General features: G+C 36.1%; 2 protein-coding genes and 1 pseudogene across 3 annotated transcripts; 2 read left to right on the top strand and 1 right to left on the bottom strand.

Moving 5' to 3' along the window:
• The first annotated feature begins 3,979 nt into the window (after window positions 1–3,979).
• On the top strand, window positions 3,980–20,002 carry LOC140798839 (26S proteasome non-ATPase regulatory subunit 4 homolog). Of its 2 annotated transcripts, none has more exons than XM_073152919.1 (11): window positions 3,980–4,109; window positions 4,223–4,336; window positions 4,439–4,544; window positions 6,260–6,374; window positions 6,454–6,663; window positions 6,749–7,085; window positions 10,285–10,411; window positions 14,273–14,361; window positions 14,457–14,513; window positions 18,953–19,031; window positions 19,757–20,002. In XM_073152919.1, the coding sequence occupies exons 1-10, from the start codon at window positions 4,098–4,100 to the stop codon at window positions 18,995–18,997; spliced, it is 1,212 nt and encodes a 403-aa protein (XP_073009020.1). In that variant the 5' UTR covers window positions 3,980–4,097; the 3' UTR covers window positions 18,998–19,031; window positions 19,757–20,002. The 2 variants fall into 2 exon arrangements, with proteins under 2 accessions (XP_073009020.1, XP_073009021.1); XM_073152920.1 differs by lacking the exon at window positions 19,757–20,002 and adding an exon at window positions 19,168–19,539.
• LOC140798877 (mitochondrial import inner membrane translocase subunit TIM50-like) lies at window positions 15,635–16,506 on the bottom strand (annotated as a pseudogene).
• Window positions 20,003–47,835: 27,833 nt separating the features above from the next.
• LOC140798547 (actin-depolymerizing factor 5) lies at window positions 47,836–50,183 on the top strand. The gene is made up of 3 exons (XM_073152408.1): window positions 47,836–48,367; window positions 48,451–48,710; window positions 49,815–50,183. Exons 1-3 carry the CDS (start codon window positions 48,347–48,349, stop codon window positions 49,966–49,968), a joined length of 435 nt encoding a protein of 144 aa, XP_073008509.1. The 5' UTR covers window positions 47,836–48,346; the 3' UTR covers window positions 49,969–50,183.
• The last annotated feature ends 21,906 nt before the right edge of the window (window positions 50,184–72,089 follow it).

Here is a 72,089-nt window from a genome sequence, read left to right as displayed (position 1 = left end):
TCTAGCGCACCCATACACTGCAAAGAATGTAGCAGAAATTTTTGTGAAGGAAATAATCGTGTTGCATGGAATGCCGAAGTTAATAGTTTTAGACCATGATCCAATCTTTATGAGTCACTTTTGGCAAGAGTACTTCAAACAGCAAGGTACTGAACTAAAAATGAGCTCAACGTATTATCTGGAAATCGACGGACAATCCAAAGTCATTAATCACTAACTCGAGCAATATTTGCGATGCTTCACCGGGGAGCAATCGAAGAGATGGCTAGCTTACATACCCTAAGCGAAGTACTCATACAACACAGCTCACCTACCCTAAGCGAAGTACTCATACAACACAGCTCACCACACTGCTATTAGGATGACCCCTTTCGAGGCTGTCTTTGGGCGGGTGGCCCCAACATTGCGATCCTATGATCAACCAAGTGCACCTGACCAAACCGACATAGATGAGGTGCTAGTAGATTGGGATGAAGTACTCATACAACACAACTCACCAGACCGCTATTGGGATGACCCCTTTCAAGGCTATCTATGGGTGGGTGGCCCCAACATTGCGATCCTATGACCAGCCAAGTGCACCTGACCAAACTGACATAGATGAGGTGCTAGTAGATTGGGATGAAGTACTCAAGCGGCTCAAGCTTCACCTAACAGCGGTACAGAACCGAATGAAGCAAGCGCATGATTGCAAACACTAGGAAAGAAGCTATGAAGTTGGCGATTGGGTCTATGTTCGACTTCAACTGTACCGACAAATCTCGGTACAAACTACTCAGAACCAAAAGCTAGCACATTGCTTCTTTGGTCCATTTCAGACTTTAAGGAATGCGGTAGCGGTTGTATATAAGCTGGATCTACCCGAATCGTCTCGAATTCACCCGGTCTTCCATATATCTAACTTGAGAGCCCAAGTTGGTCCAGTTGAGCAAGTTGTGGTAGAACTACCCGAGCCCAAATCGGAGGCAGTTGACCTCGCTCCAGAGAATGTCCTAACATGAAGAAAGATCAGACATGAAGGACGAATAATCACAGAGGTGTTGGTAAGCTAGGTCGGAGCAAGCCACCTGAGAATCCGAGGCAACATTGATGGACCGTTATCTTGAATTTGCACTTTGAGGACAAAGTGAGGGAAAGCATAGTGGAATGATGTGATTTGGACCACACTAAGTCATCTCGAGCATGAATACAACCTAGGGGAATCTATTCTTATTTTGTTCTAGTTGTTTTCTTCAAAAAAAAATAAGAATTATGTATGTCGCGTTCAAACGTCGGGGGTCGCGTTCGAACGCCCCTTGCAAACGCTTGTAGGTGTGCGCATCAACAAATAATGCAATTTGTGCGTTCGAACGTGCTCGACCTCTTTTGAACGCCCATGTGCGAATGTCTACATATGTTCGCATCGATAATGAACGCAAATTGTGCGTTTGAACATGCTCGACCCCGTTTAAATGTGGTCGGCGAGAATTCATTATTTCTAGGGTTATTATTTATCATTTTGCCTTGTTAAGTTAGCCTCTTAAGATATAGATGGCGACCTAAAGGTTTATTATGGATAAATATTAATGTTCTACCCCTTCCCTTCCTCTCTACCCTAATTCTTCTCCCTCGTCATTCATGCTCTAGTTGTGTGCCATCTTGACGCCGGCTACTTCTAATCCCCTTCGACTATTAGTTCCTCCCTCCTCCTTGGGATCTCGACCAACTTCTTCCCCCTCATTCTTATCCCCTCAACACCACGTGCCACTCAATCCATCACCATTATCATCTCTCTTACCCCATCATCACCATCACCTGCCACCTGCATCTTTACCCCACTTTTGCATATTTTTGTCCTAAGTGTAATCAGAATTTACAAAGGGTGTGAATATTAAAAACGTAGATCAGGAAGTTACAGATTGACCACCACTAGTTTTGTAATTTTCTGTCTATGATAGAATATTTTAAGATTATGTTTCTCCAACTACGCGAACTATTTTCCTACATTCAAGCCTGATCGAGTAGCGGATGCTCGGTTAGTATCACTAAACCCGTTTAGTAACCAAACACTAAAATAACTTAATTTTTTTTAATCAAGTTCAGTCCTCAATAAATAATTAAATAATAATATATATAATTTATTATTCTTCTAACTTGATTCTAATTTTACCTTTGACATGACTTATGTATAATGTCTTGTCAATCTTATCTCTTATCTTTTTTCTCCTCTCTCTCCTCTCTCTTTCAAAATACTCAAATATTTATATTGTAACTATTATGTCCTTATATAATGAGAATGCTAGAAATAAAATAAAAATTACAGAAAAATAATGTAAATAATTTGAGCAGATAAATTAAAAATATCATTTAATGTAGGCTTAATAAAAAATTATATAAAATAAAAGTAACTCGTCAGTGTAAAACATTGTCTTTTAGGCTTAAAAATAAATTTGCACGGTTAAGGTTAACTAATTTGGCTGATTTGCGAGTTTAGAAGGCAGCAAAAGCTAATTAACTAGCTTATAAAAGAAACCAGCAAACGTTGTTTTGTGGGCTTAAAAATAAAATTACAGACGTCCGAAAGAAAATTGTTTTCATAAATTAACTGTACACATCCAACAATTGTGCAATAAATATCACGTGATATTTTATTTTAAAAAAATTAAAAAAATTGTGATGAGTCACTACTCTAACATTTGCAGGCTTATATGTTATATATTTGCAGGCTTAGTCAGATTATTTGCTGGCTTAGAATGTGAAGTCTGCAAATAAGAAGAATAAGTGTGTATACTGAGACTTGTCAAATCTGTTTAATCTCATCATCTCTCTCCTCTCTCCTCTCTCTAAGCAAGGAAAATGGAGAGTGAACAATTCCGTTTGTGGGCTTAATCGCAAGCATTGTGTTCCATTTGCGGGCTTAATCGCAAGACATGTTCAGTTTGTAGACTGGATATGCGGGCTTAATTGCTCCTAGTGTATTCAGTTTGGGGATTTGATTTGCGGGCTTATATAAAAGACACAAGGCAATAAATACATCTCCCATATTCATTTAAGCCAACAAATTATTATCATAGACACCATATAAGCCCGCAAATAATTTAAAGATTATACTTAAGCCTGTACATGACTATTACAGACACCAATATTCATTTTAAACTTGCAAATATATCTCCCATATTTATTTAAGCCTGCAAATTACACTTAAGCTTACAAATATATCTCCCATATTTATTTAAGCCTACAAATTACACTTAAGCACGCAAATAATTTGAAAATTATACTTAAGCCCGTAAATAACTATTATAAACACCACATATTATTCATAAATTATAATAATGACTACCATCATTATATGAGAAGGGTAATTTTGTCTATTAAATTTATATCTCATCCATTTCTTTTCAAAACAACATTATTTTCACTTTTTCACGTCGCATTATAAATAATAAATACATTCTTAAACTAGTTCAAAACCAAACACTAAATTACCTTAAACTAGTTTGAGATACTTAAATCAAGACTAAGAAATAAGACTAACTAATCAAGTTTGAAGCTTAGTCTCAAACCAAACAGTGCCTAAATGTCTCTATTGGATAGGTGATCCAACCTCTTGCTCTAAGCCTTGATGGATAAATCTCTACATTACAGTTGATCTAGATCCTCCAATTAATTTCGAACTATTTCTTATCCTAAGTCCTAACATCAACACCAACGCTAGTCCTAAATCCAACTATTGAGGCAGTCTACTAGTCAGCCAACTATAGTAGAAACATGAGTTTTGGATGTAGTTGGGAGGGATCCTTCCCTGAATATCCATCTGTGCTACAAATTTTGATCGCTGACACAAGTGACGCCTGGTTACACCGTGGAAGTTAACTAATACATTTATCTCCTTTTGGTAAATAAAATAAAAATTCCTGCTACATATGGTTTGGATCGAATTGATGTAGAACCAAGTTTAAACCCAATAACTAATCGGGTATTGGATCTTGATCCAATCATCTCATATCTTCTTCTCGTTTACATTTGTTTAAGTTGCAAGAAACCTTGCCATACTCCATCGAAGCTCCTCTTATCTTCTCCTCTCTTTGAACTGATCACATCGCGATTTCGTCGCAATGGTTCTCGAGGTCTCGCATCCTTCCCTTTCTCTTCGTGTTCTCCATCTCTCTCCAAGATTTCCTTGCAACCTTGGATTTCTTCCGAAAGCTTCAACTTTCGCACTTTTGATCCGTTTTCGCAGGCCACCATGATCTGCATCGATAATTCGGAATGGATGCGGAACGGAGACTACTCGCCTTCCCGATTCCAGGCTCAATCCGACGCCGTCAATCTCATCTGCGGCGCTAAAACGCAGGTAGAGTGACAATTCACTTGCTTAAATCTAGATTCCTAGGGTTTTCTGCTATGCGATGCTTTCTGCTGCTGATGGGTGATGCGGTTTGTGGCAATGTGGCAGTCGAATCCGGAGAATACAGTCGGTGTGCTGACTATGGGGGGTAAAGGAGTCCGTGTTTTGGTCACGCCAACTAGTGATCTGGGAAAGATCCTGGCCTGCATGCATGGTATGATTTTCCGGAGAAACGTCTATATATGTCTATGTGATGTTACCCTATCAGTTTGTGTCATCGATTTTATACTCTGTTAGATCGCAACGACCTCGACAGAATTTTACATTGGGGCATTACTTGCTGGCTCAACATCTTGTGAAAAATGGCAGCGGAATTAGGAACGGTGATTAAAAGCAAAAGGGATAAACAAACTATTATTTGTCAAGATCATGAAGATCTCACCTTTAATAGCTCTCAAATTCCTGATTGCTGTGTACCTTAGAAGATGGAACTCAAGAACCCTACGAGCTAATTTGATATAGCTAAACTGAGATTGATGCTGCATGCCTTAAACACTTAAATGGGCTTAGTGGCTGGTGCCTGTGAGATGGGCCTGTCTGAGTGGGGAATCCTCAAATAATCTTGAGTTGAGGTTTGATAAAGAGGACTCTTGAAACTCTATAGAATGAGTACTATGCAGGTCTATCTTAATAAAAGCATAGCACTTGCCTTATGGAAATTTTAATTCCCTTTAGGAGAAGCTGACCACAATTGTGGAACTATGATTTCACAACTTGCATTTAAATAAAAAGACGAAGTGCACTAAGAAAGATATTTTTTAGGAATAAAGGAAGAGCATTTTATTAAGTTTACATGAATTTACTTGAGTTCTTATCCCTCATATGGAATGGAGTGCTTGACAGATGTCATTATATTCATAGTGCACTAAGTGAGGAGTTTAATCAACTTCATGTTTGCAACACAAGACAAATAGAAAGATGATTTAAGATTAGAGAGTGATATATTGTGAGAATTGTATGGTGAATTCTTTTAGTTACTCCCTAAGTGTGATAATATGGAAGATTTGTTATTATTTTAAAGGGATCTTGTAGTTGGTGATATTGAAATTCCCTTTAGCCTATCATAATGGATGAAGCTCATGAGAGTATTTATTTGAAATTTTAAAAATTATTTTGTCTCTATCGAGTTGTTAGTGTTTAGATTTTGTTAGTTTTTGAGGTTGATTTTCTACAATAAGTGTGTTGGATTCTCCTTGTGTTAAAGCTAGAGTTCAAAGAGTCATCTTTGTTGTCATTTGACAACCACTGAATTAAGTCACCAGTACATCATGCATGCTAATATTATTAAACCTAGTTCACCTTGAGATTAAAGGAAATTATAGCTATTCTAGATTCTTATTCCAAAAATTTACCTCCTATCTATAGTAAAGTATTCTAATGTTTACTTGTAATCTAAAATAAGTGTGTAATAAATATTTTTATATGACAAATTTGAGGTAAAGGACAAATAAGAAGTGAATATTGACTAAAATGCCATTGATTTGATATATAAATTTAAAATGAAGTGTTCTCATTTGTTGTATGTATGTAATATATACTTGTAAGTATGCAATGGGATATATGGGTGGTAGGATGGAGGAGATAGGTGGGAAAATTGAGAGAGAAAATTGGGTGGGAAATTAGAAGGGAAAATTTTGATTTTTACAATAAGATAGGTGCATGGTAGGAGAGGGGAGAAATAATTTTTTAAATTGCTTTAGGGGTAAAATTATAATTAGGCTTATGTTTGGAATAATTTGAATACTTTTTTCTTGATCTACAATGGAGATAATTTGACGTTTATTTTCTTATCTAGAATAGTATTCCCTAATTTAGAATAGGAAAAAAGATAATCCTAAATTGAACAGGGGTTCACTTTTCCGATTCCAGGATTGGAAGTTGGGGGTGAGGCAAACTTGACTGCTGCGATCCAAGTTGCTCAATTAGCTCTTAAACACCGGCAAAACAAGAAGCAACAACAAAGGATCATAGTTTTTGTAGGAAGGTACTCTATTCTTGAAATGTTCTTCAACACTTAGATTGTGGTATGAATTTTTAATTTTATTTCCAACTTTTGTGTACAGTCCAATTAAATATGATAAGAAGATGCTGGAGGCTATTGGAAGAAAGTTGAAGAAGAACAGTGTCGCTCTTGATATTGTTGATTTTGGAGAATCTGATGATGGAAAACCTGAGAAACTGGAGGCTCTTATTACTGCTGTAAACAATAATGACAGCAGTCACATAGTACATGTTCCTCCTGGGCCAAATGCTGTATCTGATGTTCTCATTAGGCAAGTATACATGGTTTTCAACTCCATTTTAGCACTTGATACACATGACCTGTCCAGATAAATCTTTTTATTTATTATGATGCAGCACACCAATCTTTACAGGAGATGGTGAAGGAGGAAGTAGTTTTGCTGCTGCAGCTGCTGCTGCCGCAGCTGGCGGCATGTCTGGATTTGATTTTGGCGTGGATCCTAATGTAGATCCTGAATTGGCACTTGCACTTAGAGTGTCAATGGAAGAGGAGAGAGCAAGGCAGGAGGCTGCTGCAAAAAAAGCTGCAGAGGAGGCTGCTGCAAAAAAAGCTGCAGAGGAGGCTGCTAAACAAGAAAAAGGAGAAGAGGCTTCGAGTTCCCGGGATGATGCTATGGCTGAAGCAGACCAGGGTTCATCTCTTTCTGCTGATGATAAGAAGCATCAATTGACGGTATGATGATACTTTTGAAAAAAATGTGTATTTTCTTATTACTGATTTGTGTACTAGAAAATTGTCTTGATGTTCCAAGAACTCAATAGGTCTAGGCCTATATTATAGTTCATAATTATGTATTTTTAATCTAGAGTACTTCAAATGACTGCTCCCTTTAGATTGGATTTCTTTTCCTATATGACCCTAAACCTGTATAATTTAGATTTCCTTCAACAAATCTATAATTTTCTATTTCTATAAAATTATAAGCTGAACACCTAGGCAAGTAGCTAATTTCTTTTTTGTCATTTAGTTTATCTGTTTGTGTTTATATATAGTAGAAAATTTAGTAAGAGGTGCATAAATTTTTATACAAATAATGACAAACTGACAACAAAGATACTTTTAATCCCAACTACTTGGAATATAATTCTGATCCATGAAATATTATGGTCTAATGCTCAATCTATAAGTATTCCTTTCAACTTAAGAGGTATGTGGTGATCATATAATACACTAGAGCTACTTCTCCATTTTAGTTGGCTTGCTTTAGGCCTCTAATCATTAGGTGACACCACTCATTAGTCTAAATTTCTTCATGCGTCTATCTTTGTATTCAACACTATCTTAGATTTTGCAATTGGGATGGTGCTATAAGCATACATCATGGAACCTCACTTTGAATACTTTTAGCTAAAAAATTATAAAAATGCAAAATTGCAAAAAGTTGAGTACTTTATGATGAACCTTGGTGCGAATGTATGCTTTTAGGAAATTTGCTCATGTCTCTTTCAATTATTGTCATACTAGTGTAGAGAATTTGCGGTGCATATGCGGGCATGCATATGCAATGAGGCGGTTACGGTTTACCCCACCTCTTATGTAACCTCCTTTTAAAACTATGTGGAGCTTCATTACTAAAACAAAAAATGGGGGCTCAGAGAGCTACTAGGCAAAGTAACTTATAGAAATACTTCTCGTATTTTTCATCATGTGTAGTTAGATAATCGTAAGTCATCCGTAACTACGACATATTTGAAGGCCTAAAGAAGGTTTGCTGTTTTAATTATGCATTAAACTATGCTCTTTGCTTGGGAGTTGGTCTGCAAATTATTGGTGATGCTTGAGATAAACATTGTTGTCCAACAATTGAATGGTAATGGGATACTTAAGTTGATTTTTTTACTTCTACTAATAGACCATCTAGAGTTCCAAGATGCAGCAGCCTTCTTGATCTAAGGGACTATAAATTAATTCTTCAGAGACCTCCCTTAAATGAGAGGCTAACATTTGGAGAGAATCCGTTGTGCTTTATCTTTGTTGGCTATATATGGTACTTTTTGTAAGTTATAATTTTAAAACGCTATGTGTAAACAAAATTTCTTAGAACTTTGGAAGCATGTATAAAGTGGCACGAGGAAGCATGTATTGTGCCAATCTATAATGGCATTGATACATCATACATAGATTCAATTATAGATTTGTCTTCGAATGCATCAAAGTCTTTTCACAATTAGTGCTGTCAAAATAATTGAGCCGCTTGAACTTGGCCCAAAGGCAACTCAATATTAGGCTCAATCAAGTTGAGTGTAAAGAGGCCAAGAATTGATTGATTTTCTAAAGCTCAAAATACATTTCAAGATGATCTTGAACGGAGATTGTATCAATAAGGCTTGAATATATATATGTATTACTACTTTGCTCCATGATTGAACAATTTGAATTTGATAAGCTCAAGATTGAGTTAAATCAATCTAGAATGAAACTCAGGTCAAGCTAATTCAAGATTAACTAAATTATTTCAACCATGGATAGCTGTGCCGGCGGCGTACTAGCACATAGCACGAGGGGTGCCGCACGGCACCCCTCCTAATAGTTCCACCGCTCACCGTCGACCTTGTCGTCGAGCTACCCGTTGTCCTGAGGGAGGAGAGACCGTGAAGAGAGAGAGAGAGAGAGATCTTGCACTCTCTCTCTCTCTCTCTCTCTCAGTCCCTCCTCCCTCGGGCTAAGGCACCCGACGCGCTCGTGCGACGGCGAAGGCGAACGACCATCGGCGACGATGGAGGCGAAGGCGAAGGTGGGTATCTTTTTTTTTTCTCTCCTCTAACGGCACGGACGGCAAGTGCCGCGGCACGTGCCGGTCGCCACGATCCGTGCCTATGGCATGGCTATTGTTGATTTCAACCTCTCTAAAGCTCCCATGCGGCTCAAAATTGAGATCAAATTAGAACTAGGAAGAACAATTATACCGGAACTTCAAGGGAAGATGGATAGTTGATGAAGTGACATAATACAAGATCACCACTCTAGATGAACCAACAAGATGCAAAATGACTCCTCATTTACCACTCGATGATCACAAAGAGTACAAATTAAAGGGTGATCACCGGAAGAAACACCTAAGATTAGTCAAGATTTCCAAGCAAACTAGGGTTTTCACGAGAATAATCATCCTAATATAGAGGCAAAACATCATATATATAGTCTCCCAATTGTACTAATTAAATTAGAAAACGAAACAAACCCTAAACCAAAAGAAACTCTTATAAACTAATTCGGACTCAAAACTATATAGACATTCAAATGGGTATGGCAGTTATTTGAATGGATTGACGAATCCCTCTAGCCATTTGAATGGTTCGAGAGGATGCACTTGGATGGGTCAGCGGAATATGCTATTTGTTTGAATATAATTTTGTATGTTTGAATACACGAGTACTAGGCTCCCGTATTACACGACAATTTAATAGCATGCCATGTTTGTGTTCGACACTTGTTGGACATTGACACTTACCTACCATCCTTGGACATGTTTTAGACACTTCGAAGAAGCATTGGATATTTAAAAAAAGTGTAAAATTAATTAAGACACTCATTGGACACTTTTGGATATCCTCGGGACACTAACTATCCATTTCATCTTAAATGATGGTCTTACAACTTATCTTTAAAGAATGCTAACCTAATGTTTTACAGATACACTTCTTTCTTCTTCTGTCTTTACTGGTAAGACCAATCATTAATCTGTGTTGTTGTTGTTGTTGTTATTGGTTTTGGGGTTAACAGACAATATCTTTTCAGGATTTTCGTGAATAGTAAGATGAGCTTGTGTTGATTGAGTTACATGATGGAATGTCCGTATTATTTGTTGGCTTGCTTCCAGTGTTTTGATCAGATTAGGATATACCAAAATGCGTGATTTTGATTGTCACAGGACGATGAGGCTGCTTTGTTAGAGCAAGCTCTTGCAATGTCAGTGGATAATACCAAGTCGGGAAGTGGAGCAATAGCAGACAGTGATATGTCAGATGTTACTGGGAATGATCAAGATTTGGCATTTGGTTAGTTCTATATTTCATGGGATTTTACTAGGATCACAGCATGGTACATCTGCACTTAATTTATAATTAGTGGCATCTTCATTTTGTTTGTATTATAGGAAAGTTAAGTGTTGATAACTTGATATCATCTCTATGATAGATGCACAATGACCGTATTACTATCAGACAGGTGCATGATAATATCGTCTCCATACTGTTTTTATTTTGGAATTCTCCATATCTTCTTTTGGTCCATGTTTCTTTTGTTGTCTGATCCATGATGATGACATTCGAACAAACAAAATTAAATTTTTCTTACAATGTATATATCATGTTTCTCTGGATTGCTAGGTTAAATGTTTTGAAGGCCACAGGCCCAGTTTCATTTTGAAACAAAACATACAACCCTGCATCTGTCAGGACAAACAGATACAAATAAGGAGTCCAAAACACACCAAAAGTTCAAACCATTGCAACAGAACACAACAAAGACTACCTTGTAAAGTTCTTATGATATCAACAGAACACCCCTTGATACACAAACATATCATCCAAACAAAAATACATCAGCACAGACGCAGACATCAGGAAGCTAGGGCATGCACAACTCATCTCTTCTTGTCGCCGTGAATCTGCAACTTGGCCTTCTTCTGAGCCTCCTTACATTTAAATCTTGCCCAGCAAATAGACAGTATTAAAATCTGATGGACAGACTCTTCCAATCTTTTGTCACTTTGCTGGGCTGAAAGATTCTTTTATTTCTATCAATCCAGATACACTAAAAACTAGCTAACCACATTCTCCACCAAGCCTTCACCTCCTTCATTCTTTTGCACTTACCAGTGATTTAGAAGTCTTCGACAGAACTGGGAGTATTAAATTTCCCCTAATATACCTTATCTCATAGCAACACTTCTTTGGCCATCTTACATTTCAGAAAAAATGAGTAACTAATTCATCCTTATTGCAGAACACACATTTAGGATCACACACCCATCTTTTTTTTTGGATTATGTTGTCCCTGGCAAGGATCCTATTATTGCAAGCAAGCTAGAGAAAGGCTTTTGTTTTCCAAGTAATTTGCATCTTCCACAAGCTAGGAATTATCCTGCAAAATAACATAATGATTTCACAGTATAAATCTCCTTAGGATTAAACATCCACTAAATATGATTAGTGTCACCAGAAATAGGATAACTGATCTCGTTAATGAACTTTAACATCTCCTGCTCTTGCTCAAATATTCATCTAAAAATCTTCTAAAAGTGAGATACCACCCAGGAACCAGTCCAAACTTCAGAAACATAAACTTTTCATCCCAAGTAATAGAAAAAAGATAATGAAACATAGTTGCTAGAGGAGATTCACCCACCTTTCTCAAGAGACCAGCTCTGAAAAGTGGTTCAGCTTGTAGCACTACCCTTTTGGAGCACGGATATCCTGTTAGAAATTTGTAACCTGAAGTCTTCTATTGTGATCCTCCTATAAATCTGCCACGAACAATTTGAGCACATATTTGATTTTTTGAAGATAGCAGTGTCCACCACCTTTTAACAATGAGAACAAGTTTCATCTCTTGCAAAATTAATCCCCATGCCCCCGAATTCATTTCTTTACAAACTCAATTCCTGGCAAGGTTATAACCTACTTCTTAACTATAAGTATGAATCAATTAAAAAATAAATAAGCTCAATCTATCGAACCCAATATTCTTATAATGTAATTCAATCTGACCCGGTTTGCATAACAGTTTATTAAATTAATATATATCTACCTCTCCCGATCAACACTTCTAAGATATACAAGAGAACTTTTATGGAAGTTTATTTTCAGCCCAAATAGTTTCAAAAGAATAAAGAATGAACTTGAGAAACACAACTTCCTTCTCCCCAGCCTCCCCTACCCCATTTACAGCATCAATGCTTAATCCAGTTAGAAGGCCCTGATATTTTTCCCAATCCATCATTCTCTTCAAACCATTAGCGACCAACAGATATGAAAGAGAGCTAAAAGATCTCCCTGCATGAGACTCTTTTTGCACTTGAAATAGTTACTAGTCAAGCTTATGCATAGAACCCCCTTCTTCTTCTTAGCATTAAACAGATCTGCATGACTCATGAGCACTAGCCACATAGTCCAAAATCCAAACTATACATGTTTTTAGTGAAAGCACGTTTAGCTCCTCCGGTCAACTTATCAATTACAACACTTTGTTTTTAAGACCCATAAAAATATTGGAGCTACACTTCCATGTTTAGAAGATCTAAGAGCTACAAGAAGCTTGATAGGATGATTACAAGATCTGAGTTTTTGACCAACCTAACCCTGCCGAACTATTTTTTACGCATCTAGGACACTTCAAAGCTTAATACGAGACTGGTGTAGTTTGAAAATGTTGACTGGATTAACAATTTTTCAAATATAAGTCACTGACCCAGTCAGCAACTTATATGGAAATTAAACTGCTAAAAAGATTGTTGTCTCAGGAAATTTTTTTCATATAAATTGCTTTTCATTTCAGCAATTTCAGCAATTTATATGGAAATTGCTGAACCAAAAAATGATTTATATGTTGATTTTTTTCTTGGGATTTGGCAAATTTTTTTTGACGATTTTAAAATTCCCATATAATATATTTGAAAATTGTTGCGCTAGTCAGTGGTTTTAAAAGATAACTAGTCTCATTTTAAGTTTTGAAGTAAATTAGATATGTAAAAAAAAATTAGCGGCATACTTAAAATAGTCAAAACTTTGACTACAAAATTAGTCTCTTTATGATTAGAACATAGGGCAACTAGAAAACAACATATCCAAAGGTTGAGTTGGCCAAAATGAGGATGTTACGGTGGATGTGTGGTGTTACCAGAAAGGATAGAATAAGGAACTATGATATTAGACAAAATTCATGGGTAGAACCCATGAGGATAAATTACACAAGAACTAATTAAGATGATTTAGACATGTTCTAAGGGGACCACATAATGCACCAATGTGAAGGAGTAATCTCACTCAAATAGAATATTTTTGGTCATTTGTTGTGAATTGATGTTATTTATCTTCTTTAGGACAGCTAATATTACACTGAACCATATAACTATATGTAAGCATTTTCATAGAATAAGTAACCATTGAAGTTATGTCACTAGAATTGTAGCAAGCTACTGAACTGCAATGAATCATTAAGGTGAAGCCAAATTTCATATCTCTTTCCATTTTCTTTTATTCATGGTATTGGAAGAACAGTTCATTCAAAGAGTAGTTTGGAACTGTAGGTGATATGCGTTGCTTGCTTTGTCTGGTTTGAGTTAGTAGTATTCTGTTGACTTTCGCCAGAAAAAACTAATAATAAGCAGACCATAAAACTTGTATGTAAGCTATAGCTAGAGGAAAATACACAAACTCAAGAAGAAAATAAAGTTCATAAAGATAAACGTTATAAATCTGGACATTGGGAATTGCTTCACGTTATAGACTAAATAAGTCATAAAGCTGAAACTGGACCATTTTTCTGTCTGTCACATTTGGAGGAGAGACTCATTGAAAGAGTGGAACTATGGAACGTATATCTGCTTGCAGTGTCTAATTCACGTTTCTTAGTGAGCCCCTATAAGTTATAACCAATCTTAAAACATGCTCAACAGGTACTTGAAGGTTTATATCAATTGCAATTATCACAAACAATTAATGGCAGATACCACGATGGGTTCCTTGATCCTAAATCAGACTGCTAAAATATATTAGATATTATGTTAGTATCTCTTTTTTTGTAAAGTTAAATTATTTACTTGATCTGCAAGAAAACCTAAATGGAGTGAATTATGCTTGCATTATCTATACATGTCTTGATGTTCTGATTTAGTATTTGTTACTTGCTGGACATAGCTCTTCAAATGTCCGTTCAGGATGCAACTCAGTCTGACATGAGTAAGGTGCTGGAGGATCAGTCATTTGTTTCATCTATCCTAAATTCGGTAAGATTTATACTTTAACCTGCTGATAGCTATAATTGGTAGTGTTTTGGCATCCTAGCTGCTTTAGCACAGATAAATAATTCTATACTCTACAGCTTCCAGGTGTTGATCCGAATGACCCTTCTGTAAAAGATTTGCTGGCATCTTTGCAGGTGAGTTGTAATTCAAGATATTAATATGCTCCAGAAAAAGAGGAGACTTGTTTAATGATCTTGTTGGGCAGATTCTTCTTTCTAAGTGCTTATTATTAAAATTTTCTCCTTTCTACTCTTCTTTTGTAACCTTAAAGTCAACAGCTTTTGTTTTATAATCAGATTTACTTCTAAGTTCTAACTGCTACTAGTTATTTGGTAAACAAGCTTTTCTTTATTTTCTAAGTCATGCTTTAGATCAGCTTTCCATCATATGTAAACTTCCCAAGCTGTACTCCATTCATTTTTACCAGATTAGATGTCATGATCCTTAACTTAAAATAAATCTCTACATGATCTCTAATAACATTCACTCAGTTTGAGGATGAAAGTTATTTTTATGTTTGGTAGAATGTGTTGACCTTTTAAGTTCATATAGATCTCTATTGTTGTCTATTAAGTAATGACAATTGTCGAGTTTTGACACAAAACTTTGGTGGTAGAAAGCAGTGACCTGAACCCTTGATAAATCTTAATATCTAGTGGCATCAACTCATTCACTTGGTGTTGCAACCATCATTTGTTTCTAAAAAAATCAAGTGCCTTCCTCTAGTTTTGCAATCACACTATTTGGATCCCAAGGAGGCTGCTTTATCTTAAAAAGAATTCAAATATAGTCATGTTTCTTCAAGGCAATCATGTTCCATTAAGTTTGGTTACTTGTGTTATTGACTAGATTAGATCTAATCATATCATTAATGATCTAGTTAACTTTTCATGGTTAAGTTGTAATCAGCCAAGGGATTGTCTCATTGTTCAGAAATTAAGATTGTGGGTTTTAGTGTAACTTTCCAATTATGAGGTGCTTAATTGCAAATGCTTCCAAGTGAATCCGAGGCAATTGAGAATATGAGACCTCATAAATGATTTTGCTGGGAGAAGGCAAGTGTACCAATGCATAATAATAGAGTTATAATGTTATATTTTATTTTTTTTACTATTTTATTTAGATATATGGTGACTTTGTATAAATAGGGCCAAGTCCCTCTATATCATCTCAAGCAATATATTGTTTTACCAAATCTTCTTCTCTCTTCCAATCTTCTCTCTAAACTCAATCTAGAGTTAGGCTTTGTATTGTTTCATGGTATCAAAGCAGTATCTTCATTTTCAAGCTTCCAAGGCTTAACTGGCACACAGTTTTCAAGTTGAAGACTCATCTTTGTAGCATGACCACTAACATATAAAATTCTTGAAGGGACCCTGTTCAGCTTTGATAGGTCCCGAAAATATTTGCCATTCTCGTATTTTGTTGCAGCTCTTGACAGCCTATAGCGAATGCAACCTTTTTGATCCAACCTCTCGACAACAGGATCAACGTACATATTTAGCTGATCAAAATACACTACAATTTCGTAAAACTTTGCAAGATGTTCTAGGAAAGCATAAACTCCAGGCCTTTTAAACGTCCTCCAGCCTCTCTCTCGGTGCCAGTCAGAGTACACAAGTTTCATTGAGGTCGAGAACAAGAGTGAAGACATGTTGTTCTTGAGGATGTAGGTCTGGAAGAATCTAGTCTGATGATGGTTCAGTAAAGCCCCGCACTTGTTCTTCAAGATTGCTCCTAATATCCAGATATAGCTCAATGGTCTTAATAGGGACTTTCATAGCTGCTGAATAAAGCATGGCCCAAAATTTTTCAAAACCAGATGCATCTTCCCCTACTGCATATTTGGAACTCTTCCAAAAAGTGCTTGTATTCTCATCCGATTCATCTAGATAGTATGTATAGGTGACGTAGCTGGTGGCTCCAATGGCGCATGCGATAGCGTGAAGACTCCACACTTTAAAAGACCTTGTGATTTGCGAGCTCCTGTAGGAGGCGGTGGAGGCAACTGCTCGTCAACGAAGGGCTTTTTCATGGCTGCGGCGGGAGAACACCCATATCATTAAGGAATGGGGGAGAACACCCATTGGTTTGATCTTTTTTTCATGAGATCGGGGTCAGCTGATCCTTCTCTCCATTGGTTTGATCTTTTTTTCTCCCACGGTTTGGTGCGTTATCTTCTATCTTTTTTATTTATCTAGCACTATTAAAATGAAAATGATACTTGGAGGCAGATAAAGAGATTCCTAGAAGCACTATCTTTTCTTCTTGAGGGTGGATCTAGGTATCTCCTTATTTTCCTCTGTATTGGTATGGTTTCTTGTATCTTGGCGACATCTCCCTCTCTCTCTAATCACTCCCTTTCTATTGTTGCTAGTTGCTACTATAGTATTAGGCTCCCTCTTGTCTCTCTCGCTTCCTTTTTCTCTCCCTCTCACTCTCTCTCTCCTCTTTGTTGCTGCAACAAAATGACTGTTGCAGAAACATATTGAAATGAGAGAGAGGACAATGAAAAGGGCAGCAAAGAGGAGAGGATATATATAGAGAGAGAATGAGGCTGCAAGGAGAGAGAAAAGGAAAAGAAACTAAGAAAGAAAAATCGCTCATCGTAGGTTGCTAGAGTTCAGTGTCGTCGGATGTACTGTCAGAGGAACACATTGGATGTCCATGACCATATCTGCCGTGAATAAGCTTTCTGGTGGAGAGAGAAAGTGTTCGGCTGATCCATATCGAGATTTACTAAAACTATGTTCCATGGGAATATGGATGTAACAAGAACTATGAACTTCTATTTTAGGGGTTTATGTGATCCTTTTGGGTTTTATTAATCCATGGCTAGAGGAAATATCACATATGGTGTTGTCTAAAAGATTTAATTTTGTCTAAAATAAATCAGATAAAATGATTTCTTTCACTTTTGAATCCCAAATAATTTGATTAGGACCAAAATTTTGCGAACAATGTGGGATAGAAACACAAATTCGTGATCTTTAATGACATTTACTCAGCTTAAAGGACAACTTATTTTTGTTTAGGTAGAAAATGGTGATCCTTAACTTCAAATAGATCTCTATTTATGTCTAATAATAATTTCTTAGTCTCAAGGACAAAGCTTATTTTTTCGATGGTAAAATGTGGTGACACTAAATCTTTCATAAATCTTCACTTGATCTCGTGGTGTTTAGTCATCTTTTTGGTATTGTTTATCTCACTAAAAGGTAGAACTTACCGTCTAGTTCTGCGATGACACAATTTGGACCCTAAAGAAGTTCATCAATAGTAATTTTTCTTCAAGACAATCTTATATAAGTTTGATTAGTTGTTTTAATAACTAGATTAGCACAATTGTATGATTAGTGATTAACTTGACGTTCCATTGTTAAGGTATACCTGAGTTCGTGTCTCATTAATTCAGAACTTATTTCTTTTAGCTTTTAGTGCAATTTACTAAATATGAGGTGCTTAATTGCAAATTCTTCCAAGTTCCAAGTGATACCAAGGTAATTGAGAATGTAACACCTCATTTGTGATTTTGCTTGGGGAAAGCAAATGTGCCAATGGGCAGCCAACAATATATTGGTTTCATGGTTTTTAAAAATTGGTCAAAATTGATCCATTTTGGCTGATAGATGGATCATTCTGACCAGTCTAGAAAAAACATGTTTTATGTGTGTTGTTCGAAGTACTACAGGTATGTGTGTCATAAGAAGTTGGGAAAGAGTAGTACCTTTGTGCCAACATGCTGCGACATCTGTAAAAGTCATATGATTCTTTGTGTACAGCCTCATTTAATTCTATCTCCATCTTCTGAAAGTATTATCTTCCTAAGTGTTCCATTTGCAGCATGTTTCTACCAGAATATTTGTGGCGTAGTAGTCTCAATAGGACATCTTCCAGGCATATTATGATCCATCCTTGATAAAAATGTGGCAATTATTAATAATAATGTTTAATTGTTTATAGTGTAGACATCAAAACTTTAGAAGCGTGTTTTCCTACTTAATATAAAAGTTTTAGAGAGGCTTCTATTTGTGTTGTATAATCTATATATACTTGGACTGCCAATTTTATGTTAAAAAAATCTTGATTGTAGTTTGGGATTGTGAAAGACCAAATTTCAAGATGGAGAGAATTTAATTTTTAATTTCTTTCCATCTTGGGTTGAGGTTCTTAGATCTCAAGGGGTACTCAATGGCTAAAAAGTGAGGACCAAGTTTTAACATAAAGTTTGTGGTGTATATATATTGTGCTAGACTACAAACTTTATCATAAAATATTGAAATAAGTTGGTACTTTTAGCACGTCTGTAGCCATTCAGTATGTATTAGGATTACCATATGCTCATCACGAGATCAGAAAAGGACTCTTGCTGCATTTTGTGTTGAGTTTTTGTGATTCTCAAGGCACATTCAAGGCTTGCATTCCCAAGACTTGTTTCCTTTAAGTTTTAACGCAAAGTTGATCTGATTTTTTGCTTTCCTCATTTAACTCTGTCAATAATGGCATTCTCGTTGTATATCTAGTTTTTGTATGATGCCATTTGTTGACTTCTTAATGCTTGCTCTATTCCCAGCAAAAGAAAGAGGAAAATAAACCAGAAGATGAAGGTGATAAGTAAACAAAGTGCTGCTCCTTCCTGCTGGTTTTCAGTGGTAAGATTGCACCCTTTCAGGTTATTATTTTGTCCGTGCATGGATCAAGCCAACTGTAATTCTCTGGGAACATTTCCTTTTTAGCTTGATTTTTGGTTTATCCTGAGCTTATTCAGTTCTCTGTTGTTGAGGAAAGAGTTAGAAACAGAAGCAGCTCAGATTTCATGGTATCATCGAGAAATCTTGATCCTGCTGTATTCATGGCCCAGAGAGTAAAAAAGTGGAAGTGAGGTCTTTTGTCTTGTTAACAACTGTAAATTTGCATCATAGAGGCTTCACTTAATGTTTGCCACCATGTGCTGTAGTGACATGGTTTCAGGCAATGCGAACAACCTATTTGTTATTGAGGAGGATAAGGCTGCATATATCTTGTCTTTTAACAACGAATTCACAATGATTGTGGAATGTGTTGATTGAATTACTTGGCAATCCTTGTAACACTCAGTGGAGAAATCTGTCAGTATTATTTTTCTCTCTAACTGAAATCCTAACTTGAGTTAAGGGATAACAGCTTTCTTTTCTTTTCTTTTTCTCTGTAGTCTATTTATATTATTTTTCTCAGTATTGTTGCAGCGAGCCAGCTACGTTTTATTCTTTGCCATCATTTCAAGCTTCACGTTAATCATTTTTGTTCTATTTGATTCTCAGCTATTATACAGCCGAATACTCAATTATGTCATTATTGGTTTAAGCAATCAGTGACAACACCACTTCTGTTCTTGCAGGTCTATAATCCAGATATTATTGTTATTCATTGCATCAACAACTTTGACTATGATGGACGATAACTTGCTCTATGTATCATACTATAAGGATTCTATGATTGGCCATAGTGAGATCATTACCAGAAGTTTTATGTTCCTTTCGACTCTGCCACTGTTTTGGCTGTTCTGCTTGCATTTCCTGAGCAGTTCTTCATGTCTAGACAATAGCATATTTGAGCAATTCTTAAAGACACCCTTTGGAAACTAGATGCTGTGATGTTCTTTTCTTTCTGCCTTTCCTAGTTGGTTTCTTTGTGACATGTGCATGGGGAAGCACTGCTCAGATTTTCCCAAGTCATGGGAACCCAAAATGTGCCTCTATTCTTCTATGGTTGGCCAGGTTGACTATTAGTTATTCAAGTACATTGGCAAAAGGACTATCCTTTACGATATAGTATATATTTAATGATTACCCATACACCAGACAGATCATATCATCTTGTTTCAGGAGACCTGATATTTTGGAGAGACCTGTGTGTGTTAAAGATTTCTAGGGTGATCGGCTAAAATGCAATGTAAGAAAGCAATATGGCTGGGCTTTGATATGCATTTTGCTCTAATTTCGTGGAAAATATAGGAGAGAAATAATGAAGTCTTCCAAGTGAACTGCTACAACTACTTTGGGCTTCAAATTGGACATCGCAACATTATAGCACAGATGGCTGCAATTCTATCTTGACAAACCAAAGTATCTTATCGCATGGATAAATCTGCAATTTCACAAATTTGCTTTTTGTAATTGGCTCGTATTTCTTTGTACTTAATTTCATGTGCTTAATGAAATTCTAGCTAGGGTTCTTCTGCACTTTTCTGAAAGAACAAAAGAAAAAAAAATAAACGAAGACACTATTTGACTGTGTCACTGCCATTCTGTCACGTTATGTGAATATGCAACCAATATAAAGGTTTTATATTTATCCTGGCCAGTGGGATAGTATTCAAATAGTTAAAGAGGCTTATATTATATGAGTATCTCTTAGTTTGAATTTTAGCTGCATCAAATTTAACTAAGACACTATCGAGTTGTTACTTTTCTCTAAATAAAAACCTTGTATGTCCAACGTACAAGTATTTAAGCTGTTCATATATTATTTCCCTTTTCTGTTTGATTAGAAAAGAGAACCTACCAATGGATTTTAGTGGTGCCGGAGTTAACAAAAGTCACCTGTTCTTCTATTGATTTGCCTCAATTAAATCATTGTTCGGTTCGACTGATCCTGAGTCGCTCGGGATCACGTTCAACCAAGCTCGAGGAAGACGGCAAGAGTTGTTGCAAGATGGAGCTTCAGATGCTCTGGAAACTGGAGTCTCGACCCAAAGTGGATTTCGAAACTTAAATAGTTGGGCCTAGGAAGCCCCAGAAGAACTAGAGGGGAGTGGGAGCCAAGCCCTTCGTAACAGCGTTCCCAAAAGGATTCGCAATTAATTAAGATAGGAGATCAACTGCGAATCCTTCCAAGGGATCACCAGATCCCGGAGGTAGTGGCTCAGGATTTACTCCATCTTAGAGGTTAGGACCATGGGGTTTCTTTGGAGGAAGCAGGGGATTTGCAGTCCACTTAAGGGTTGGTGGCGCTCATACCTCTTGTATCCATCTACACAGTGAGAAGTGAGTTACAAACATCTTAGATGAGAGAGAGAGAGAGAGAGTCTTTAAAGTTTAAACTGTGCAATTTTCCATTTTTTTTGCGGGAGAAAAAAACACATGCTTGAGAAGTGAGGTGCAAACTTATTTATACTAGTAGATTCTAGTGTGCATTGCATATAAAATTATATGCGTCTCTATTATAATAAAATATATTTTGACTATAAAAAATATATGTACTTAATTTTATATACTAAATTGAAAAATTAAATACAATTAAATTGTAAAATATCTGAGTAGATGGCTTCTAGTTCACATAGATGTTATGCAGATATATATAATAGAATCATTTATTAACTAAGAATTGCTTATATGGTGAACATTTTTTTATACGCTTAACAAATTAGTGTTGAATAAAATCTGGACCGATTTATGTACAAAATCTAGAATATAGATAAAAATAAGAATCATACATATGTGGTCAACGGCTTAAATAGGATAAGCAAATTAGAGTTATGGAGTGGATATGGGATAGTCTTTATATATATAATAAACCAACGAGCCCACTCATAATAGGCTTGCATTGGATCTAATAAAATCTACATTAGACTGCCCAACCACATCATAGAATAATAAGTGCACATAAGCTTAATTAGATATCACTTAATAATATGGCTAAATCATATGTCTCAAAAATCAAATTTGTTTAGCCCAATTTTTCAAATCTATATTTAAATTAATTAATGAAAACCTAAATTTATGAAATTCTAACATTCTCCCACTTAGGTGACATTAATTATAGTTACGAAAATAATAATATTAGTATTAGTATTGATTTGAATAGAAGAATAAAATAAAATAAAATCTTCGGTTGAACATCAAAAGAAAAATGAGTGTGGCCACAATAAGAAAACAGGATCAAGAGACAGCACTTTAGTCACAATGTGATCAAATATAGTTATTATCCAGAAACAATGACAGTCTTTATATCCTAATTGACATAGGATAATCTATGATTATGAAGATAATAAGTTTTATCGACATGGATTAAGATGTGTAGTGTAGCAAGAAAAAAGCATTTGAAATTGTGATATTTAATTATACTACTTTCATTGTCGGTTTTCAAAATGATTTTTTTCACAACATACTACAACAATAAACTTGAGAAATTATCAGCTTCACTAATAAGCTAGTATGACTCTAAACATATATTGCGATTTTTATAATAATGTCAGTAAAGGCATACACCATTGACAATACAACCATACTTAAGTTAGACATCATATCTTAAGATTTTTCATATCTAATACCATAATTTGATGTGCACATATAATACTAAATGATATCAACAATATTACTAACATAGAACATCCAAAATAAATATTTCATAAATATAGTAATGATAAAATGAAACTATGTTAATACTATGTCAGTAATAAAATAACCTCTCACTTAATTAAGTACATCAAAATTCCTAAAATTCCCATATTATTAACCTGGTTCTTAAAAGTCATGGGTCTAATTCCTTTCATCAGATAATCAGCTAAAATTGATTCTTTGCCAACATGTTCAATTGTTATATTGTTACTTTTGATCCAATCTCTAATTGATAGATACTTCACTACAATGTGTTTTGATGCATGAGAGTTCTTCTTGTTCTTTAAAAAAAATACAGAAGATTTATTATCGCAATTATAAATGATTTTGAGATAGAATCAACTATCATAAGCCCTAAAATAAATTTTTTAATCAAATAGTATGTGTTGCAGCTTCATAACAAATCATAACTTCAGCATGCATAGTAGAAGAATGTTATAAACCAGCCTTACAACTTATGGATCTAATAACCTTAGTTTTATGTGATTCTGAGGTTAGAGTAAAAATATAAAAATAAAATAGTGCGAGAAGATTAGAATATGATAGAAATGGAAATATCCGATATTACAGCAGTTTTTGGATATCTTAGAGGTTTATATGACTTAATTAAACTTGCCTTAGTAACTTATATGACTTAACTATATTTTTATTAAGGACTTATGTGACATAACTAAACTTATCTAAAGGATTTATATAAGAGATAAGCATAAATCAATTAAAAGATAAATAGACTCGATCCATGAAGCACAATGTCTTCATGATGTGATCCGTTTCACATCAACTTACCATGCTTCTAACCAACTTGTCCTTAATATGTCCATAGTGGTCTTCATATCTTTCGTTGCTCTTAAACTACATGTCATTGATCTTCATGTGGGTCTCGTCTGCCACGTGAAAAGGGTCCACAGTGGGTTCTACTCTATGGCCCACTTATTCAAGCCATAGCCATAGCCAAAGTTTGCCCTAGTCATAGGTGGCTTAAGTAATTCGAGCCAAGATCTTAGTGAACATAGTTTAGGCCATGGTTTGGGTGCGGTTGGTCTAAGGAAGGTGCTAAAGGTGGTGGCTTGGACTAGAAGTGTTTGAATCACCCCTAATGAAAAACTAGGATTTTCGGCCCTAGCTTCCACTACGGGTGGGGAATATAACGCTAGGGTCATAGTTGGTGGCTTCTCCAGCATCACAACTATGGTGAGCTAGGTCTACATGGGTGAAGGGAGCTCCACCATGGCTCGAGGAGTGGTTGCCGCAGTTTGGATGGTTGAAGGTGGAGATGTGGTGCCTGTTCTACGATGGCTGATGGTAGTGGAGGCGGGGGGTGGGGTGTTATAGACGTGGTAATAGATGTGATCATCGGGCGGGCCGGGCCGGGTTCGGGCCGGGCTAACCGAGCTTAAACATTTGTCCACAGCCCGACCCACCAATCACTCAGGCCAGGCCGGGCCGGGTTCAGGCCGGGCTAGAATAGTCTAGCCCGTTACCGCCCGTCGGCTCGTGAGATATCCGGTTGGCTGGGCCGGGCTCTGCCGATTAAGATTTTTAACGAACTCGATCGGTGAGATATTGGACAAGATCACAAGAGCGAGGACACTGGCTTTGGCGGCGGCGCCATGGCAAGGGGCGAGATCTCACGACCGAAAGGCGGGGTCAGTGGCAGAGCTCCATATCTCCTACCTCCGGAGCCGTAATGTCCTGATGAAGCCGCGGACACCGAGAACGGAGTCCGACGGTCGGCGACGCTCCACCGTAGATCTCGGGCGGATCTCACGCTGCTCGAGTAATGCCTCTTACGAGGTGCCATCAGAATAGCCTCCATTGTGGTATATCGACCGGAAGAGATGACGCCGACGAGTGCTCTAAGGGACAAATAGGCCGATCTAAAATCAACGCCAGGATGGCGTCGCCTGAGGCCAAGATCAAGGAGTTCTTCACTACGGCTGAGCGCGCCGAGCGGCGGCGGTTCGCTGAGGTAGGTAAGCTACCACTTTCAGCCGCGAGATCTAGCCGGACTCGCCCCCACCGTAGCTTGGACGGTTGGACCTTGGGCAAATGGGCAAAATGGCAAATGAAGATTGTGATTGTCAGATTGGAGAAACAGAGAGAGTGAGAGAGTTTGGTTTTGTGGAGTCTTGTCATTATGTCATAGTTGATAGTTGTGCCATTGTGGGTGGTGGCCAGCTATTGCCAATTGGCCACTACCCATTTGGCCAATTTTTTTTTTACTCAGGCTGTCACTTGGCAGGATTTTTTAGAGTTTTATATAAAATACTCCATATTATTATTCACCTAAATTTACACAGTACCGCGTTCACACCGCGTTTAAACGTGAAAAACAGGCGTTCGCACATACAAAGAACGCGTTGTAAATAAAGTAAATAAAAAATTAGAATTATAATAAAGAAAAATAAATGAGCAGATATAAAAAAAATAGTTAAACAAATGAGTAAATAGAAATATTTTTATAATTAAACAAATAGTTACACCAAAATTAGAAGGATTTTTTTTTTGCATCACTATAGAATGAGCACATCCCAACTAAGTTGGCACCTACCCACCTATCTATCATTTGCATAATCCATCCATTAATTGTAAAAAGTAAAATAAAATTACATTAGTCATTAAGATTTAAAAACTCAAATTCTATATTTTCTATTGCAAATTGGTTGTCCATTTGCGATCGGCAGCATACCAATCTTGTAGGCACATCAGCGCTTCAATTGTTTCTTTTCCCAAACATGATCGACGTTGATCAATTAATCGTCCACTTATACTAAAAGAAGATTCTGAAGGTACAGTAGACATAGGAATGGTCAATATATCATGGGCCATGGCAGCAATAATTGGAAATCTCATCTCATTTGCCTTCCACCATAATAAAGTATCTATTTCATCATCACTTACAAAATGATTGTAATATGCTTGAAGCTCAGTGATCCCCCCCGACGTTGATGAAATTCTCCTCATTTTAAGTCGGGCAAGCAATGACTTCTTAGTACTACCACTTTCAAGAGGAATAACAGAAGATAAGGCGTAGAGGAAGAAGAACCATATATAATAGAATAATCATTAAAAAGCATTTTAAAATAACTTTTAATAGTTACCACACGAGAAACATAATCATCTTGTTTACCTTCATATAAACTATTAAAAATATCGAAAAGGTCGGTCTGTTTAAGTTAAGGTTCTAATAAAATGCCAAAACCAATAAGTAAAGGAAAAGGTTCAAAATATTTAGCATATTTAGTTTCCATTTTTTGTAAGATATTATGTAAAGTTCGATCATTTTTAAAAGCAATAAAAAGTTGAACAATATTAATAAGTTGCATACTAGCAATTGTAATTGTAGGAGAATAAGAGCTTGATAACATATTAGTAGCATCAAAAAAAGTTTTTAAAAATCTTTTTTTTTTTTGCATTTTCCCATTCTAAATCAATAGGACATTCTAGTTCGTTATTAATATCTAAACAAACATAAGAAATTATAGCTTTTTGATATTCAAGTACTAATTTTAACATTTCATAAGTAGAGTTCCATCTATGTTGTACATCCAATTGAAATTTTTAGCTTTTAATCCACACCTTTTACACATATTTGCAAATATTCTAGGTCTTTTATCATTAAAAATAATATGATGTATAATTTCTCTAATTTTATGAATTAGCTCAGCAATTTCTTTTAGACCACTTTGTACAATTAAATTTATAATATGACACATGCATTTATTATGTAATAATTCACCGTTACAAAGTAAAGGAAGAAAACATCGAAGATTAGAAATTGTAGAATCAATATTAGATGCATTATTAAGAGTGAGAGAAAAAAATCTTATTTTGGATATTATAACTTGTTAACTCTTGAATAATAATACGAGAAAGATATTCACTAGTATGACTCTCATCAAGCTTTCGAAAAGAAATTATTTGTTTTTGCATTTTCCAATTATCATCAATAAAATGTGCGGTTATACACATAAAAAACCAATGTTGGCATGAAGTCCAAATATCACTAGTAAAATAAATTCTAGATTTTAATTTTTCAAAATCTAAAATTAATTTTTCTTTTTCTTCAGCAAAATATTTTAAAACATCTCTTCTAATTGTATGACGAGAAATTCTTTAAAAAGCCGGATTAAAACCTCTTTGTAAACAACCTTCAAGTTCCGGATCATCACCCATAGCAAAAGGTTTATTTCTCCGAATAATATATTTAACTATTTCTTTACGAGCATTTTCATAATTTCATTGAAAATTAGAAATATTTCCGGAAGCACATTGATTAAGCATCATTTGACTAATATCAAGTTGACCTTTTTTATACTTATCTTTAATATGCCTCATTAGGTGAGTAGTGTCATTCTTAGTTAATGTAGAAAAATCATGATTACATTGAAGACATTTAGCTCTACAATCTATAACATTACCTTGGCCATCTTTTGTTTCAATCCTTTTGAAATACTTCCAAACTTCAGACTTTAATCTCTTAGAACTACCTGATGAGGAAGCCGAAGCTAGAGTTTCCAGATCAGGTTGAGGTTGAGATGCGGGTGTAGGATTAATTGAATCTCCGCCCTCCAATTGAGATTTCATATGATCATCAAAGGAATCTATATTGGAGAGAATTTGCTAATTTGACAACTAAAAATTTTGAAACCTTAAGAACTTGAAAGATTAGAGGATTTGAGAAAGTGTGATGAATTTAGAAAATTTATCATCTATTTATAAGCATGAGAAAAGTTAAAATTACCAAAATACCCCTATAAACTAGTTGTTTATTTCTGTTAAAAGGGTGCAATGGTAAAAAAAAGTAGAGGTCCTATTTTGCTAATTTTCTGAATTTTTTAGCTATTTTTAAAATATTTTTTACCGTTACATATTTTTTTAAATATATTTTTGTTCTTCTCTGTTTAAAAAAAAAGTATATTAAAAAAAATTAAATAGTACATGGGCTGATATATGACGGGAGATGGGCTAAAAACTTTAAAGAATACTTGTACTTGGGCTGAATTGTGATGGGAGAGATGGTGTAACAACCCAAACCCAAAAAAAAAAAAATTAAATTGGGCACGACGCGACCAGCCACACTATGGCCAGCCTCGTACCCATGCAAGCTGCATGCGCAGCTTGCGTGGTGGGGGCGCCACGCGCCCGCTGCCGCTGCCGCAACCAACTGGCTGCGCACAGCAACTGGCCGCGGCGAGCCCCGACGCCGCCGCAACCCCCTTCCACCGCCTCGTCTCTCTCTCTCTCTCTTTAAATCTCTCTCTCTCTATCTATCTCTCTCAATCTCTCTCTCTCTACTTTCTTTCACACTCCTCGTTGCCAACGTCGGTCGCCGCCACCTTCCCGAAGCCGTCGCCGCCACCTTCCCGAAGCCGTCGCCGCCACCTTCCCGAAGCCGCCGCCGCTGGTGAGAAACTCTTCCTCCCTCTCTCTCTCTCTCTCTCTCTCTCTCTCTCTCTCTCTCTCGCCCGAGCTTGGGCTCGTCGGAGCCGAGCCGCCGGCGAGAGGCCAGCCACTGGCTGGCCAGCAGCGGCCGGTGCCCTCCCCGCTGGCCCGGGTCCGCAAGATGCCTTTCTCAAATTAGGATATATTATATCCCCTAGATGCCTTTCTCAAATTAGGATATATTATATCTTATGTACACGCATGTTTTGGCCTCTAGCATGATTATATGATTTTATCTAGAGATGATTTCAGTCAAGCATATTTTATCATGCATTTGATTAGGCTGATATGAGATATGAGTACATTGGTGATATATAGAGATGATTATACTGTTATGGTTTTTATGTCAGGATAATCTCTATCATGAATATGCATGTGATAGACTAGCAAAAGTATACATGTGTTAGATACATGTTTAGAGTCGGCATTGCATCATTTTTTTCTCGGCTTCTTTATCAGCTAAATTTCTGAGTTGCATGATCTGTTGTTGTACTTGATATATGCATATAATTTATCATGTATAGGAAATCATAAAAGTATATGTGTATGTGATGTGATGTGATATGATATGATGTGATGGCTGGAACAGTATCTGGTCCGGACTGGTACTGGACATACTCTTAGCGTATGGCAGAGTATGGTGATGGCTGATGGTTGTACTCTTAGTGTATGACAGGGTACAACTATCATTGATATACCCTTAGCGTATGGTAGGGTATGATTACTTTCTTCTGAGATACCCTTAGCGTATGGCAGGGTATGATTTATCTACAGAGATACCCTTAACATACGGCAGGGTATGATTTATCTTCAGAGATACTCTTAGCGTATGACAGTGTATGCTCTAAGCTTGTGACATGATGTGTATCAAGTTTGGGGCCGAGTACCGTAGTCTAGCATGGTGGATGATATTTAGAGTTGAGATGGTTGATTATGATAGTGAGATATATGTGGATTATATCTAGCTCTGACATATACGATTATCTAGTGGTTGACATGCATCGTGCATCATCATTGATGTGACCAGTTTCGTTATTGTTATACATGATATGTCGTTATATTCGGTGATGTTATATGGTAATTTCATCATGTAATATATTTTTGGTTGAGGATATAATATGCTCATTCATGAGAATTTATTTCATTCATATATATGTCATTGAGGATACATATATACATGTTCATACATGGCATCATGCTACTTTCTGATTCATATTATCCAGTACATGATTTACTCTTTGTTTGGCATCACTGATTTCGGGTAAGGTCTATTCACTAAGCCTTTTACTCATGACTTTCTTTATTTCTTTTCTAACCCTCTCAGATATGTGGTACGTGATAGCGACTTGAGATATCTTAAAAAGATATTTTAGAACGATGATGAGGTGAACTATAGATGCAAGATGGTATAGATGATAGTTTAACCAGATATTAAGTTGTACCAGTATTTGATATTTGTACTCTTTTGTATTAGACGATGATTTGGATATTAAAGGTCGAATCATAGTGTACTCTTGTATTAGTTATTTTAGTTGTATCTTGATGGTTTGTTGTGGCCTGTGTGGGTCCTGTTAGATTATGTAGTGGTCTAATGTATATTATTGTGGACTCGGATATTCATATGTTAACCGGTTTATTTGATTAATAGTATGATTTATTTGGTGATGGATTATATGATCATGGATAGGTTAGTAGATTTTATTTGATGATGTCATGATTATATGTGTACAGGAGAGTATCTGTGTGTGACGGGCCCCGCCCGACCTGTCGCGTGCGCCATGCGTGCCGTGTGGTGCGTGGGCGTGGGCGTGCCCGTGCCGGGCGGGGGCGTTACAGATGGGCTAAAAAAAATTATAAAACGGTACAGTGTACACTATTTCCCGTTATTTTTTACTATAGCAAAAGGCCAAACGGGCGGGCCTAACGGGTGGGCTTTCGGGCCGGGCTGGGCGGGCAAAGGGTTGGCCCATGCCGCCCATTAGTAGTTCGGGCCCGGGCCAAGTCGGGCCGGGCACGGGCGGGCTGGGCCCAATTGTGACACCTAAACTCTAAACACGTGCATGGCATGAGCCCATACGGCACGTGCATAGCACCAGACCATTTGGTTGGATACTAACAATCAAATAAACCTGTAGCAACATCATAATTTTATCCATAATATCTAGACTGAGAATAACTTAAGTCTAAATGTCAACATCATACAGATAACCCTACCTGGGCCCCACACAGACCACAACACATCATCAAGAGCTTTTCACAACTACATATACACAACAGAGGTATGTGCATAATTATACAAGTACAAAGTCACCTGCTAAAATATAAGACAAGGATACAGATACACTTTGGAGAAGGTCTACTGATACATTAGATAAGATAACTCATCTGGCATATAACACTAATCACACTCTACTCCTTACTCATCGGCAAGACCTCTAAGGGAGAATCCTACTCCTCTCGTTCACCTGGGTTTTTGGGAAAGGAGAAAACAGAGTCATGAGCTAAAGGCTCAGTGAATAGACCTTACCCCGAATCAGTGATGCCAAACAGAGAGTAAATCAAGTACTGGATAATATAAATCAGAAAGAGTATTATGTCATGAATGAGTATACATAAATGAAATATATATAACATGTCATAACTGATAAGAATACATAATCCTCGACAATGAATAAACAGGTCACCACGTCATATGATCATCATAACTCTCTTTCTAATATGACACATGATGCATGCTGACCATGACCACGTTATGATATCAAATGCAATCATATATGATGTATATTGACCACTCGATAATCAGGTATGTTAGATAATAATGAAATCATATGCATTTCTTAACATCACGATCATCACCGACATCTCGGTATAATATCATCATACTAGACCACTGTGCACAGTTAACACCCGGTACCCGGTCTCAACATCATGCCCGAAGGCTCCGAGCATACTCTGCCATCGGCAAGGAGTATCTCAAATATAATCATACCTTGCCACCCGCTAAGGGTATCAATATCCATCTAGACCGGGCACCTCACATAATTGATAGAAAACTCGTGAGGATAACTCGCCACATATGCCCTGGCGAACGGCATGTGTCCGATTGTCTGTGCGCACAGACTCAACTGACCTCGAACACGGGCCACGAGATATCACATATCAGCGACCATAATCATCACTCCAGGCACCCCTAACCCTAGCGCCTACTCGGGTATCCTCATGCTTTCTATCAGCTATCCTATCAATCACATTTCATATCAAATGTCAGATCAAATGCATATATCTAGTACGATAATAAGTCAATGCATAACAGGAATTTAGATGGAATAGGAATCAAGAGAAAATGATGCAATGTAGTCTCCAACTGTATCGTCAACACATGCATACTCATGCTAATCTATTACATGCACACTCATGCTACATATCAACTCGGTATACAATTATAACAGTAGAATCATCTCTAATCATCTATATATATATCACCAATGTACTCATATCCCAAATCAGCATAATCAAATGCATGATAAAATATTCTCGACTGTAATTATCTCTAGATAAAATCATATAATCATGCTAGAGGCAAAAACATGCATGTACATAAATATATAATATAATCTAATTTGAGGAAGGCGTCTAAGGGATAAGACTACTCACACCATTGCAAATACCAAACCACCACTCGTTCACGCTGCTACGATAACGATCAGGCCTCAATAGCTAGGTCCACAGGGTCTTAAACAGGGGAGTCGGGATCTGAAATTATTTATAACAAATATGTCAGTCTTTCTATTAATTAAAATTAACCCGACAAAAGGATAGTTTCTTATTGTAATTATGTACTCTTCATTTTTATATTTGTTTTTATTATTTATTAATCATAATTATATTATTTAATTGTGTATTTAGAATATATTTTATCTGTCTATTATTCTCTTTGATAATTAAGAAAATAAGAATTAAGTTACTGCAATTAATTATGTAAGAATATACGTACATAACCCTAATAATTACTATTACCTACTTAGGATTAAAATAATAATTTATATTGTAGGTATTTTGCTAAATATGATATAATTAGAATTATATACTAACTATGATACAATTATATTTAATTTGTATAACTTAAATACATTAAATTAACTAAGCTAAACTAATTGTGCATATATATATATATATATATATAATATACAAATGTATATAGTGCTGGGCTCAGCCCAGCACCATGCACAGCAAGGCGCTAGGCCGAGCCCTTGCAGCGCCACGGCCCAGCGCCTGGCAGAGTGCATTCAGGGAGAGAAGGGAAGAAGGAGTAGGAGAGGAAGAAGAAAGAGAAGAAGAAGGAGAAGAAGAAGAAAGAAGAAGAAGGTTGGGCCATGGGGAGGGGGCCGCTGGTGGCCACTCAGCGGCCGGCCTCTCGCCGATGGCTCAACCCTCAGGCGGTCCGAGAGAAAGCCGACAAAGAGAGAAAGAGAGGTAGAGAGAGAGAGAGAGAGAGAGAGAGAGAAGGAGAAGGAGGAAAGCTCACCGACATTAGTGGATGTGGTGGCGGCAGCGGGTAGAGAGAGAGGAGTGTTAGAGAGAGAGAGAAAAAGAGAGGAAGAAGAGAATGAATTTGAGAGAGAGAGAAAGAGAGAGAGAGAAAGAGAAACGGTGGGGAGGGGGCTGCGACGACGGCGGCAGGGCCCACCGCGCCAGCTGGCTCAGCCAGGTTGGCCGAGCCGGTGCTTGGGGCGCGTGGCGCCCATCACCGCTGCCACTGCATGGCACGAGTTGTTGTGCCATGCAGTGGAGTTTTTTTTTTTATAACTTGGGCTTGGGTTATTACACCAATGATCAGGTCTACATGGTAAGGATTCTTCCACGACAAGAGGTGGTGCTTTGGCTAGGGTTTAGGCTAGCTCTTCTTTGCTCTCGCAAGTTAAAGATAATAGTCATGGGAGGGTCAATTCTAGAGTGGCCCGCAATGTTGGCAGTGCGAGGTGATGCTGTCTAGCTAAGATAGTCGTTGTCACAGCTTTGAGAAACTTTTCGATCCTCTCGTAGCTCTTCGTCGCTCTCTTCCTGTATCCGCGTATCTCCTTTATGGATTTATATATTGCTATCACCCACACTAGTGGCTTATCATTGGTAGTTCGTGGTGGTGATGGCAGCGTTGAAGAAAACTCAGTTGGTGTGGACAACTTATTTTTGTTTAGGTAGAAAATGGTGATCCTTAACTTCAAATAGATCTCTATTTGTGTCTAATAATAATTTCTTAGCCTCAAGGATAGTCTTTATATCCTAATTGACATATGGCTAAATCGTATGTCTCAAAAATCAAATTTGTTCAGCCCGATTTTCCAAATCTATATTTAAATTAATTAATAAAAACCTAAATTTATGAAATTCTAACATTATCCCACTTGGGTGAACGTTAATTATAATTATAAAAATAATAATAGTAGTATTAGTATTGATTTGAAAAAGAAGAATAAAATAAAATAAAATCTCCGGCTGAATATCAAAAGAAAAATGAGTGTGGCTATAATAAGAAAACAAGATTAAGAGACAACACTTTAGTCATAATCTGATCAAATATAGTTATTATCAGCAAACCATGACAGTCTTTATATCCTAATTGACATAGGATAATCTATGATTAATGAAGATAATAAATTTTATCGACATGGATCAAGATGTGGTAGTGTAGCAAGAAAATAGCATTTGAAATTGTGATATTTAATTATACTACTTTCGTTGTCGATTTTTAAAATGATCTCTTTCACAACATGCTTCAACAATAAATTTGAGAAATATATCAACTTCACTAATAAGCTAGTATGCCTCTAAACATATATTGTGATTTTCATAATAATGTCAGTAAAGGCATACATTATTGATAATATGATCATACTTAAATTAGACATCATATCTTAAGATATCACATATCATAATTTGATGTGCACGTATAATACTAATGATATCAACAATATACTAACATAAAATATCCATAGTAAATGTATCATAAATATAACAATGATAAAATGAAACTATGTTAATAATATATCAGTAATAAAATGAACTCTTACTTAATTTAGATTAAAAATCTTGAAATACCCATATTATCAACATGCTTCTTAAAAGTCATGGGTCTAATTCCTTTAATCAAACGATGAGCTAACATTGATTCTGTGCCAATATATTCAATTGTTATATCATTACTTTTGATCCAATATCTAATTGATAGATATTTCACTCTAATGTGTTTTGATGCGTGAGAGTTCTTCTTGTTCTTTGAGAAGAATAAAGTAGATTTATTGTCACAATAAATTGTAAATGTTAGATATAGAATCAACTATCATAAGCCCTAAAATAAATTTTTTTTAATCAAATAGCATGTGTTGCAGCTTCATAACAAATCATAACTTTAGCATGCATAATAGAAGAATATTATAAACCATATTTGGACCGATTTGGACGTAAATGGAAATATATGATGTTGTAGTGCAAGAAATATCTGATGTTGTAGTAGTCCTTAGATATTTTAGAGGTTTACATGATTTAATTAGACTTACCTTAGTGACTTATATGACTTAACTAAATTTTTTTTTAAAGACTTACATGACATAACTAAACTTGTCTTAAAGACTTATATAAGAGATAAGCATGAATCAATTAAAAGATAAATAGACTCAATCCATGAAACATAATGTCCTCATGATGTGATCCAGTTCGCATCAATTTACCTTGCTTTCAACCAACTTATCCTCAAGGTGTCTATGGTGGTTTCCATACCTTTCGTTGCTCTCAAATTGCATATCATTGATCTCCTTGTGGGTCTCATCTGCCACGTGGAGAAGGGCCCATGGTAGATTCTGCTCTATGGCCCACTTATTTAAGCCATAGTCATAGCTTGCCCTAGTCATAGGTGGCTTAGATAGTTCGAGCCAAGTTCTTAGTGAATATAGTTTAAGCCATAGTTTGGGTGCGGGTGGTCCATGGAAGGTGCTGAAGATAGTGGCTTGGACTGGAAGTGTTTGAATCACCCCCTAATGAAAAACTAGAGTTTTCGGCCCTAGCTTCCACTACGGATGGGGAAGACGACATCGGGGTGGCGGCTTCTCCAACATCGCGACTGCAATGAGCTAGGTCTACCTAAGTAGAGGGAGCTCCACCGTGGGCTGAGGAGTGGTTGTCGTAGTTTTGTTGGTTGAAGGCGGAGATGGTGCCTATTCTACAGTCGCCAACGATAGTGGCGAGGGGTTGTAGAGGTTTTAAGGACTTCTTCAGAGCTAGAGGTGGTGCTTTGGCTGGGGTTTAGGCTAGCTCTTCTCTACTCTCGCAGGTTGAAGATAATGGTCATGGAAAGGTCAATTCTGGCATGGCCCGCAGCGCTAGTAGTGCGAGGTGATGTTGTCTAGCTAGGATAGCTGCTGTCATGACTTTGAGAAACTTTTTGATCCTCTCGTAGCTCTTCGTCACTCTTTTCTTGTATCTGGATATCTTCTTTATGGATTCACGTATCGTCATCGCCCACACTAGTGGCTTTGTCGTCGGTTGTTCGTGGTGGTGGTGGTGGTGGTGGTGGTAGCGTTGAAGAAGACTCAGTTGGTGTGGAGATAAGTTCTTAGTCCTCTATAGCCGCAATCTCCCCTAAGTTGGTTTTGGATCGCATGCTTACCTTCATCTGAGGAACTTAGCTCTAATATCAATGTTACAAACTAGATATGGACCGATTTGAACATAAGAAAACTTAATGGGTGGTAAACTCACATGTTTACCACAAATTAGATGAAAAGATAACTTGTGAGTTTATCTTTTTATTCCCACCTCAGAACAAAAAGATAACAAATTAGATGATATTTTATCTTTTTATTCCCACCTCGGAATAAAAAGATTTGTGAGTTTACCACAAGTTAGATCTATAAAAATAAAAATAGTGAGGGAAGGTCAGAATGCAACAAAAATAAATATATCCGACGTGGCATTGGTCGTCAGAGAGTGGTGGTCAACTAAAGGTGATGGTGGATAGCCATTAGGTAGGGTTGCTCGTGGAGGAAGATAGTGACTAAGGTTTGGGTGCTTTGGATGGATTTAGAGCTACAATGTACTCCTACAAAAATAAAGACAATCTAATGACTACGATAAAATAATAAATGCGATAATAATTTAGCTAAACTCCATAATTTCTCAACTCTTGGATGATTAAACAAAGAAGGCTAACATTTAATATATGGAGAGATCGGGTATTATGAGTCATATTAGAATTAGCTTTGAAGGCTTACATTACTCGAACTAGGACTTATCTTATAGGCTTATATAACTTAATTGGACTTGTCTTAAATATTTATATAACTTAATTGGACTTATCTTAATGCCTTACATGACTTAACTAGACTTGTCTTAAGGACTTATATGACATAACTAAACTTGCCTTAAAGGTTTATAAAAATGATAAGTATGAATCAATTAAAAGATAAATAGATTTAATCCATCGAGCCCAATATCCTCATGAAGATTTTTTTTAGCACTTCTCTATGAAATGACTCCTCTAGCTAACATGAAAATATACTTTGAAGTAAATCATCTAAACAACCAACAAAATTCAAATATAAATAACCAATCACTTGAAGATTTTTTTTCAACCCTCCTATAAATAAGAATGTGATCTCTTGTTCACTATAAGTATCTCATTATTTTCTTGGCTACAACCCAATGATCTACTCCTAGATTAAAGAGATATCTACTAAGAACATTCACGACAAAAGCTATACTAGGCCTAGTATGAACTTGTGCATATATTAGACTACCAATTGCACTTGAATAAGGTACGCTCTTCATTGATTGTTTCCCAAGTTCATTCTGACATTGACTTTTACAAAATTTTCACCTTTCGAAGTAGGAACTTCTTCAGGCTAATAGTTTTTCATATTAAATCTATTAATCACGCAATTAATGTATGCCTTTTGAGATAGACCCAACAATCCATGAGTTATATTCCTTTGAATTTTAATACCCGATACAAAGCATGCCTCTCCAAGGTCATTCATATCAAAGATCTTCGACAATAAATATTTAATCTCATAAAGTAATATTAAGTCATTGTTGGCAAGTAAAATATCTTCAATATAAAGAATAAGGAAAATAAATTTGCTCTCATTGACTTTGATATATATGTATTGATCAACTATATTTTCAACAAAACCCAAATAGTTTGTTACTGTATCAAATTTAAAATAAGGTATCATTGACGAGATGCTTGTTTGAGATTATATATAAACTTTTTAAGCTTGCATATAAAATACTCTTTTCCTTTCTCCTTAAAACCCTCAGGTTGCAACATATAAACTTGCTCATTTAAATCACCATTTAGAAAAGTTGTTCACATATCCATCTGATAAAGTTCTAAGTCAAAATGAGTTATAAGGGCCATAATAGTTCTGACGGAATCTTTGGTAGAAACAGGTGAAAATGTTTCGTTATAATTAATGTCTTCTACTTGGCTATAACCTGTAGCAACCAATCAAGCATTAAAATGTTCAGTTTTTACTTTAGAATCTTCTTTTGTTACAAACATCTATTTGCAACTAATAGGCTTACAACCATTAGGAAGTTCTACCAACTCGCACACATCATTTTGTGACATACTCGATATTTTCATCTTGCATGGCTTCTAACCAGTAATTAAATTCATAACTAGAGATTACAACATGATATGTAAAAGGATCAATTATATCAGCAATATCATAACCCATATTATAATCATGTTTATCAAGGTTAGAATAGAAGTCATAAAAAATTGCATATCTCCTTTGCCTACAAGATCTTCTAACGTTTTCTTCTAGTATTAGCTCATATGGTCTAGGTAACTCATTTGAAATAGGAATACGAATAAGAGTAAGAACATGAGGATTAACCATATGAGTAGGAGGTAAGAACATGAGGATTAACCATATGAGTAGGAGGTAAAAACATGAGGATTAACCATATGAGTAGGAGAATCAATATTGGAAGAACAAGCATAAATATCATGAGAAATCAGCAGTGGAATAATAACAAAATTATCTCTTTGATTCTCATTTGAAAACTGAGTTATTTATATCAGCAACATCAAGCTCCAATAATTTTACAGTCAACGATTCAACAATTCTAGTACCACGTGTAGGACAATAAGAACTATATCCTCTGAATGATTCGGGTAACCAATGAAATAGCAATGAGTAGTTTTGGGATCAATCTTTTTCTCAGAAGGATTATAAATTATTATCTCAAAAGGATTATAAATTATTATCTCAAAAGGACAACCTCGAACCCTCAAATGGTTTAAACTATGCTTTCCAGCCATCCACAACTCAAAAAGTGTTTTAGGGATAGATTTGCTAGGAACTCAATTTAGGATATGCAGAAAAACTTCAAACTATGCATTGTATTCGCATATACAGAGAACGTCTTTTATGTATTCGAACACGATCGAACGTATTCGAACACGATCGGGCGTATTCGAACGCGATCGACGGATTCCACTAAAATTAGGATTAATTATTATTATTAAGGCTTGTCGGCTAGCCTCTATAAAAGTGTCGATGACAACCAAAATTATTATGTTATTGGATTATTAATTTCTTGCCTTCTATCTTCTCTCTATTCTCTCTACTCTAATCTCCTTCCTCCCTCTTCACCAACCTACCACCTCTACTATTGGCAAGATCTCTCCTAACTTCTAATCTCTCTTGTCTATCGAGTCGTTCCTCTTCTTTGGGATCTCGACCACTTCTTCCCCTTCATCTTTATCTCTTAAACAACATCAACCATCCATCCGCATCTTCATTATCATCCATAACTCTAACATCCACTCCACCCATCACTATCACCATCATCCGCATCATATCATGTTTTTGTCCTAGTTTCAGTTCGAATCTGTGAAGGGAGTAAATACAAAAATTGTAGATCAAGGAGTTACAGATCTATTCCACTTAGTTTCATAATTGTTTGACTATGAGAGAATATTTTGTAAATATTTTCTCTTGATTGCGTAGATTGATTCCTGTAATAAATCCAGATCTTAAAGAAATCGTTCCATAGCCTATCATTAGTATTAAAGCCTATCTTTTGGTAGCGTAGAACATATCAATATTGCGTGGGATGGTGGTCCTAAGGGTGGGCTAGGTCTGTTCATTTTTGGACGCAATCACAAGGTTAGATTCGGGCAGATCATACTGGAAACTATAAACTCTTATCTAAAACTCATGAGGATATGGTAAAGTAGATCTTTTCTGATTATCAGGCAGCAATCCTTGTAATTAACAATCATGATACAACGATCGACTCGCCAAGCTATAACGCCCCCTCCCGGCACGGGCATGTGCACGCACACGCGCCCACGCGGCACGCACGGCGCACGCGACAGGTCGGGCGAGGCCCGTCATGCACAGGATAGTCACCGCGCACATATAATCAAGACATCATTAAATAAAAACTGCTAACCTATCCATGATCACATAATCCATCACCAAATAAATTATATTATTAACTAAATAAACCTGTTAACATATGAATATCTCAGTCCACAATAATATACATTAGACACTACATAATCTGGCAGGACCCACACAGGCCACAACAAACAATCAAAGTACAACTAAAATAACTAATACAAAAGAATACAAATATCAAATACTAGTACAACTCAATATCCGGTTAAATTATCATCTATACTGTATCACATCTATAGCTCACATCATCATCATTCTAAAATATCTTCTCAAGATATCTCAAGTTGCTATCACGTACCACATATCTGTTAATGGTTAGAAAAAAAAAAAAAGAGAGTCATGAGCAAAAGGCTCAGTGAATGGACCTTACCCCGAATTAGTGATGCCAAATAGAGAGTAAATCATGTATTGGATAATATAAATCAAAAACAACATCATGCTATGAATGAGTATATGAATGTTCATCAATAATACCTAAGTGAAAAATAGATAACATGTCATATCATAACTGATAAAATACATAATCCTCGACAATGTAGACTCCAACTGTATCGTCAACACATGCATACTCATGCTAATATATTACATGCATACTCATACTACAGATCAACTCGGTATACAATCATAACAGTAGAATCAGCTCTAATCATCTCTATATATATCACCAATATACTCATATCCCATATCAGCATAATCAAATGCATAATAAAATATGCTCGACTGTAATCATCAATAGGTAAAGTCATATAATCATGCTGGAGGCCAAAACATGCATGTACATAATATATAATATAACCTAATTTGAGAAAGACATCTAGGGAATAAGACTACTCACAGTCTGATTAGAAGACACCAACCACGCATCTCTCACGTTCGTTAGATAACCGAGTGACACTCATCGTTAGCAAGGTCCACGGGGTCTCAAATAAGGGGGTTCAGGATCTGAAAATATTCAAGTAATATTAATTAGCCGTTTATCCAATTAAAATTAATTCAAGTAGAATATAAATGTTCATTTGGTTTAAAATCACTTCTTTTACTTTGTACATAACTAGATTCACATTATAGGTATTTTCAAATATTATGACATACTATTATTATAAAATACTAGTTATAATATACGGAGAAAGGTTCGTTTCTTTTTATTTAATATTCTAAATATATAATTATAAAGTAAAAGCTAAACAATTATAAACGGGATATAATTATAGATAAGATCTATGTATAATAAATTTATATTTCTTAGTCTATTTTGATTAGTTAGAAGTTATATAGTATTTACTTAATTATGCAAAATAATTAATTAATTAATAAGACTAGTATCTTATTCTACACACGATAGTATATAATAAATTGTTAAGATTACTTAAATTGCATATATTATGAATATCAGTACTTAAATCTAATAATTATAATTTACAATACTATCGATTAATCTAATAGAAATAGAAATACATAGTTACATCAAAATAAGTATTATCTATATTTATGCATAATATTTTATAACCTAGTTAATCCTTAATTATACTAATTATAATTAATAATCATTATGTTGAAGAATATATATTATTATTAAAATTATTGATGTCTAAATAATTTATCTACATTAATTAAGGAAGTAATACCTAATTAAATAAATAAATAAATATAAAATATAGTAGATAATAAAATAATGTCACTAGTGCTGGGCTCGGCCCGGATCGTTGCTACTCTGATCTTGGGCCGAGCCCAAAGACTGCAAGTGCGTAAAAGAAAGGAGTAGAAACAGAGGAGGAAGAAGAAAAAGAAAGGAGAAGAAGAAGAAGAAGAAGAAGAAGAAGAAGAAGAAGAAGAAGAAGAGAAGAGGAAGAGAAGAAAGAGAGGGGGTGAGGGAGGAGCTTGAAGACCCGGGTCAGCGGGGAGGGCACCGGCCGCCGTTGGCCAGCCAGCGGCTCGACTCCGACGAGCCCGAGCTCGGGCAAGAGAGGGAGGGAGGGAGAGAGAGAGAGAGAGCTTCTCACTGGCCGCGGCGGCTTCGGGAAGGTGGCGGCGGGCCGACGTCAGCAACGAGGAGTGCGAAAAAGGGTGGAGAGAGAGTGGAGTGAGAGAGAGACTGAGAGAGATAGATAGATAGAGAGAGAGAAAAAGAGAGATGGCGGTGGAGGGGGGTTGCGGCAGTGCAACAAGCGCGTGGCACCCCACCACGGAAGCTGCATGCGCAGCTTACATGGGCATGAGGCCGGCCACAGTGTGGCCGGTCGCGTGGTGCCCAAAATTTTTTTTTTTTTAAGATTGCGTTGTTACACAAGCTCAACCACTCCTATGTGAATGGAGGGAGCTAATCTTCCTGTCCCCCTTCAATTAGAATAGTCTACACATGTTGATCCAACAATCTCCATGCAATCCGCTGTAATAAATCAGTGGTTTGGGTGGACTCTTGTCTAGATCAAATGTTTAATAATGATTTGAACAATGAACCACACCGCCCCCCCATTAATTAATAATTCACACCATTTCCATCTTTTTCAAAACCCTCAACCAATGTCTACGTTTAAAATAAGGTGTCTCACAAAATAAATAAATAAGTAAATGTATATAATAAGAATAGGAGTACGCTCTTTTGTTGAGACAGAAAGAAGATTCGCCTTCACCAACCAGATATTATATTATATGGACTAATTACAGAGGATTAGGGACCCGAATCCAAGAACTCGAAAGCAACCAAAGTTGAGTGATGATTTGGCCTATAATATTTGGTAGGGTTACTACTAAAAACTTTTAGGTTAGGTCATGATATGTCGAAGAAATGTGGATGGAATGGCAATTCGAGTTTGGTGAGGATTGAGCCCAAAATTAATCTAATCCACTATCAGGCTATCTAAACATAATTGGAAATGTATATGGGTACATATAATTGTTTGGAAAAAAATTAATAAATCTCCACTAGTATTTTGTTTATATGAATGGGTTCAATTTAACCTAGAAAAGTTTATCAAAATACCCTAATCTTTTACTTTTATTATCGTTCATATATTTATTATTCGACTAATGCATTTTGCTTTTAATTCCTCAAAAATTAAATTACTCAACGTTGTTCAGGAGTACTAAGATTATTTTGCATCTATAATCACTTCATCTCTATAGTAATCAATCGTTAAAAAAACTAACAACCGGGTATTTTTTTTTAGATATTTTAAATAAAATAAATATGTGGAATGATAAATATCAATATGAATAACCTATTGGATGTACTAAATTACTGGAGTATATTTCATAGATTCACATCTAAGCCAACAGAAAGCAAACAAAATATTAGCCTAAAACTTGAAGCCTTGTGAGACGCGGTGAAACACAGTTGCATTAGGCACATAGAGACAACTGAATAAAGCAAACCTCAAAGATGATGCTCAAATCTCCAAAGCAGATATGGCAGTACAGACAAGCAGAAATGGGTAACCTTTTACAAGTCCCTTTGATTCTTTTTCTCCTCCACCGATGTGTCCAAACGTCGATAAAGAACAGGGAACGTAGGGCCGTGCAAGTCCTCATGTTTTCTTGTCACCCCTTATTTCCTATCAGCAATAGCTAGTTAGGCTTCTACTGCTTGTTGTTAGCTATTAGCTCGTCTTTTGATTCTTTTTCCGTCAACAGGGCAGCGTGTCTTTGGTTGGGGCAGCAAAGACTTGTCCGCCTTGGCATTTTGTCAAACGATTGATGTGCTGCTGTAGTGCTGGGCCTCCTGTACGCTCGTATACAGTTCATTGCTTTGCCACAAGTTCGAGTGGAGTGCCATCTGTCTTGCGGTTGGCATGAGACTTGAGAGCTCATCTAGCGTCGCACTAAGCTGAAACATACATCTTTAATTATTATTATTATTATTATTATTATGATGTAGGATAACAACATAGTACTCAATTTATTCAAGCTTTTCGCAGGAAATGGATTTGTTAAAGATAAGACAAAGACAACTGAGAAAATATCATGTATTTTGATATTTGAATATTTTATTAACTTTGAGATAAATTTTAAGTGAAATCTACACTTTATTACCGATAAATTAATGGTGAAATTAAAAAAGCTCGAAGAATATTTTATTTTTATGTATTTACTTATTCAAATTCATAAAGAAAAATAAATAAAAATTAACTCTAAAGTGGGTATCATGGTAATAAAAAATAAAGAACAGTGAGATCAGTATCATATTTGATATTTGAGAAATATTAGTAGAACAAATTTTTAGATCATAATAAAGGAATTAATGCTTGCTTACTTTGAACCAATTATTTTTTCTGAATAACTTTTTACATGGAAATAATGGCAAATATTATGTGCAGTGGAGCACTATCTCAACTAAAATGAAAATTATCACTTTGTGTAGGTTGGTAATAGATATTTTCAATATTTCAAGAGCTTGTAACTTTCTTCCAAATGTAATGATCTAAATTTGCTTCACTTGGAAGTGGCAAAGGCTAATGTTGTGACTATCGTAATCGCTAATCGGATCATACATAGATGACTAAAAGGAATCATATTATGTAAGTATTTTCTAAGTTTAAATTCCAAGGGTACCGATTTAACTAGGACATTATTAAGCTCCTACTTCTTTCAACCAAATAAAAGCTTATTAGAAAAGCAGTCAGCTAAGCCTAACTTGAACCAATTAAGCCTAATTTGAGCTCAAGCTATTGTTAGCTCAATTCAAACCTAAGTCAAACTCAGCCATAAAACTAGTCTAATTTAAGCCTTAAAAAAACTTCAATTGAATTAAGCTTGAAATTGGGAAAAGATATGAGCCATTATATCTTTGATCTATTGATCAATTATATATAATATATTAATAACTTCGAGCCCTACTGCATGTGATGCCAACTATTCCATGAATAATTCATGGATGCTACCTTTGCCCCAAGCAATTGCATAGGAATATGTGGATAATTACAAGTAAAGAATTAGAGCACCATGAAGAAAATGAATTGTTTTCTTCTTTCTATCATTCTTGGAATTTGCCATTGTCATTCATGTCCTCCTCTTCTCTTTGGGCTTTAGTGCCACTGCATAATTTAGAGTATTTGATCTCTTTTAGAAAATTAGAGCACTTGAATTATCGAATAGATCACCGTCAAACTTAATACATATATATAGGAGTGTAAACTTAGCTCAAAATTAATATAAATTCAGCTTGGCTTAGCTTGAGCTTGAGCTCGAGATGAGCATAATAATACAAGTTCAGGCTGATGCTGCTGAAATATCGAGCTAGTTCGAATCAGCTCGTCTATGCTTTAACAAGATGTGCTATATATAAATCTCATGTATCATATATCAAGCCTAGATCCGCTCAACTTGATTAAAATTTTGAGCTAAAAACTTAGCTAGGTGAACTTTTTTTACGGCCCTATCTAAATAGTCCTATTTTCTACAGGTAAATTGCCACCTTGTCATCTCATTGGCCCAAAAATAAAAAATAAAAACTGTTAACACAAGCATAAAACAGGGTTAGCATCTTAATCCATGCATAATATGTTAACTGAATTAGTGATTAACATATTGTAATTCGATAAACTAGAGAGAGATCATGTTGCAAAGAATAAACTAGAAAAAGAAATCACTGCTAAACTAAAGAATGATATTGGATTGAGATGCAAATAGGATAAACACAAAGTAAGAAATATGAACCTTACTGATCTTCTCATCCTTGCAACATATCTTCATTAATTAAGTGAGCAAATAAGCATATGTTATTATCAAGTAAATTGTATGTATAAAATAACTAAAATATCTTCGCTACTAATTTAAAAGAAAAAAGAAAAGAAAAGAGGTTATAATTTAAGTATTTAAAATTTTATCACGTTAAACTTAACTTGAGTTGTTTTTCAAAATTAAACTCATAATGTAGAATTCGATAAAATATAAATAATAATAATAATAATAATAACAAAACCATGGTGGTTTGGATCGTCTTCTCAAAAGGTACCCTCTTTCTTTTTTGCTGAGATTTTACTGTCAGCGAATGGGGGACATATGTCCTTCCCCATGCTCTCTTTCCTCCTCAAATCAATGGGGTCGACCTCCCTTTCCTTTGAAGCAAAGAATGAAGGAGAGAGCACGAGGGTGAAGGTGTTGGATCCGAGACTGCATGGGACCTCTTAATCATCACATTCTAATCATCTCTATCTTATATGCACATCTGTTTGAGTACTGGATACTCTTTAACTTTTCTTAATCCTTAGATGAGCAATTTGGATCGATATTTCTTTTTTTGATAATAGAAAAAAAAAGGAGACATTGTAAAAGAAGAAATTTATAGGAAAATGGATTTCACTTTAGAAATAAGGGCAATCCTGAAATAGGTATTTCTATATTCTAATTCCTAAAATAAAGTCGTTATTCTAAGAAGAAATATTTTTATATTCTAAAATTAAGGTGTAATAATTATCGTTAACGTGAGATAAAGTATAAAAAAGATAGAAAAAAGGTTTTTTAGAAGTTCTAGTCTGAGTAGAAATACTAATTCCATTATATCTTTGGTTTTCTTGATGTAATAGGAGACATTGAGAGCTTTTTATATTAAATTAGGAGATTGTGAAATATATCCCAACGAGATTAAGAGTGTACCCTAATTTAACTAAAAGAAAGACATAGACTTTGAATGCCTACAAAAATATAGAAAGAGAAAGTCTCTCATAGTCTCTGGTGCATAAGTTTTTTTTTATACTAGTTGGTTATATACAAGTGAGTGGTCTTAATTTAGATTTATTCAGATGCTTTAAAGTTTGTGTACTTTATATCTTGTCTAGTAAATTTATTATTGTATACTTTTTTTTTTTCTTATTGAGAGGGTTTTCTATGTAATTCTTTGCGTCTTGCTTTTTATATCTCTTTTCTGTTTGGAGAGATTAGATCACACACAAATAATCATGCAATATTCTTTGACATAGTATGGTGCAACAATTCGGAGACTGACAGATATACAAGCTTTTCTAGAGGAGGCATGGTAACACTATTGAGCTTGGACATGTAGTATTATTGGTGTTCAACTTCGATTACATTCGGTGGAGCAAGGGTCCTGGTTTAAGAAAATACTGTGTGGATTTGACATGAGTTTAGACGAGTAGATTCACAGTGACTCATGAAGAGCAGTTAAAGTGATGAAATGACTGAATTCTTGAGACCAAAAGGTGATCGGTAAAGAAATTGAAGCACAAAGCTTAGTTGACAATGACATATTAGAGTCAATACTGAGATCATGTGGTGATCGTGAAGAGGCCAAGTGTAAAAAAATGATGTTCTTAGACAAAAGATTATCCGCCAAAGTAAGTACGCGATGCAAAAGATGATGTTGACTTGGCAAGAGATCACCAAGAGTCCTTCTCATGAGTTGGAGGGAGAGATTATTGGATTAGGCTTCCTCATGAGATGTTCTAGTCTAACAATGAATACTAATTCAACTATGTCTTTAATTCCTCGATGGAGTAGGAAGCTTTTTTTAACTAGTGAAATTTTTTTTAATCAAATTAGGAGATTGTAAGAGGCCTCCTAATAGGATTAGGAGTGTACCCTAATTTAACTAGTAGAATGATATAGACTTTGAATGTCCATATAAAAAAATATAAGGTTAGGCTTTCAGATGGTGAACAAAAGCTATAGTGGGCACATTAAGAATCTACAGTAAATGTGCGACAGTGCATAAGTCATGCAAAGACGCGGAGGTGCAAAGTGTGCTCGACACACATAAAATGCAAGATGAGCACAGAACCAATGATGAGCTACCCTATAAAAGGGTCATATGGAGCTAGTATATTAACAACAGAAATTTACAATGAGAAAATCTTTTGTGATCTATTATGTATAAATTTGTTATTCTAACCAATTATATACGAGTGGGTATGTTTTCTAGGGTTAGTCTTATTTAAAATGTTTTAGAGTTCGTGTATGTTATATCTTGCACAATGGATTTGTGGTTGCCCGTGATTTTCCCTTAGAGTTAATTAATCATTATAATTCGAACAATGTAGAAATAAAAAACTAAAAATGTCATTATAGTTTTCATACATATCTCTTAGTTAACGATATTTTTATCTTTTTTATTACATTGTTAAGACTTAAGATTATATTTATTGAAAAATACAAGCAAACTAGAAATTCTTAAGTGTACAAAGGCAAAAAAAATCCCTTTGAATTATAATGTCTAAAAGCCTAACGGATAACTATGTTCCTTGCTTTAGCACGTCGATGCTGCAAAGCCGATAGGTTTGTACTCTCTTTTCCTCTTTCCCTTTAATCTCTATTTTAGTTAGCATGTCAACAAAACAATCTTGATCCCTTTCCAGTAGACCCCTCAAAGGGTTTTCCTGGTACCACAATTGATCACTATACCCAAACCGCAGCTCGCTTTCTTTTCTTTTTTATCTGAGAGAGATCCATTTGTCTCATCATAAAGACAAGAGAGAGAGAGATAGAGAGAAAAAAAAGAAAAAAAGAATACAAGACAACCATCCTACCATCCAATGTTGACCCTATTGATATATCAATCATATCTGTCTTAACCCACTTACCCCCTCTCCAATGCAAGATTATATTTAGAGGAAGCACAAGGGCATTTGTAGAGCTCAATCCTTATAAACAAATACACCACACTCCACCACCACAAACCCAAGAGAAGCCCAAGAAGAACACGAAGGCCAGTAAACTGCAACCATGGCCATGGCATACAAGATGGTAAGACCAAAAGCAAGATATCAAACACTTGAGAGTTTTCTCTTTCCAGACGTTTGAGTTTTCCTTTCTCTTGTTGAGAGCAGGCGACAGAGGGGATGTGTGTACGAGAGGAATGCAGGAAATGGTTCACGGAGATGAAGTGGAAGCGGGTGCATAGGTTTGTGGTTTATAAGATCGACGAGCGATCCAAAGCGGTGATGGTGGATAAAGTTGGAGGGCCAGGTGAAGGATACGAAGAACTCGCTGCTTCCTTGCCGAATGATGACTGCCGCTACGCAGTATTTGACTTCGATTTCGTCACTGCAGACAATTGCCAGAAGAGCAAGATCTTCTTCATTACATGGTTAATTCTCTCTCACTCTCTCCTTAGATCTCTCTGTAGATATATATTATATTAGAGACACTTTTTATACACTTGTTATCAAGTTTCGCTTATTGATTTTGATCCGAGTTAAGAAATGTTTGGGCAGAAACATATCAGTTTTAGTCGAGAGCAATTTGAAACCAAGGTTTTGATTTTGATTAAAAGTTATCATCAGAAAAGAAGAATATAAAATTTATTAGGTAAAGCCATTCTGCAGATGAATTGGCTTTAGTTTTCTACATGCATGTCATACCCACTTTTACTTCGTGGAAACAAGTACGATAATTTTAGATCTGACTGATTGGATAAATCAATTCAAATTTCTATCATTTCTTCTTGGATCTAGCAATCCTAATAAACAAATATCTAACCATTTGGTCCAACAATTTGGAAGAAAAAAAGCCGAGTTTTTTTACCAAAATAGCCACATTTTTAAAATTTTTTACCATAATGAAAACCCTCAAATTTATTTACGAAATAATGTCTAATTTACTGTGGCCCTAATAAAAAAAAACTGAACTAATCAGCATTTTTTAAAATGCTAATAAGATCAGTGTTTTAGGACCACATAAAAATACTGAACTGATCAGCGTTTTTGCCTAAGAAAAAATATTGATCAGTTCAACATTTTTGTTATGACTACAGTAAATTAGACTCTATTTAGTAAATAAGTTTGAGGAAAGTCTACTCTGGTAAAAAAGTTTTGGAAGAGGGCTAGTTTAGTCAAAAACGCAAGAAAAGCCAAATGATTTTCAAAAGTGAAAAGAGAAAAACTGTGGCAAATTTGACAAAGAAAGTCTTAGTGGATGTAGCTAGGCATGATCACCATTCAAATCAGTAGTTGAAAAGAGCCAAAGAAGCCACGTCTTGATCCTTATCACAAATAAACATTTTCAATGGAGTAGTGATAAGAAAATGAAAAAGAAACTTTGCTCATAATGTATGTGAGCCAAACTTTAATCATTCTTGCTATTGTCTTTAGTACCCCATTTGAAATTATCTACTAACTCCACTTTAAAGAAAGTAATGGTCCAACTTAATAAAGTGGATAGCTTTTTTTTCTTTCTTTCTTTCTATATCCAGGTCTCCGAGTGCATCAAGGATAAGGGCAAAGATACTGTACGCCACCTCAAAGCAAGGGTTGAGGAGGGTGCTTGATGGGGTCCACTATGAGGTGCAAGCCACAGATCCTTCAGAGATGGGATTTGATGTCATTAGAAAGAGGGCTCATTGTTGATCTCTTCTCTCCTGACTGCTTGCTACTTATTGGCTAGTTTGGTATATATACCTAACTATTTAGTGTATGTTGCTCTACTATTTAGTATGGTAATTAACAAAGTGGAGGAGGGATGCATGGTAGTCTTTTTAACTCTTGCAACCAGTCTTAAATGTCCCACTTGTGCTATGTTTCAAGAAGAAGAATAACAAGCATGAAGATGCTGCTCTTGTCCACTTTCTAGTTGATAACTTTATACCTTCTGACTAAGAAATGGCAGATCCTTGATATCTCTTTATGCTTTTCTTTGTTGTGGTCTATCTGCTTAAGAAAGAGAAATGTCCAAGTAACAGATAACAAGGAAATGAAAGCATTACTTGCTTTTCAAGCAAGAATAAAAGAGGCCCAAAAACTATTCTGTCCTAATTGGACAGACCAACTCAAGCAAAGGAGAATGAAGAGATGGGATAGAAAAGAAGCGAGGGGAAATACTTTGAATCTCTCTCTACAAATTCCAATCCTCAGTTGTTTGGGTTAGAGTTTAGAGATCTCTAACCTGGTTCGGTAACTAAATAGTAAATTATCTTTTTTATTAGTTCAACGCTCACTCTCTAAATAAATACTAATTTATAAATTCTAATATCATTTCAAACTTATTTTAATTTACTTATATCCTTCTCACTCTCGTCTCTTCTAAAAAATAAATATTTTTTTATTAGAAAATAGCTTCTCTTTTGCGAAAAAAATATTTATAAACACAAGTAAAAATAACGATTATTTAATATAATTTACTGATATGTTTAATATGAGTTTAAAATGGCTAATTTATAAATATTTTATAAAATTAATGATAATATTTAATACTATTTTCTTAAAAAATAAATATGGTTTTACTCTTTTATGTTACATCAAAGTAATAATTATACCCTAAATTTAAATCTCTCTTATTTATTTATTATTTTCCTCCAAAATAAATACTGTCTAACTTTTTTAAATTTACTAAGTCTACATAGTTATAGGATTAGTTATACATAATAATTTAAGATTTGATTATTGCTAAAATAACAATATTTTTAAATTTTATCATCAAAGTCAAAGGGCATTTTGGTCCATTAATTTTATATATTATTTCTTTCTCTCCAAAACTAATATATCTTTTATTTTTTCACATCGTACCAAAAGTAAAAATTATAGTTTAGCCTAGTTCACAACTAAACACTATATTTTATTAAACTAGTTCAATATACTTTAAATCAAGACTAAGAAATAAGCTAGCTAATTTAGTTTGAAGCTTAGCCTCAAATCAAACAAGGCCATCTAACTGCTATTAAGCGCTGAAAAGCGCTAAGTGGATCTGGCCACCTACTTTGTCGGGCTAGTAATTCATGATAGGCTGGTAATTTGACACCTTAATTTGGTGAAGCGGGTCGTATTAGGAGATCAAGATTGAAAATTTTCTCACTCTTCTCTTGCTCAATCTCCTAAACTCTAAACCCATCTCCTTTATTGATCGTCCTCTCCCAACCATGACTCGCGATAGTGGACCATTCTTGATTGTCCTCTCTCAAGTGACTATGGATGGCGGCGAATGACAACGAACGAGGATAGTATAATCCTTCTCCAATCTCCGTCTCTCAATCTCACTCTTTCTCATTCTATCTCTCTCCCTCTTCTACCACTGAACAAACTATTTTTTTACAAAAAATTTCACTGTCCTCATTCTTGAATTATTGCTATGCTAGAGAAATTAATTGAAGGAATTAGTTGCTAATTAGTTTTTGAAATAATTGCTATAGTTTGTGAGTTAAGATTGCTTGAGAAAAAAAATCAGTAACTTTAACTATGTTGATGTCATTAGAACATAATTTTTACGAATTTACCTCTGATTATGGGTAGGTCTTGGCACAACTATGTTGATGTCATTAGAACATATTAATGTGTACAATGAAATTCAACAAATAGAGTTGAGGTAATCCAGCGTTCCGGTATCCGTTACCCGAAGTAAATATTCCAAGAGTGAACCACTTAAGCACTTTTCCTTACCCAAATAGCTTGTATTTTTAAATCAATCACATAAGACTTTTAGAAAACTTAGCTTATTGTTTAACAAAAATATTTTCATCAACAATCAACCCATCATTAGCTCTACTATTTCTTTTTGTAACACCCATATTTTGAGATATATGAGAAGCACGAATAAATCATCATTTTGAGATAGATGAGAAGTAGGAATAAATCATCAGAGAGTCCACAAATCATTAAAAACACCAAATCTATTTTGCATAGAATAATTGAGGTGTCAGTAAGGGTGGCAATCGGGTCGAGTTAAGTGGCTTCGGGTTGTGTCAGATTCGGATCAGGTCAACATGATATGATTTGATTACGTGGGTCGAGTTAGTCGAGTCTTGTTAGTCTAATTTGCTTATTATCTTTAATTTTGAATTAAAGTGGATAATCCCTATGTTAGATTCAATCCTCTATGACTTTTCTCTTATAAATAGGAGTTGTCATGTATTATCGTGGAATGATTATTGAGTTTAGCTAATTTGGTTATTTATCTTTATCTTTTAATATAACTGTTAGATCGTCCTTATCATCATAGGAGTAAACCGTAATCCTAAATCTATTCAAAGTACTCAAACTATAGTCACCATCTTCTTCCATAATCCACCCTACCTTGCGGGCGTCCACCATCACCCTTGGCCATCTACCACCCTACAACGACCCCCGCAATATTGGATATTTACCATTTCATTCAAAATTGACATTCTCACATTTATTTTTAACCTTACATCTCGACCTTGGATTCACGTAAAACTAAATTCATTAGATATGTAACTCGTGAGGCTATCGCTAATAAAAATCTCACAATTTTCTTACGTCTAGATCGGTTCATATCTAGTTCGTAATAGTGGTATCAAAGGCGATGTTCCTCAGACGATGATTGACATGCAATCCAAGATTAACCTAGGGGAGATCATAGCCATAGAGGACGAAAAACCCATCTCCGTCCCTGTGAGAGTATCTCTAGTACCACCACCACCACCACTAGCAACCACCGAGGATTAGCCATCGACGTGGTGGCAAAGATATTATTTAAAGAATTTTTAGCCGCCCATCACCCTAGAAACCTCCCTCAATGATTTGATCCAAGCCTTGGTAGAGGCTCTACTATCCGCCCACCATCGCCCAGCATTGCCATCACCACTAGTCATGGTAGAACAAGCCCTCCCATGTAAGAAAACTCAACTCGAGGGGGTGTAGGCCTAAATCGCGACCTCGACCCTTCTTCCAGCCCTAACTTAGCCCGAAGGAATGGCTCAACCCAACCACTAGTAGATCTCACTACTTTATACTCAATGACTTAGAGGAGTGTAGAAAGAAAGTCTTATAATTTTACTATGATGATCGTTTTACCTTCGACTATAAATGCAACTGCTAGTCAGCCCACGTCATGTTCTTAGGTGGTCTTGAAGAAGAAAAACTTGACTCCTCTGACCGGCACAACAAGCTATATGAATACAAGGACGTAAGGAACTAGTTATCTTGAGGACAAGGTGTTTGAAGCACGGTGGATTTATATGATCTGCATGTGGATCTAATCCGCTAGGAGTGGTCATAGATTGTTTATTATCGTAGAATGATTATTGAGTTTAGTCAATTTTATTATTTGTCTTAATCTTTTATTGTAGATGTTAGATCATCCTCATTTTTATAAGAGTATATCTTAACCCTAGATCTATTCAAAGCACCCAAATCTTAGCCACAATCTTTATCCACGAGCCATCCTACCTTATGACCGCCCACCACCACTTTTGGCAGTTCGCCACTATAACAAACCAGCCGTAAAAAAAAAGGGCACGACATGGCCGACCTCGTGCCATTCACTGGCAACTCGCATGGGGGCTGCCACATGCCCTACCATAGCCATAGCCGCCCCACTCCCCTATCGCCTTTTTCTCTCTCCCCCTCTAAATCTCTCTCAATCTCTCTCTTCTCCCCTCAGTCTCTCTCTCTCTCTCTCTTCTCTCACTCTCTCTTCTCTCTCACTCTCTTTCCCCTCTCCCCGCCAGCGCTGGCCTATCGTTGTTATCGCTTTCGCCACCACCAAGTTGAGCCTCCTTCTCTCTCTTCCCTTCTCTCCTCTCCTCTCTTCCCTTTCTTTCTCTCTCCCCCCCCCCCCCCTCTCTCTCTCTCCCCCCCCCCCCTCTCTCTCTCTTTCCCTCTCCCTTTCTTGCCCTTCGGCTTGGGCTCGCTGGAGCCGAGCCACCGGCGAGAGACCAACCACTAGCTGCCCGGCAATGACTGGTTGCCTCCTCACCGACTCTAGTCTGCACACCCCTCCCTTTCTTTCTTATTCTCTCTTCTTCTTCTTCTTTTTATCCTTCTTCCTCTCTTCTTCTTCTCCTTGGTTCCTCCTCCTCTCTACAACAATGCTGGGCTCAGCCTAGCACTGTAACAATAGCTGAGGAATTTTAGTTTATTTCCTTTTTCTTTTATTTGTGTTATTAATTCTAATTTAATCGGGTAGTTAAATTGTTCATTATGGTATACTCTTTAATATAATTACTAGCTAGGCATAAGTAGAGAAAATTTAATTAATTGTAATTATAAGTATTTTGGTGCGTGTAGCTTATTTATTATTATTAGATTAATATATCGAGTTTATTAAAAATAATCAGATTATATATGTTTCTATTAATGTTCATATATACCTACAGATATACAATGCATTTCTAATACCTTATTGTTATATATTATTTTGTATAAATAAAATACTAAGCTTTGATAAATACTTTTATATTAATGGATAATGATTATTATATGTATAATTAGTGATTAGTTAAGTAAAAAGTAGTAATTATAAAATAATTGAATTATAATTAGATATGGTATGTAAATTGTATATTTGATACATTTTATGTTTTATATCAAAAGAGATTAATTATTGTAGGCCTAATATATAATTAGAAACTAGAGTCTATAGTAAATAAATATAATATTATAGGAACAACCTATTCAGATTATCATAATTATATATATATAATATAAACCCAGTTAATTAATAAAATCTAATAAATCATCATATTTTACACGAATGAATCATCATAGATATTTTTCTCAAATTATGTTATATTATATATTACATACACACATATTTTGGCTTCGAGTATGATTATATTATCCTATATAACGATGATTATAGTTGAGCATGTTCATCATTTATTTGATTAAACTAATCTTGGATATGAATATACTAATGATATATAGAGATGTTCGGAGATAAATAGATAATTTGTACTTTATGTTGAGTTGATCTGTAGTATGAATATGCATGTAATAGATATATGATTGAAGACTGTATTGCATCATATTTCTCTTGACTTTTTACCACTTAAATTTCTAAGTTGTATGATCAGTTATATTACTGAATAAATACATATGATTTGTCATTTAGAAGAAAATTATGAAATCCAATTAATAAGATAGTTGATAGAAAGTATGAGAATACCCGAGTGGGCACGAGAGTTAGGATGCGCTTGGTGAATAATTGATCCCTTGGTATATTTGCGATCCTGTGACATTATGTCCGAGGTCATTAGTCTGTGTGCGCAGCAGACATTCGGACACATACTATTTGCTAGAGCATATATGGCGAGTTATTCTCACGTATTTTTATCATTTAGAAGAGTGTCCAGTTTGAATGGATGTTAATAACCTTAGCGAATAGAAGGGTAGTAGACGTGTCTGCTATCTATGAAGCTCCTCTATTGTGCTTTTAGTACATGGTAATTGATCTCCAAGAAAGCTAAAGTAAAGTAGAACTTTTGTAACAACCCAACCTTAAAAAAAAAAAACTAATTGCATGGCATGATGTGGCCGACCACACTGTGGCCGACCTCGTGCCATGCAGTAGCAGGAGGGGAGTGCGCCACTAGCCGGGCCAGCTAGCGTGGTGGGCCCCGCCGCCGCCGCCATGGCCTCCCTTCCTACTGCCTCTCTTTCTCCCTCCATATCTCTCTTTCTCTCGCCAAGGCTGGCCTATCGTCACCGCCGCCATCCTTGGAAACCACTACCACCACCTTCGCGAGCGCTAGTGAGCTCTTTCTCCTTCTCTCTCTTCTTCTCTTTTCTTTTCTCTCTCTCTCTCTCTCTTTCTTCCTCCTTAGCTTAGGTACGCCGGAACCAAGCCGCCAGCGAGAGGCCGACCGCTGGATGGCCAGCAGTGGCCGGCACCCTCCCAACCGACCCGGGTCCGCGCCCTCCTTCCTTCTCCTCTTCTTCTTCTTTCTTCTTTCTTTCTCTCTCTTCTTCTTCCTTTCTTCTTCTTCTCCATTCTCGGTCCCTCCTCTTGCTGCAACAGTGCTGGGCCGAGCCCAGCACTGTATCAAAGAGGACTATTATTTTTTTTTATATATATAATTATTTTCTAATGTTAGGTAATATAGTCTATTAAGGTAATTAATTATTTTGATAAACTATACTCACTAATATAATTTTACTAAGTATTTTAGTATAATAATTTAGTAATTACAATTATAAATATTGCCTATAAATTTATTTATAGTTTAGTTATTATTTATTAGTTAATATATGTAGTCTTATTGATAATAATCTTATATTTATATTTAATTTATATGTATATGCCTATTTTTAGTATATTAGTATTGCATAATAGTTTGTATAAAATGGAATACTAGACTTGCCGATTATTTTTGTATAATAGGATAATGATTATTTTACGTATAATTTAGGATTAGTTAAATAAGAGTAAGTATTACAAAATAATTATTAATAATATTATTTTATAATTATATTTTATTAAATCATATATATAGCCGTCTTGGTTATTTACAAAAAAGAGATAAATTACTATATACTTATATTCTATAATTAGCAAATTAGGATTTTATTAAATAAATATAAATAGCATATTAATATTGTCACAATTAAATTTATCCTATAAATCTAATCAATGTTAAACCTAATAAAATATCATATTTTACTTGAATGAATTATAATCAGATAAACAACTAACTTTACATTATTTAAACATTTTTAGACTCTGAACCCCCTTATTCGAGACCCCGAGGATCTCACCAGCGACGAGTGGCGGTTGATTGATGGACCTGAGAGATACATGTGTTGAGTCTTCTGATAAAAAGTGAGTAGTCTTATCCCCTAGACGCCTTTCTCAAATTAAGATTTATTATATATTATGTACATGTATGTTTTGACCTCGAGCATGATTACATGACTTTATTTAGAGATGATTTCAGTCGAGCATAATTTTATCATGCATTTGATTAGGCTGATCTGGGATATGAGTACATTGGTGATATATAGAGATGATTGGAGATGAGTATATTGTTATGATTTTATATCGAGATAATTTCTATCATGAGTGTGCATATGATAAACTAGTAGGAGTATGCATGTGTTAGATATATTGGTTCGAGACTGCATTGCATTCTTTTTCTCTTGACTTCCTTACCACCTAAATTTCTGATATGCATGACTTATTATAGTACTGGATATATGCATGTAATTTATCATATAGAAGAAAATGCATAAATCTAATTGATAGGAAAGTTGATAGAAAAAGCATGAGGGTACCTGAGTAGGCGCGGGTTAGGGGTGCTTGGAGTGATAATTATGGTCGCTAATATGCGATATCTTGTGGCCCATGTTCGAGGTCAGTTGAGTCTATGCGCATAGATAATCGGACACATGCCATTCGCTAGGGCATGCGTGTGGCGAGTTACCCTCATATGATTTCTATTAACTGGTGAGGATATTTGATCTAGATGGATTTTGATATACCCTTAGCGTATGACAGGGTATGATTATAACTGAGATACCCTTAGCATATGGTAGGATATGCTTTGAGCTTACGGGCAGGATGTTGAGATCGGGTATTGGGTGTTGACTATGCATAGTGGCCTAGTATGATGATATTATACCGAGGTATCGGTGATGACTGAGATGTTGAAAAATGCATATGATTTCGTTATCATTTGGTTACTTGATTATCGAGTGATCAATATACATCATATATAGTTGCATTTGATATCATAGTATAGTCATGGTCGGCATGCATTATGCGTCATATTTGAGAGAGAGTTGTGATGATAGCATGACATGGAGATCTATTTACTCATTGTCGAGGATTATATACTTTTATCAGTTATGACATATTATCTATTTTTTATTTATATATTATTGATGATATATTTATATACTCATTCATGACATGATACTCTTGCTGATTCATATTATTCGGTACATGATTTACTCTCTATTTGACATCACTAATTCGGGGTAAGGTCTGTTCACTGAGCCTTTTGCTCATTACTCTATTTATTTCTTTCTTTTTAACCCCCCACAGATATTATGGTACATGATACTGCCTTGAGATATCCTGATGAGATATTTTGGGGCAAAGATGAGGTGAGCTATAGATGCGAGACGGTATAGATGATAGTTTATATAGAAATTGAGTTGTACTAGTATTTGATATTTGTACTCTTTTGTATTAGACGATGATTTGTATAATACAGGTCGAATCATGGCGTACTCTTGTATTAGTTATTTTAGTTGTATCTTGATGGTTTGTTGTGGCCTGTGTGGGTCTTGCCAGATTATGTAGTGGTCTAGTGTATATTATTATGGACTTGGATATTCATATGTTAACAGGTTATTTGGTTAATAGTATGATTTAATTGGGTGATTGATTATGTGATCATGGATAGGTTTGCAGGTTTTATTTGATGATGTCATGATTATATGTGCACAGGAGAGTATCTGTGCGTGACGGGCCCCGCCCAACCTGTCGCGTGCGCCGCGCGTGCCGTGTGGGCGCGTGGGTTTGCACGTGCCTATGCCGGGCGAGAGCGTTTCAACTTTCAAATAGATGAACTTTGATCTCCTAAGTTCCTTTTAGTTATTCTAGTCATTCGTATCCTTTTATAAGAGGGTAGAATGTCTTTGGTTTGTGATTTACTAAAGGAAACACTAAGTTTGAATAGGTTTTTAAATTTTTATTTGTTGTTCTACACAATCAATTTGAACCAATTTGAGCTCAATCTGTAACAACCAGAAAAATAATTTAATTTGGGCACGCACGTGCCGCGCACGTGCGCCCCTTTCCCTTTTCCTTCCCTTTTCTTTTCTTTCTTCCTTCTTCTCCCCTCCAGCTCACTCCCCCCATCTTCTTTCCGCCGCCCCAGAGAGCCATCGGCCTCGTCATCCCCGTGGATCGAAGCGATAGAGCTGCCTCTCTCGTCGGGTAAATTTAATTTCAAAATGTGTTAGCGTTTGATTTGTTCTCCTTTGAAACTTTACCTTCTCGATCTTGCCGTGAACCGGCTGGCCGACAACTTCTTGCCTTACCGTGCCAATCCGATGAGCTCCTCTCCCTCGGTGATGTCCTTTGAAGCTCTCGCAACCGAAATTGCTAGTCGGCCCCTCGTTTTGGTTGGCGGCCTTGGCGAGGACAATTCTCACCGTTAGCCGCCTCTGGCGGCTAGGCTCCCCCTCAGCTAGCTTAGCCGAGGGGATGGTGCCAACGAGGTCGGGCGAGGCTGCCAGTGGCCGGGACGGTCGACAGCTTCCCCTTCCCACCATGGGGTTTTTGGTTGCCTTGTTGGCAGCCGTCGCCTCCTCCGTCGGCCGATTGGCATCGTGGTGCCTTCCTCAACCGGCAAGGAGTCGACTGGAGTGCGACTTGGCTATCAGCGAGCACCTCAATCGGCAAGGAGTCGACTGGAGTGTCGGCTTGGCTGTTAGTGGCGATGCTCGCTGACAACCCTCTCTCCTTCTCTTCCTCAGCTAATCTAAGTCGAGGAAGAAGGGGAGGGGGTGGTCGGGCTCGGGCTAGATACAGCCTAACTTAAGTATCGCGACGAGTTGCGTGCAACCTAGCTTGAGTTTCTGGTCGGGCTGGGTGTGGCCCAGCGTGTGTCGAGCTGGGTTAGGCGTGCCCTAGCTAGTATGCTGGCCTAGGCGCACCCCAGCCCGAGCTTGGGGTGGGTTAGGCTACCTGTAGCCTAACCCAAGTGAGTGATAGGTTTGGGGCTGTAAGCAACCCAGCCCAAGTTTGGGTTGTAGGCAGCCTAGCCCTAAATTGTGGGTGTGGCTTGGCCTATGTGGCTTTGGTGGATAGTGCGGGCTTCGGTCCATATTAATGGATCAGGTTGGTGGTCTTTGGGTTGGTTGCATCTTTAGACCTGATCTAAATAGGTCAATCGTTTTTCATCTATTTTATTATAATTTCAAATCCTTGATCTAATTATCTATGTCAATGGAAAATATATTTAATTATTTTAGAGGGTCGCTTGATAGTCATATCATGGGTGTAAATCAATTTTAATGAATAGATCAGCTGCATTAATTATTTTATAATTAATTTTAATGAATTAGACCATAGCCTGAGAGTGCCGCTACAAATAACACATATTAGAAACTAGCTCCAATTGGATATTAACTTTTGCTGATTATAATTTTGGGCTAATTCAATTTTATCAAAGGAGTCGGTGGTCCGGGTGTATCTGTATTAATTGCTCCTATCAGAGAATTAATAGAGATAAATGTAGAAAAATGATATTAAGCAAGTTACATTATTTTGACGAAGCTTATTATTTAAATATTGTCTATGCAATCTTTCGTAAATTTTGGTAATAGTGATTTGGGTGATAATTTGAGGAGAATATTTTTATTATGTTTAATAACTCGTCTGACCTTGGTACAGCTGTGTCGGCTCTACCTGATTAATAAAAGTAGTTAGGTCTAAGCTTGTAGTGAAAGTCCATAAGATTATTTAACTAATTAGTGGTAGAAATTACGAGTTGGACCTACCCAAGCTTGTAGTGAATGTCCATAAGATTCTTTAACTAATTAGTGTAAAGAATGAAATAACTTACATTATGACGTCATCACATTCATAGCATGCATGTGCATACGTTTTCCTTACGGTTATTATTGCACATCATGCATGATAAATTATTTGGATGTTCGGTAAGATTTGCATATCATGATTCTGCACATATTTATTGAGCATGAACATGTGTGTTGGCATATAAATTATGATAATGATGTGTTGCATTGTGCTTATTGTATTGTATAATATCATGCAACTTGCACACGTGCATAACCATAAAGGGGTGACTGTTGCATCCTAATAGTACCCGACATCTCCCCAGCCAGGGTTAGGGGCGGGGGATATTCCTATACTTATATATATTAGGGTCCACGCCTGAGGTCTTAGTCTGTTGATCCCAAATAATTAGGTAGTCGTTTCGCTGAGCGATAGGCGATTTATTGTCGATCAACAAGAGTCATACCTTTAGAGTATTTAAGATAAAGAGATAGAAGGATAGGATGACGTAGACCTAGCGGTACCCGATGGTGTAGGGTGAGGGTGTCCGTGAGAGATGGCTCATAATTTTCGCACAGTGGTGTGATGATGTGTAGCCGAGGGCTCAAAATGTAGTATCGATGTGCGATACTGACCTTTGTGATGAGCTGACGACTGAGGTCCTTAATCTGCGATGGTGGACATTCGGTCATGCTATTTGCCGAGTGATGGGCTGGCAATTCTACCGCTAGGGTCTACCCTCCCTTGGGATATATGTGTGGTCAGGTGTGAGGACTGATGTGGCCTACGGGCGTAGCTCTGCATGAGTCCATAATATAGACTTAGTAGTCTGAGATAATGCATATTATATGGTATGGTGTTGACATGGCCTTTGGGCGGAGCTCAGTGTAAGCTCGAGTTTAAAGAGTTCATAGTCCGGATTGATTGCATGGTAGGTTATTGATTGCTAATGCATGTGCGCATTAGATGGATATCTTGCATATGAGATACTGATCCATTGATTTGATCATGATGTGCATATTCATATTTACTTACTATTGCATCATTCATCGCACTACTTTTAGAATATAGAAGTAGAAACTTGCTAGGCTTTATGCTCACTACTTTCTAGTGGAAATATTTTTAGATTAGTGGATGAGCCGGAGTTTGTCCAGCGAAAACTGGTCTGAGTTTTCTTATTCTAATTCTTATTCTTACTCTTAGTTTACTCATGTAAATTAAGCTATATAGCTTGTAGCTCCTACGTAGGTTTTGTTATATTTTATTATGGATATATATTTTGGGCTTGTTGTGTCCTTGGTGTTATTAGCTTCTTGTCTATTTTATTTGCAAAAATATAGATTTTTCGCTTGTATATTGTGTTGAAACATTGATCAGCAGGTCACGTGGTAATTATGCGAGTAAAACCCACATGAGGGGCACGTGTTTGGTGGCAGATGTTACATAATCCACACCAAACTAATGAATATTAAGTTTCCTTTGCAGAACCAATGTTGCGATTCAAATTGACTACGAGCATATTGAATCGTTTCTAGAGAAGTGTTACATTTGACTTATTTTTAGTTTTGTTCAAGTCTTCAATAAATAGTGATCATACATAAATTCTAGATTATACAATATAGTGTTTTCACATCTAAAAAATTTTCATCATAAAAGATTGCACTTACAAAAACAAATAGGTCCTAAAGATATGGAAAATACAAGAAAAACCAAGACAAGAATTTTTTAACTTGAAAACCCTCATTCACAATAATACTGAGTAAAAAAACTACCGATTCGATCGGAAAAAAAAAATCAATCTATATAATTAAACATTATAGATATATGATTTGCTTAGGATTCTTGCGCTAGACACTTCCTACTAATTGGAGTTCATCTCTTATTGGCTAGTGATGTTTGTCTCTTTCTCACTAGACACCCATGATGAACTACCGCATACGCAAATAAATTGCTTTCGATTAATGTCATCCGACTTAGATCGCCCACGTCTCACTACATCGAGATGTTGAAATTGAGATGATATTGGTGGTTGATGTAACTCATCCGAGGTTCTTCACCACATATGTGGAAGAGGACAATTACTTGAACTAAAAGAGCAATCCATCGTTCTTGATAGAATATTTATTTGGGAGATACTAGACTTCTTGGATGGGCTGAGATCCTTACATAGGTGAAGAGTAACATATTTAATTCGTTCCAAGTCATGAATCACTGAATACAAAAAAATTTGTCCACAAACTTCTCATTACGAATAATTGCACAAATAAATGTGCTAGATCAATACAAGATATTCCCTAATTGAAAATCCTTCAAATAAATGAATCTTAGAAGAACCGTTTGAATATATAATTACTAGAAAATTATGATGTTTTTTCTTGGATAACTTGCATTTACTTGTGTTAGAGATATTTTTCATATGTGAGTAATTAAAATTTATTTTATTAAGTTGTTTGTAGCTTGCAAAGAGAATCCAAATTCGTTAAAAGCAAGGTTCTCAGTTTCGGCCAATCCCGATCCTGGGCGAAAGTGTTAGTCGTTTTGGTCGAAGCCCGATCCATTTCGGCCGAGATCGACCGTTTTGGTCGAATCCCAACCGAAACGGGTGAAAATGGGTCGAATCCGACCAGGATCTGACCTGGGCACCCACTTGCATCTCTTTCTCCCTTTTCTCTCTCTCTCTCTCTCTCTCTCTCTCTCTCTCTCTCTCTTCTTTTTCTTTTTTTCTCTTTTCTTTCTTTCTCTCTTTCTCACAGGTCTCTTTCTCACTGATCTCTTTCTCACTGGCGACTGAGTAGATCTCTGGTAACGTCAACCTCCGGCAATGCTCTCCGACAAAGGTCCGACTACCTCGACCTCCGGCGACCTCGGATGAGTCTTTTTTTAGTTTCTAATTCTTTTCTTTCTTATTTTTTTTAATTGCGCACCGCACCCGGTGTCACTAGATTTGCCACTCATTTTTTGGTCTTGAAGAGCATCATGCACTCAAAAATTATATTATGCAGATATTTACATCACGGGAGTGGTCTATAAAAATTAATAATATAAAACCTAAAAATAAATCTTTAGGTGAAACTTTAAAAAATATGACTCTTGGAAATATATTTTGAGATGATATTATAATTACAGCCGCAATATTTGAGCCTCTTGTCAAAGTATTAAGACTTATACACAATGATGATAAGTCTGAGATAAGTTTCTTATATGAGGCAATAAACATAGCAAAATAATCAATAAAAAAAATATGGGCCAAAGTTATAGAAAGTGGTAGAAGATGATTAATTCTAAATGGAACAGACAACTACATAAAAATATACATGTTGCTGGTAGGCATGCTTTTAAGTTTTAATTTACTAATTTACTTTTATTTATGAATATTTAAATATTTGAATGCTTACAAATTTTAAATTTCTACGGCCTATTTTCTTATTCCAAGATTTCAATTATCTATAAATGTCAATAATAATAGTGAAGTCTTGTTGGGAGTTAAGAAAGTAATTAGCAAGCTTGAGCCCAATATTTATAAATAATTTTTTTTCGATAAAAAAGTGAGTTATGATTCAATTAAATTTTGTTTCAAGTTTTAACTTTCAATATAATCAGTATACAATAATATATTTCTAATTTCAGATAAAGACATATAGATTGTGAGCTGGGCAATTTATTACTGCTAAAATTACTATAGCTATATCTCATAACACTCCAACAGAATGGTAGTCTATCTATGGATGAGAGGAGGCATCAAATTTGATGCCAATAGCAAATAAGATTTTAAGCCAAACTGTGTCTTCATTATAGTCTGAAAGAAATTGGACTACTTTCTTCTTAATCCACACAAAAATACGCAACCGGTTGACAATGGAAAGATTGGAGAAGTTAATTTTTTGTCATTATAATATGAGATTGAGGGATAAAAATTTAAGAAAAAAAGGTAGAAAATAAATAACTAATTGATTTAAATCATATTTTTGATTAAGAAGACCCCTTGACTCCATGGATCAGAAAAATAAAGGACAAGTTATTAGATGATAGAGATAACTCATGATTAGATGAGATATTGGTGGAGACCACGACGATAGCAAAGGCTAGTACGAGTCATTCAGCAGGAAGAGATAATATATTTATCAGTACTAGTCATAATCCTGATGATACACATGGTGATGAAATCGTCTCATCTACATTTGTTGAGGAAAGTCAAGAGACATAAGAATTAAAGATAGAGAAACTGATGATGTATATACATATCAGCGACGTCATCATGAGAATATTGCTTTCTATGATTATAGTACATCGAGTATTTATTATTTGGAGCCATCACAAAATTCATATGCTAGTTATTATCCTTAATATCCTCAATATTCTCAAACGCAAGATCTAAATGCTAGTTATTATCCTCCTCAGACGTAAGTCACATAACAATATTCATATAATATGACTAGTATAATGGAATCACTTTTTGGAGTATCAGGTCTCAGACATTATTATTTACAAACTTATGGTGATTATGAGGATGAAGACCATAAAAATTTATGAGAACCAGCTCGGTATTCATCAAAATTTTAAATTTTAAGTAAGTCAATACGTTTTTTAAGGATTTAGACTTCATATGTGAGTAATTTTTATTTTCTTATTTTTCTGTCACATATGAAGTCTAAAAACTTGGTTAAAAGAGGATTCACTACCCCCCCTAGAGCAAGTTTGTTACCCTTCAGCATTTAATTTTAGTGGTTTACTTCAAATTAGTTAAGTTTCTTGGTTAGCCTTTTAAATAGTTTTCTTCACATATAGGCTTTAATTTGTCTTCAAAGCACTACCATATTACTATAGTATGTTTTTATGCATTATTGTTTGTATTAGTGAAACTCACTAAGATAAACATAAAGTAATTTATTTGCAAGATTCATTCATTATTATTTTGTGTTTGTATGTTTTTGCTATTATCAGGAGATACTCTGACCTAGTTGCTATAGGTAAGAATTGTTGAAATAACTTTGGCTAAATGTATTGAAGAAGATGGTGTCATTAATTATCATTTTTCATCGATTTATATTAATAACGATTAGTATAATATTCACATCAAATACAAAAAGATAAGGCACAATTTTACTGCTTAAACCTTGTGGAAGATATTTCATATGTCCAAACTTTCAATTGGGCTAATCTTTACTCGATAAGATAGCCTTAAAATATATAAATCTCAAGAAAGCAAGTATCTGAGAGGAAGCTTGCATCACTTTAGGCACCTTTATGCTTCATTAGGTTTAATATATATTCTTATGAACTAACATATTTGACTACTTTTGAATCTTTAAATACACTATCTGTACTAAGAACATATCAGGACTATTAGTGATGAGTTATCATAAAGAGCATCTTGTGATAATAATCAAATTCTAAAGGGGATCAATATGATGGCAAATATAGACAAGGGAAATGAGAGATATTCAAACCAATTCATAATCTTTTTCTTATTCTTATTTGTTATTCTCACTCTTGATCAATGCATCTAACATATTCATCTTTTGAGGAAGATATATAGCTAAACAAGAAAGACCAAAAATTAATTAAGAATTAATATGCTTTATTGTTTAGTAAGTTTATTAAATATGTAATTTAGATACTTAATGATGGTGATGCTGTTGTATTTGAGGTGCCTGTAATCCTACCAAAATATTACAATTATGTACCAACGGGAAATAGGCAGAGAGAGAGAGAGAGAGAGAGAAGGCCACGGTCGCCACTTAGCCAAAAGCCCGACTTCTTTTAGGATGTTTTTAAAGTAAGTTTCAAAAATCTATTCATTTTTACATCAAAATGTCACATATAATAGTGATTTAACCAACTATAACTGAACAACAAAACTTTCCTACTATTTTGAGACATACTGACTTCAGACATTAAAAAAAATAAAAATGTAAACTGAACATGAAACTCAAAGATCAAACTCGTATGCATATTCATCAAAGAAACACATAGGAAGACGAAATAGAATTACTCTAGTAAAAAATGTAGGGTTCAATTATAAATATTGAAACAAATCTAGTCAAAAGAAAACTTATTAGATATTTAAGGTGAAACGGAGGGACGCATTCATTTAACATCCCCTTTGATTTATTTCTAGTTTACACATTGTATTTTTTTAGTATTTATAATTTGGGTCCTATATTTTATTGGATAATTTTTTTTAAAAAAAAACCTACTATTATGTTTTTCTTCTGATAAAACATATAGGGTATAAAATATAGGGCTCAATTTATAAATATTAAAATTATAGGGTATAAACTACAAATAGATGAAAAGATAGATTATCGGTTTATGTCGGATCGAATCAAGTTCAAGCCAATATGAATAGGACCCGTATATTGAGCAATATTAGGCACAAACACAATCTATTTATTAAACAGTTAAATATATCATAAACGAATAATCGGGTTGCATCGATTAATTGGATTTATATAAGTTACAAGGTTATTATTATTAAAAACAGGTTAGAAATAGATTATTCAGATGATAAACAGATTATTCAAGTCATAATTATGTTATCCTGTCATAAAGGGTGGGTTAAATAGGTTGAGATAATAAATATAACTCTTTTAATAATTGCGCTAGGGTTTATGATATGCACCCTATCATATTAATTTCAAACATGTTTAAAAGCATTAACATTTGATGCGATCCGGGTCTGATCGGATCAATTCATAGGGACATTAGGATCGATTTATCAAGTCTATTTATCTTTTAGGTAAGTCTAGTTTAGTCATGTGAGCCATTAAGATAAGTCAAAATAAGTTATGAAAGCCCTTAAGATAAGTCTAGTTAAGGCAAGTCCAAATAAGTTACGATAGTCTTTAAGGTAAGTCTAGTTAAGTCAAGTAAGCATTTAAAACAAGTCTTAATTCAAGTCGTGTCAACTATTAGGGCTAATTCCAATGGGACTCGTTGTAACCGACCTCTATATATAGAAAGATTTGGCTTCTTTGTTAAGCATCCAAGCATTGAGAAAATATTCTAGCCTTGGGTTTATCTTAGGAGTTGAGTAAGATAACACACGAGTAGAAGTAAATTAATCTCCCTTCATCACCGGCATTACGGCTCATCATCTTCCTCACCATAACCACCACCATCATCCCTCCTTCCACCCTCTCTATCTACCATCATTCATCCTAATCAAGCATACACTCCCTTCTTGTGGATCATCTCTAGTCCGTCCGTAACAATATTCACATCGGGTTATCGGTTCGGGTAAAAAATTGTTACCCCTAATTTACAACCCTATAATTAATATTGAATACAACTAATTAAAATCTTTAATAGGTTAAATTTTGCTAAAAGGATGAACCAATCATATTAGTTTTAGCTCGAATTAGTAACTTCTCTTATATGTTGTAGCGCAATGAACTATTACACTATAATGGGCATGCCAGGTAGTGGATTTCATTATAAAAAAAAATGGGCCTTGTGTGCCTCTCTCATCTCATTATAAAAAAAAATGCATCTAATATGGAAAATAAATGCATTCAGCTTTAAGAGACATTTAAGAGTTTTTTTTATCAAAAATAGCATGATTCACGATATAGTGATGTGATACGAATCGGATTAGATCGGATCACATCAAAAGGAGATTAGGCTCAATAGATTGAGTCTAATTATTTTATTTGGTTATTTGGTTTAGTTAGAGTCTTAGTAGGTTAAGATTTTATTTAATTAGCTAAATCCAACTCTGCGCAACTTTGGGAAAATATTCACAATTTCATTATGCTATTAGATTATTGATTTCTTGCCTCCTATCTTCTCTCTATTCTCTCTCCCTCCTCCCTTTTCACCAACCTACCACTACCATTGACAAGGTCTCTCTTGACTTCTAATCTCCCTCATCTGTCAAGTCCTCCCTCTTCTTTGGGATCTCGACCACTTCTTTCCCTTCATCTTAATCACTTAAACCACATCAACCATCAACCCACATTATTTCATATTTTCCTCCCAGTTTTAATTCGAATTTATGAAAGAAGTAAATACAAAAATTGTATAGCAAGAAGTTACGGATCTAACCCACTTGGTTTCGTAATTTTATAACTATAGGAGAATATTTGGTTAATATTTTCTCTCGATTGTGCGGACTATTTACTACAATAAATTCAGATCTTAAAGGAATCATTCCGTAGCCTATCATTGGTATCAAAGCCTATCTTTTATACAGTAAAACCCATCAATTTGGTATCAGAGCCAAGTGAACCTCAGACCTCCATTAATGGTGAAAACAAGAAAGATGACATCAATAAGGAGAACAATGGAGAGAGCACATCGACAAGGAAGACTCAACCCACGATAACCATAACCGTGAGATCGATTCCTTTGGAGCGACCACGGCAAGACCGAGTTAACCAACATCCATGGATGTGAATATGGGCTTAGCGGATGAACTTAGGGGCATGTTCCAAATATTGCTGCATAGAGTTGAAGCAATACAGAACGATCATAATGTTTTAAAGGAATATGTCATGAACCGATCGGCTTTGTCATCTCCTCGATGACGATCGGTGCTTCAAGAATGACCAGCGGTGGAACCATACCGAACCAATACCCCACTAGTCTAGGTGGGATATGTTAGTGTCAATGATCATCTTTTACCTATGCATACACATCATCCCTCACCTCCATTACAAAACCCAAGATCGACGATGGTGGAACCTGACAGGCGAGCAACACTAGTGCGCTTCATCGAAGAGGAGGATTAGCATTTTAAGGATGAGGTTGATCCTTTCGGAAATGGTGATGGACGTGCTCAAGGATTTAGAGAAGGAGATCAACATCCACAAAGGTTCAGACCTGAATGAAGGATCTTTCGCGAACCCAATAATGCTATTCGGGGGAGAATTGCACGCTTATTTTTCAAAATTCCAAGGCGGTGATTCAATGGATTGAGTGTTTCAAGTTGAACAATACTTTGATTGTCAAAGGACAGCAAAGGACGCAAAGGTCCAGATGGCGAGCTTTCACCTCCAAGGAACGGCATTGCATTAGTATAGATCGGTTATTCGTGGTGGAGGATTTACTGATTGGGCTAACTTTTGTGTGAGGATTACACGCAGATTTGAGACAGCGGCATATGAAGATTTTGCTGCCACATTAAGCAAGATAGTTCAAAGAACGACCGTATTGGAGTACTAAGTTGAATTTGAAGGAGTTAGTAGTCGTTGTGAGCCACCTTGGCTCGAACCGACATTGATGAGCACATTCATTTCAGGGCTGTGGGATGAGATACAGGCAGATGTTCATGCTTTTTGTCCTACCACCCTTGAAGAGGTCTTTGAGAAGGCCGTGAGGATGGAGCAAAAATATAAAGCTCTCAATGGAAGCAAAAATAAGTTGGGGCAATCGAGATGGGCGGTTTGCACTTAGAACGTTGGCTGAAAATTCTACAGGTTCAAAGACAACGGCTGTGAGTACTAGACCACGACCCCCTTTGAGACATTCTTCTGATGTTAGAGGAGGCACAAAGCCCCCGTTCAAACTCTCACACCTACCCAGGTGGAGGAGCAAAGAGCGAAGGGCCTTTGCTTTCAATGCAACAAATGTTTCACCCCCGGTCATTAGTGTTCCAAACCGATCGGGAGTGTGATGCTCATCAACGGTTTCAAGGAGGATGATGAGGTTGTTGATGATGGAGAGTGTTCAGAGGAGGTCTATGAGGAAGCCGTTGAGGAGAGCATGAAGGAAGATATCCAAGCTGAAATATCGATGCATGCATATTCGGGTACTTTCGCGCCGAGGATGTTACGGGTAGACGAACTCGTTAGAAAGCACTGTGTGCACATCCTCATCAATTTGGAGAGTACACACAACTCTCTAAATGAGAGATTAGTGAGGAGATTAGGCTTGGATGCTGAACCGACCACGGGGTTTGATGTTGCTATTGGAGACAGCACGAAGCTTAAGGTAGAGAGCTTGTGTCGCCAAGTCGGTATATGAGTGCAAGGGCACAACATCACTGTGGATTTATATCTATTGGCGCTATGAGGAGTGGATATTGTCCTAGACACACAATGATTATAAAGCTTGGGACCTATCACTTTTGATTTCCAAAGCATGTGGATGAAATTTAAGCAAGGAAACAAATATGTGCGGCTTGATGGCATTTGATCTCCACCGATTCCTACGATGTAGCCGATGGTGGGGCTGCCATGTGCGAGTGATTTGGCCTATCTTTTACAGTTAGGACTAGTAGGAGATGAGCCTCTAATGAGTCTAGATACTACCATCGAGTTGTCTAATTTATTAGAAAAATTTGTTTGACTGTTTGAGGAACCAAAGGAGTTGTCACCAAGGAGAACGGTGGACCATCGCATAGAGATTGTGCCCAGGGCTGCACCGATGAATGTAAGGCCATATCGGTATCCACATGTGCAAAAGAAAATTATCTCTAAGATGGTAGTCGAAATGTTGGAGCAAGGCCTCATTCAACTAAGTCATAGCTCATACTCATTGCTCGTGCTATTGGTACGAAAGAAGGACGGGATATGGTGTTTATGTGTCGACTATTGAGCATTAAACGCTATTACCGTCAAAGACCGATATCCCATTTCGGTTATAGAGGAGTTACTGGACGAGCTTGCAGGGGCGACTATATTCAGCAAGCTTGACTTGAGGGCCGGGTATCATCAAATTAGAGTTCACCCGGCGGATGTACATAAGACTGCATTTTGGACTCCGGACGGGCATTACGAGTTCCGAGTGATGCCTTTTGGTCTCATCAATGCTCTAGCTACTTTTCAAGACCTCATGAATGATATATTTTGGCCTCTATTGTGAAGGTATGTTTTGGTATTCTTTGACGATATTTTGGTGTATAACAGGACTAAATTGGAGCATTGGCGACATTTGGAGGATGTGCTGAATTTGTTGAAACAAAACCGGCTAAAGATCAAGAAATCCAAATGCCTATGGGGAGTACCAAAAATGGAGTATTTAGGCCACATCATCTTAATAGAATGTGTAGCGACGGATCCTCAAAAGGTAGCATGCATGACCGCTTGGCCTATTCCTACTACCACCATCGGATTGAGATGATTTTTGGGGCTGACCAGATATTATCGTTCTTTCATCGTCGAGTATGGCAAGATCGTTGCTCCTCTCATTTCTTTGTTGAAAGACTCTTTTAGATGGATTGATGAAGCCACTAAAACCTTTGAAAAACTGAAAATTGCAATGACAATGGCGTCCGTTTTAGCGCTACCGAACTTCACCAAAGAGTTCATTGTGGAATGTGATA

This window comes from Typha latifolia, chromosome 12, assembly GCF_019914945.1.
Source record: "Typha latifolia isolate L0001 chromosome 12, TyphaL0001v2, whole genome shotgun sequence".
In the NCBI taxonomy this organism is placed as follows: Eukaryota; Viridiplantae; Streptophyta; class Magnoliopsida; order Poales; family Typhaceae; genus Typha; species Typha latifolia.
This window is presented reverse-complemented; position numbering and strand designations above follow the sequence as displayed.

What these genes read in the sequence shown, in the direction of transcription:
- LOC140798839 (XM_073152919.1), top strand. An exon ending in TCTGCGGCGCTAAAACGCAG is followed by an intron (nt 4,337 to 4,438) that starts GTAGAGTGACAA and finishes GCAATGTGGCAG; the next exon opens with TCGAATCCGGAGAATACAGT. An exon ending in GATCCTGGCCTGCATGCATG is followed by an intron (nt 4,545 to 6,259) that starts GTATGATTTTCC and finishes TTCCGATTCCAG; the next exon opens with GATTGGAAGTTGGGGGTGAG.
- LOC140798547 (XM_073152408.1), top strand. Translation starts at nt 48,347, where the DNA reads ATGGCCATGGCATACAAGATG. An exon ending in TGGCCATGGCATACAAGATG is followed by an intron (nt 48,368 to 48,450) that starts GTAAGACCAAAA and finishes TGTTGAGAGCAG; the next exon opens with GCGACAGAGGGGATGTGTGT. An exon ending in AAGATCTTCTTCATTACATG is followed by an intron (nt 48,711 to 49,814) that starts GTTAATTCTCTC and finishes TTCTATATCCAG; the next exon opens with GTCTCCGAGTGCATCAAGGA.